General features: G+C 47.1%; 2 protein-coding genes across 2 annotated transcripts in view; one reads left to right on the plus strand and one right to left on the minus strand.

The window, feature by feature from the left end:
- Nucleotides 1-263: 263 nt before the first annotated feature.
- SSUH2 (ssu-2 homolog) lies at nt 264-27,116 on the minus strand. The gene is made up of 12 exons (XM_001097726.5): nt 26,997-27,116; nt 17,406-17,504; nt 16,939-17,020; nt 16,520-16,649; nt 14,882-14,942; nt 13,635-13,759; nt 12,504-12,566; nt 10,428-10,513; nt 8,978-9,070; nt 8,294-8,399; nt 6,316-6,423; nt 264-2,793 (listed from the first exon to the last, which is right to left on the minus strand). The coding sequence occupies exons 1-12, from the start codon at nt 27,022-27,024 to the stop codon at nt 2,647-2,649; spliced, it is 1,128 nt and encodes a 375-aa protein (XP_001097726.4). The 5' UTR covers nt 27,025-27,116; the 3' UTR covers nt 264-2,646.
- A 39,622-nt stretch (nt 27,117-66,738) lies between these two features.
- The window catches only part of CAV3 (caveolin 3), a 12,139-nt gene continuing 7,084 nt past the window's right edge, over nt 66,739-71,793 (plus strand). The window contains 1 exon segment of the mRNA NM_001194078.2: nt 66,739-66,923. Within this exon segment, the coding sequence (NP_001181007.2) occupies nt 66,810-66,923 (114 nt within the window). The 5' untranslated portion in view covers nt 66,739-66,809.

Genomic DNA, 71,793 nt, shown 5'->3' on the forward strand with positions numbered 1-71,793 from the left:
TGAGCCCAGGGGTTCAAGATCAGCTAGGCAACGTGCTGAAACCCCATTTCTGCCAAAAAGGTACAAAAATTTGCCAGGCATGGTGGCGTGCACCTGTAGTCCCAGCTACTTGGGAGGCTGAAGTAGGAGGACTGCTTGAGCCCAAGACGTGGAAGCTGCAGTGAGCTGTGATGGAGCCACTGCACTCCAGCCTGGATGACAGGCAGACCCTGTCTCCAAAAAATAAAATAAAAATGATGTATAGCCTACTTACATAACAGATGTTTTAAAAACAGGAATTTAATGCCCAGATTATAAATATATATACAGGAGCAATAAAATACAGAGGAGCAATTGGAAGAAGGTAATTTTTTACATACATGTGTTTCAGTTTGTAAATGCTCAGGCACAACCACGTGGGGAACCACAATGCCGTCATCAGTTATGCCCACTTAGAACACACATTTGGACTTAAGAAAAGTAAGATGACCTGAAGTCATTTCAGACAAGACGTATAGGAAAAAACAAAAAACACAGGTGAGTACTAAATAAAAAATAACCATTACATTAAGAACTAACTGATAGGACTTTTGTGTATAACTGACATTCTGCATGAAGGTCAGTGTGTTATGTGCAAGTCGTGTGAGATGCAGAACAGCATTGCTGGATGCCTGGCCTTCCTAGACTCTGTGCACTTAGTGCCAGTGGTGTCACTTCCAATCATTGCAACAACCAAGAGCTGTCCCCCCAATTTGTATCATGTGCCTGACAGGCAGAAGACTCCCCTCTGAGAACCACAAAGGTAGGCCATGGGGGTGGGAGGGGATGGTCTCACTTGTTAAACCAGAGCAGGGGCCTCCCAGACTTCAGCGTGATGGATGAAGATGAAGTGAGGTCTTCCTTGGGGAATGCTCCCTCTTCCCCCTGCCACCAGCAGGTTCTGTCCTTGGGACCAGCTCCTGCCCATGCCCCAGTGCACCCTGACCCAAGGGGACGCCTCGTCCTGCCCTTGGCCTCCCTGACATACTGAGCTATGGAGTGAGCAGGAGCTGAAATCTAAGCCTGGAAGGTTTGCTGAGCCCAGGCTTCTCCAGGTTCATCTCCCTTTGCTTCTCTGTCCGGTTTCCCTTGGGCTTCTGTGGGGTCCCAAGGGAGCTAGAACCCCCTAACCCCTGCTGTTCCTGCACGAGGCTAGCCACCACGCCGTTAGCCAGGACCCGCCAGTGTGTGGGGTTCCTGTGGTTCAGCCAAACTTGGGAAATAGCCACATGCAAACAGGACGCAAGAAAATCAGGGTTCGGCAGTAGCGGGTGAGGATGAGAGTGCTTATTTCCATATTATTTATCAGTGATGCCCTGGGGGATGACCTCAGTCTCCCCAACCTCCCTCAACTACTAGGCCTGTTAAGTCCACATCCAGATAAGGGGATTTGGGGATCAAGAGAGGGCACCAATGGCCCTCTGAGGGGCTGCTTCCTGAGGCCACTCCCTGCTGTAGCAATCCCCTTCTGGGTGTGGGGCAGGCATCATGAGATGACGGAGGTTCTCTGGTTACCCACAACCAGATGCACAGCTACCTGCCTAGCCCAGGACCACCTCTCCAAAGCTGATTCGGCATTAGGACTGCAGGACATCCCCTCCGGCACCACCCCCAACCCAGCCTTACACCACCAGGTGGGAGCTGCTGCCTGTGATGGGTGCACAGAGCATCAAGCTCACATCTTACTCAGTGGGCAGGCTCTAAGGTCAGCCTGTGATGTAAAAACTGTATCTATTCGAAAACACTCTCCAAATTCCTTGTATAGACACCACACTAGAGATTGGCATGCAGACTCTTGGTCCATCCAACACAGCTGGTTTGTTCTCCAGCTGTCAAACAGATCTCTATTTCTTCAATTGGGATGTACATGAAAGGCACCCACTCTCAGAGCTGCCATCTTGTGAGGAAGCTCTTGCTGCATGCAGAGGCCACGTATATGTGCTCCACCTGACAGCTTCCCTACTGGGGTCCCAACCACCAGCCACCACCAACCACCAAATATCTGAGTGAACCAGCTTTCAGATGATTTCAGACCCCACCCTTGAGCAGCCCCAGGCTTCGAATCTTCCAGGTGAGGCCCCAGATGTGACGGAGCAGAGATAAATCATCCCCACTGTGGCTGTGTCTGAATTCCTGATCCACAGAATGGTCAGTAACATATTGCACTTTAAGACTAAGTGTACTATGTATTGTGCATTAGGACCAGATAATTTGTGTGTATCCTTAAACATTTCAGTAACACTCAGATCGTCAAGGGGCTCCCACTAGAAGAAGCACACCAGAACCAAGACCGACAAGGGGAAAAGCAAAATCAACTCACACGCCTCATCAGGGCATTAACTTGGAGACCAGAGGCAAAGACCCTGCCATTTAAATTATTTCTCTCATTTGTTCTACAGGAATGTGTGTAGCTCAATTCTTGTAGATTAAGCATATGAGTGATGGATTCCACCACAGGAGCTGCATAAGGAGTTGGAGCTTGATGGATGATAAGCTGGTGTTTCTGGAAGGACATGCCAGGGTTTGTATGTGATTGTCCAATGCAGCCAACAGTGAACACACTCAGAGAGCATCGGTCATCCTCCTTGGCAAACATGAATGGCAGGCTCTGGGGACAGCTGTGCTACGTCACACGATGGTACAGCCACAGCAATACCGCTCAGGATAGTCCACCGCATACACCTGGTGGTCAGTGCCATAGATGTAGTAGACATAAGTCTTTCCTTGGTACCAGTAGTGAACTTCCGTGAGGGGGATCAACTCAATGGTCTGGCGCTAAGGAAACAAATAGCCAAGGAAAATGTCAGTGTTCTGTTCAAGTCACTCACCTGCTCAAGAACTTTCAGTAGCTCCCTACTGTCTGTGGTATGAAGATCCTGCTCTGGAGTTGGCATTTGATATGGTTTGGCTCTGTGTCCCCACCCAAATCTCACCTTGAGTTATAATAATCCTCATGTGTCATGGGAAGACCCAATGGGAGGTAACTGAATCATGGGGGTGGGTTTTTCCCATACCATTCTCATGATAGTTAATAAGTCTCATGAGATCTGATGGTTTTATAAAAGGCAGTTCTCCTGCACATGGTCTCTTCTTGCCTTGCCTGCTGCCATGTAAGATGTGCCTGTGCCCTTCCTCCACCTCCCACCATGATTGTGAGGGCTCCCCAGCCATGTGGAACTGTGAGTCCACTAAACCTCTTTCCTGTACAGATTACCCAGTCTCAGGTATGTCTTTATTAGCAGCATGAGAACAGACTAACACAGCATTCTACAATCTGTTACAATATGCCTTCAATCTGCCTTTCTAGATGTATCTCCTACTGTGCTCCTTCACGCGCCCTAAGCTCTGGCCAAAACTAACTTCTCATCTTTAGCTACCATTTGATTCTAGGTTTCACCAAGTGGGGACAGGCATCCCCAGGGGAGTTCCAGGGTGTATGGAAAGTCACCAGCCAAGTAGGACAACTTCCAGAAACATTAATTTTTAGATGGAGTGCTGGGGGACAGTGGAGGAAAAAGTCAGTTTAAACATGTGTATATTAAAACAACCACAGAGGTATTAGTAAGTGGTTTATAACATTTCAATCAAATTTTAAGATAAAACATTGACCCTGAAGACATTTGAAAGTTTAGTGGGCTGTGCCAGGCTATTTTCAGGATGGAGACCTCATTCCCTCCCACAGGGTGGTGCTAAGTCGCTCATTCTCTGGCCCCTTCTCTGAGCAGTTACTCAATAACTTTTTGCAATGATGAGGCCCTAAATGGAAACAGCAGCCTAATGTTGGGAGCAAATATTAGGCTCCCCTCTGCACTGGCTTCTGGTGCTCTTTTGTTATTGGCAACTACACTACATAGTTGAGGTAGGAATGTTGCTTCTAATCATTTAAGCCAAGCTTTCTTGTGGACTTACTGTGGGCCAAGCTCTGTGCAAAAAGCCCTAAGTTCTTCTGCCCAAGCTGCTCTCCTGTCCCAGACTCAGATTTGGGGACCCAAACCCAGGGAGAGGTGGCATGATTGGCCTGGGGTCAGGCCCTCTTTACTTGCAGGGAATTCTTCCTGTTGGGAAAAGAGCTCCAAGTCCTCTTGCTGTAGTTGATGGCTTGAAGACCCTAGGGAAGAGGCAAACCAGGCCTGGTGGCGGCCTGAGGCTGAAGCCATCTGGCTGCTTCAACTTCTCTCTCCATTTTAGAAAAACTGCCCTGGCCATCCCTGGAGATCTGGGCAGTGGGGGTGTATTTTGAGAGGTAGGCCCCCGTTCTGTCATAAGAGAGGCCAAGGGCAGCACGACATTGCAGAAGGAAGAGGGGAATCAGAATCAGGGCACGAAATTTCCACACAGCTTTCCGTGTGATTTTGTGCTCCAGTTCTCTAGGCCTCAGCTTCCTCATCTGTGAAATGGGAATAAAAACTCTCATTTCACAGAGTTGTTGAGACAACCGAATAAGACCCCGGTGATTGAGTTTTCTTCATATGCCAGAAACTGGAATCCAAATGACAATTTTGGAAATAAAAGGTGGGAGATGCCTCTTGAAATTTCAGTGCAAAGGACCCCAAATAGGGACTAAAGGGCACAAGGAGATGGGAGTCAATGTCAGTGCTCAGAAGGCCTGGACACTGAAGTCAGGACTACTCTTGTTCCCAGAATTTTCTATTAAGATCCAGTGGTGAGCATGGCAATACCACTACCCCCGCACCAACAACCTCCACGACCCCCCTGCCTCCACCTGCTTCTGGCTCAAAAAGTCTCCATGTTTGAGGCCACAATTTGCTCAAGACATCAATTGCCATCAAGTGGTCATGATGTAATTGGCTGTTTTTCTGTTTGTGCAGCTCAGCCCCCACAATAAGCAGATTCCAGGTCTCAGAGTCACGGCCATGGCCAGGAGATGTAATTTAGCCACCTATGCCCTCATGGTTGGATTTCTGCTCTAACTTCTCCATCTTGAGTAAAATATTAGCATGAATATTTGTCTACAGCTCTAGGACCAAAGGCAAAATCAGAAAAAAGATTCAGAAAAGTGACCACCACTCCCATTATACTCCTTTTTAAAGAAAACTGTGTATTTGCCCCCTGGTTTGCCCTTCCTGGCTCCAGGATTTGTTTACAATGGCTTGTATTGGCAGGGGCAGGGCCTCAGGAGACCCGAGTTCTAGTCCTGGACCTACCACCAACATACTGTGTGACTTGGGACAGGTAACTTCCCCTCCTTGGGCCTCAGTTTCCCCAGCTATCAAAATATTGAAAAACTAGAAGGTTTCATCTAAAAATCTGGACTTCAAACAGTCTGAAAACACTGGGTCTTGTGCCTACAGAAAGCTGAGCATTGACCGGCCCCTTTGAATGAGGCTCTGTCACCACCTCCTTACTGCCTGGCCCTGGTAGGCATGTAAGTGTCTGAATTGCTTGATTTCTCAGTCCCCTTCCAGCTCCAAGATGGTCCGTATTCATTTAGATAAAATGCATCTTCTCTCTCCTACAAATCAGGGAGATGTGCAGAGAGAGAGAGAAGGGGAAATGCTCGTTGCAAAGGGACATTTTGAGCACAAGGTGCCAAACACATTAAGAGGGTTTTGCTGCAAAACCCTCTGATGTGCTTTAGTGTCTTTTTTCGCAGGTGAAGAGTGGCTTTGAAGGAGGGGAGAAGTGGCTGGCCCAGGATCATGCTGGGATTCAGGAAATGCAGGATCTCAGCCCAGTCTGCAAGGCTCCCGTCCTGGCTGCTGAGTCCCACTTCATGCAGCTCCAGCAAAAGCATGTTACCAGGCCAAACTCCCACCTTAGGACGCCCTGGCAGGCTGCAGCAACAGCAGAAGGGGCCGCTCAGGGCTGCTCCTGGGGATGTAGCAGCCACCACTGCCACCTTGTGGCTGTCAGGATACAGCAGCCAAAACCCCAGAGGCTGGGAGAAGACAGGGCTGGGGTTTGGGAAGTGCCAGGGCCTCAGAGGCAAGCCAGACCTGTGACCTTCAATCTCAAGCTTTTCCTTCCCCTATCTGAACACCAGGGAGTCAGAATCAAAATCTCATGACACCACATTCGTGCTTGAAACCCTGCCATCGCTTCCGGGAATAAAAATGCAAACTTCTCCCCTGGCCCAGGGTCTTTCCCGCCTGTGTCTTGCATGCCCTGCTCTATGCCCTGGGGCCTTAGGTCAGGCCCTAGCCCTTCCCAGGCTCCTCCCCCGGGACCTCCCTCACTTCCACATCCTCATCCTTCTGCTCTGACATTCTCAGGAAAGAGGGCTCAGCAGCCCAGGAAGAGACGTCAGAGCCAGATGGCCCCTCACCCCCGGCTCACCTGCTGCAGGACACGGGCACGGGAGGCCAAGGCAGCGCTGTGCTCTGCAATGCCCCTCTGGGAGGCCAGCGAGATGTCCCGCAGGGGGAAGTCCACGATGGGGTACACCTGGGGGAGAGAGCGAGATGCGGACCACCTGGCTGCCGCACCTGGAGCTTTGGAAGTCAATGGGGCTGAGCAGAGCCAGAGCCAGAGCCACAGAAGAGGGCCGAGAGAAGGCCCCATATGGTGGTCTCAGGAATTTCAAAAGCAGGAAAACAGGGGCCTGCAGTCAGAGAGAGAACCCTATCACCTGCAGCCCACTCGATCCCCCAGCTGTGTGCCTCCTGTGTGCCGGGCATCGTGCTCGGTGTGGGGCAAGGCAGTGACCACAGCGGGTGTGGTCCCCATCAGTGTGGACTCGTGGGGTCTGTACATGTGTAGCAGAAAAGGAACTCAGATTCATTTCTCATTTAAACATTCAAACGGCCCACTAAGGGTCAGGCACTCTCTGTGAGCTGTGGATACAAAATGAACCACAAATAAGCCCAGGTGCTTGCACTCAACCTACAGAAAGTCCAGGCACTGGGGCATCTCCTCGGTGCCCAAAGCCCCCACATCCCCTTCTGCCAGGCTTGAAAGCCTTCCACATATTAAGGGCAAGCATAGCCCTCCCTTGGGGCTCCCTGTTCTGCCCCTCATTGTGGAACCATGGCCCCTCCCTCCACCCTCCTTCTAAGTGTCCACCTGGGCCCAGTGCTGCTGTGGACGCTGAGGGTGAGACAGCAGTCAGAGCTCAGCACCAGGCAGGGGCAGCTCACAGAGCTGCCAGCAGCCATTGACGCCTAGGGATGGGCCCCAGTCTGAGCTGAGCACAGGGGGAGGCCTCTAACTCAAATGGAAGAGCGGGGTACAGGGCTTCTGGTGGGGGGACGCCTGAGGTGAGCCTTTAAAAAGCCAAATTACTGGAACAAAGAAAGGGGCTGACATCCCTCCGTATGGTCTGAGGACCCCACTCCGAAGTCCCATTGAAGCCAATCTCGCTGCCAAGGCCAACAGCAAGAGTGAGAAAACCTTTTCTGCTAAGAACCAAATAGTAAATATTTCAGGCTTTCAGACCCTGTAGTCTGTCATTACCCAGCTCTGCCTCACCATCAGGAAAGCGGCCATAGACAACCTGTCCACAAATGGGTGGGACTGTGTTCTAATAAAGCTTTATTGGCAAAAGCAGGCAGTGGGCTGGGTGTACCAACCCCTGGCCCACAGGACCCCCTCCTCTGGCTGAAGGCACCTCTCGCTTCTGAGCTCCTAGCTCTGCCCTGCTCACTGCCCTCTGCCATTCCTCAAGGCCTCTGCCCCACTGTCCCCTCGCTCCCACACCACAAGGTCCACTCCCCAACTGCCCTGCGTCCAGGTCTGTGCCCAAGGTCACTTCCACTGAGAGGCCTTTCCCACCTCCAGCTGGAACGACACTGCCACCCCTCCCTGCCCCTTACCCTGCCTGAGTGTTTCTCAGTGCCCCTTCGCCATCTGACATTGCTATAAAAGTGTCCATCATAGTCCCCTCACCAGACTGTAAGCTCCATGAGGGCAGGGTCGTTGTTTTATTTGCCGTGGTCTACCCAGGGCCTAGAATAGTGCCTGATAGAGGAGAAGGGTCTCAAGGTTTGTGGAAGGAAGCAGGGGATGAGGGAGGAAGGAAAAGAGTGGGAAAGAAGGGAGGAGGGAGGGAAAGAGAGAAAGAGGGTAGGAGGAATGAAGAATGGCAGATGGTGGGGGGAGAGGAGGTGGGAAGGACAGAGGATTAAGTATGTAAGAGTCAAAAGAAAACTGACAGCCCCCAGGCTCCCCATAGCCTCATCCATGTCTGGGGAACTCTGCTCTTACCCAACCTGTCCTTCCAGGGAATGCAGCCTGCACACACAGCCAGCAGCTCCAGGCCCACAAGAGCGGAGGAGGAACCCAGCTTCCTTTGTTCCCATCCACAATGCCCTCTTACCACCGAGTTTTCATCCTTAAAGAGGTTTTCTCCTTTGGCTTTAGCAAGGAGCTCCCTGGGGCAGTTGAGCCGATGTTCAGACACAAACTCAAACAGGCTGTTCTTCCTGGAGGGAAGGAGGATGAGGAATGAAAGCACACAGTGTGGCAGGTTAAGAGCACGGCCTTTGCAATCAGACAGACCTGGGGTTGAGGGTTTGAATTGCTACTGGAGGGACCTTGCAAGAGTTCTGTAGCCTCTCTGAGCCTCAGTCTCCTCGTCTGTAAAATGAAGCTAGTAAGGATAGTGACAGTTCAGCTCCATTACCTCATTTCATCTTTGCCTGCAAAGCACTTAGCAAGGTGCCTGACACAGGAGAAACCTTAATGCGTGGAAGCCCTGGCTGACTTAGGGATATAGCAGGATGCTACGGCTCTCTTCCTACAGGAAGGGCTCAGTTGTCGAGTGGCTGCCGCACTAGAAAGTGGTGATGGCAGAATTTGAACTCAGGTCTGTCTGTTCTAAAGCCAGTCGGCATCCCACAACCCCACACTTCCTCTTTCCAGGAAATTCTCCCCCTTCTAAGTCCTGGCAGGTTCTTGCACTGTGAAAGCCCCAACCAAGCAGTTTCTCTGCAGAAACCAGTCCAGGGTTCAGTCCCTCAGCCACCCCCGCGTGCCACAGCATTGAGACACTGCCACATACCACATGATGACCAGCTGGATGAAGTGCAACAGCTTCTTCTCCCCCTTGCAGGTGGCGCAGGTCTTGTTCCCTCTCCCTGAGCAGGTGCTGCATCTGAGAAGGGCACAGAGTCGGTACCCCCAGATCAGCTGCAGGTCCTGGTGGCTTCCAGAGGCTCCCACCCGCACCTCCTTCCTCCTGAAGGTAGACTGTGGTGGGCTTGCATTGTCTGTACCTGCCCACCGCCTAGTCCTCCTTCTGCTGGCAGTACCCCAATATCCCTGTGGGGACCACCCTTCCCCCACCCAGCTCACATGGCTCTAGGGCCTACCCAACCCCTTCTGTGACCAGCTTGGGACCAGGGACTGGCCAATCATCTTATTCCATGTCCCTGGTCTCAGTGGCTGATACAAAGATGAGCACATGACCCAGGCGAGTGCAATGAGATCTGCCCCAGGATGTTTGTCAGGACTATCGGGGAAGGGACATCTTTTCTCCTGGGATTAGTAAGCTTGGAGCTACTGGTGGTCTCCTCTGCCACTACAAGGAACACCCTGCCTGAGAATGAAGCCCACACAAAGGAAAGCAAAGTGAGAGGTGGAGATAGATTCCTGGTGGTGTTGTTTAAGCACCTGGATCCAGCTGAGCCTGAAGCCATCCCTGAAATATACCCCGGTCTTCACTCTTACCTAGGCCTGTAAATTTACTTTTTGCCAAAGCCAATTTGAATTGGATTCCTTTCACTTGCAAATGAAAGAAAAATAAGCATCTTTTTCCCAAAGACCGTCTCTACCAACCACAGTGGAAGGTGAACCAAAGCTTCTCCAACCGGCTTGTCAGAAGGATGGCCTGGGCTTTGGTGAGGCAAAAGTATCATTAACCAACCCAACCTTGAGTATTTTCACTCCTCATGCTTTCCTGTTTCCCTTAAAAATTTATAAATACATTAAAGGATAGGATTTACAAAATGCAATGGCCCAGTGTTTGCAAAGCTGTGAGCAGTGATGAAGCTTTGTTGATTGTTTAGTCAATCAACCAAATTTCCTTGACTCCTCCTCCATTCAGACCACAAAATGAGTTATAAATAGGGGCTTGCCCAGGACCTGATCCTCAGAGAGTTAAAAATCTGGCCTTTCGGGTGGTTTTTGATATTCACTTCCCCACCCATTGGCGGGAGAGGTCTCCTTGCCTGGTAACCCCGTCCCTGTCTTTCCTCCCTGCAGTGCCTCTTTCTTCTCATCCTTTCCACACATATATTGCGTGACAAGTTCCAGCCTTGTCCAGAAATGCCAGGCCTTGAGAAAAGCTCACCTACTCTTCAAATAACCACAGAGCACCTACTATGTGCAAAGCTCTGGGGACACAGCAGTGACGAGACAGACGGGTGCCTGTTTGCCTTTCAGATGGGCAGGCAATGAAAAGCCAGAAAGCCAGAAAGCACGAGCACCGTGGTGCTGGGAGACGCTCCTACCTCCGCCTGCCGGACCCCGCGCAGAGCTGACACCTCCGGGACTGCTTGGCTTTGCGCTTGGCTCCGCAGCAGGATGGACACCGCACCTGCGGACACACCACTGCCTCAGCCCCCGCCGGCCTCCCAGGAAGCAGGGCCAAGGGCATCCCAAGACCTGGATCAAATCCCAGCCTGGTGACCTTCCTCCCCCTGGGCCTCAGCCCCTTCATCTGCAAAATGGTACAGGGTAGACATGAGGTATCTTTGGATCCTTCCAGTTGCAGCTTTCAAAGACTCCACTCCCTAAGATCCCTGTTTCTTCTGAGACATCAGCCTCTCCTGCCTCTTCTCTGATCCCCACAAGCCCCGAGACTGGACCCCGACTAAGTGTTGGGAGGAAGCTGGGACAGAGGCACTGGTCAGGGGCCTGGCACTAGAGACAGGAGGCTCCTTTTGAGAAATGGCCCCAGAAAAGGCCTAGGCTGTGCTCCCACAGTTGGCTCATGTGGGCTCCAGATACATTCCAGGGAAAGCCTGAGGGAGGTGGGAGGGGAGGAAGGGACAGAGAAGACAACAGGGAGGGAGCCTGGGAAAGCCACTTGAGGCAGGTGGCAGAAGTGAGGACTCGGGAGGAGAGAGAAAGGCCAGGCGAAGGCCATTACTGGGACCCACAGGCAGTGCAGGAGTGAGCAGGGGATGCAAACCCAGTAGGCGAGGGTGAAAGGTCTGGTGGAGAAGACAGTTCAGGGTAGGCAGTGTCAGAACATGGCCAAAGGGTGAGGCTCAAATCAGGACAGCATGTAACATGAGGAGTTTGGTTAATAGGCCTGAAGCTTTCTGAAAAGACAAGTAATGCCATGACTAATGCCACTGAGGGGCCTGTGCTGGGTTAAATTGTGGCCCTTCCAAGTTCAAGTTTACTGGAATCCCAGAGTGGGACCTCATTTAGAGACAGCCTTCGCAAATGCATTTAGTTAAGATGAGGTCGTATGACCAGGTAGGGCCTAAATCCGATGATGTGTTCTTATTAGAAGCCCATGTGAACAAAAAGCCATGCAGGGAGAAGGTTGGGTGACAAGGGAGGTGGGGAATGAAGTGGCACAGTCACAAGCCAAGGAACACCAATGACAGCCCGCAGCTGCCAGAAGCCAGGGGAGAGGAAGGGGATGGCTTCCCTCTCAGTGCCTCCTGAAGAACCAGCCCAGCCCAAACCTTGATTTTGGACTTCTGGCTTCCAGAACTTTGAGATAATAAGTGTCTGGTTTTTTTTGTTTGTTTGTTTGTTTTGTTTGTTTGTTTGTTTGTTTTTGAGACAGTCTTGCTCTGTCACCCAGGCTGGAGTGCAGTGGCACAATCTTGGCTCACTGCAAGCGCTGCCTCCTGGGTTCACGCCATTCTCCTGCCTCAGCCTCCCGAGTACCTGGGACTACAAGTGTCCGCCACCACACCCAGCTAGTTTTTAATATATACTTTTTTAGTAGAGATGGGGTTTCACCATGTTAGCCAGGAAGGTCTCGATCTCCTGACCTCGTGATCTGCCGGCCTTGGCCTCCCAAAGTGCTGGGATTGCAGGCATGAGCCACCGTGCCCAGCCGTGTCTGTTGTTTTAAGCCTCCCATTGGTGGTCATGGCTTATAGCAGCCAAAGGAAACTAACTCAAGTGTCCTGTTTACTTTGTCTCTCCAAGCCTTCCAAACTTCACCTGCTCAGCACCCACCACCCTGTTCGACAAGTGGAGTTGCTTGTTGGTTTCCCTGACTAACAGGGACTCCCTGAGAAGAAGAACCCCAGGCCTTGGTCCTCTTACAGGACCTAGAGGCCAGAGCCAAGCAGGTATTCATTGTATGTTGGTAGATGGATAAGAAAAGAAGAGAAAAATTAAAATCGAACTGTCAAAGTGAAAGTGTCATTAGAGACCACCCAATCCCGCTTTTTCGTTTTATAGATGGGAAAATGGAGGCCCAGAAAGGGAGGAAGATTTGCCTGAGATGACACAGTTGCTGCAGGGAGCCCCAGGCCACCAGCCCAGCCCTCTGTCCCCAGGATCCCCCACCACCACACCCTCACTGACTCACCAATGGTTCACAGATGACTCACCGTGCCCGCCCCATGGCAGCCGCTGCACTTGTACCGCCCACGCCCGTGGCATTTGTGGCATTCCTGAAAGTGCAATGCTCTCTTGGGATCTAGTTTCCCAAGGGCCACTTCTCCCACACCCATGACATCACCATCTAAACCGGAGGTGCAGCGGCTCAGGACCAGTATAAGAAGATGGCACAGGAAAGAAATGGCCGTTCCCATTTGACTACAATTCCAGAAGACTTGACTGCATCAAGAGATCATGTCACCATTTCCTCTGAGCCCCAGCCCAGTCTGGATGCCAACAAGCGGAGATGTGTTCTGGGAGCCCCACATCCTAACTCACACTCTACAGTTTCCTACCGGGCTGAACCACAAAGGCTGATGGTATTTGCCCATAAGGTAGCTAATGTGGTCTTTGGGAACAGAAGTCACTGAAAAATGGACAGGATTTTTGTGAAAGGCAAAGAGCTAGCTAATAGTATTTAATCACTAATTTAAAATAGCCTTGCCACCCTTGAGAAAGGATTAGAACACTTTCTTGACTTCTCAAAATCCTCTTTGTCTTAGAACTCTATAAAAACTCATAGAGCAAAATTGCACCCTTAAATCCAGTCCGAAAGTGTAAAACAGGCAGCAATCGGAGGAGAACACAATATGAGCTATCTCATTCATGTTTTTGTAATCCACTAGGCTTCTCTCCCTTCACGCCATGATTATAGGTCCATAAAGCAGGATGGAAGTCAGATTCTGTTTCCTAACTGACTCTCATGGAAAATCCCAGCAGAGTTTTAAGTTTTTGTTTCATATAAATTTCATTCAGCACTCCAGCTGTTTAAGCAAAAATACATTTTAAAAAAAATGAAAACCACACTCAACCGATCCAGGAATATCACTGCTCACTAAAGCTGGTGACAATTCGTAAATCGGATGGTCTGTTTGCTGCCTGAACACTCCCAGATTTGCTTGGAATTTTATTTGGGACTACATTCCATACACCAGGTTTTATTACATTATGTTTATTTATAACCAAGAAATGAAGCCCCAGCCTGAATTTTGGGTTTCCCTTCAAAGGATGAGTTTGAGGAAACATGCAGTACCTGGAAAGCCTCTCAGGGAGAAGGGCAAGTACTCCAGTAATCGTGTTACCTTGACCAGTGATGAGTGAGGGACCTGGAACTTCCTGATGTCTTCCTGAAACATCGGGGGAACCTGAACCTTGATGTCCCAGAGCCTGGGGGAGGCGCCTCTTTGCGGCCCATCCACAGAGTGGTCTGATGCAGAAAGGGGTCATTGTAAGAATGACAAAGGGCAGCAGGGATAAACTTTCATTTATCCAGCAAACAGCACGGAGCCTTCACTTGGTACCAGACATGAGTCTAGATCGGGGCTACAGGGATGGGTAGTCAAAGTCCCCCTTGGAGGCAGTGATTACGCAATCAAGATTTAGAGAGAGACAGATCTGGGTTTGACTCCTGGCTCTTTTATGTCCTAGCTGCTTGACTTTAGAGAAGTTTCTTACCCTCTCTGAGCTTCCATTCTCTCATCTCTAAAATGGGGATCGTCATGGCACCTACCATACAAGATGGTAGTGAAAATTAAATGGAAGAATGTATATAAAATTCTTAGCACCATGGCTGGCACATCCTGAGTGGCTGACAAACAAGAACTGTCATCATTATCATCACTGTCCCCTTCACCATCCCATCCTCTTCCTCTTGCCCTGTTCATGGAGACAGACAGCACCATCACAATAAGATGTGATAGGATATGATGCATGCTTTGGACAAGAGTTTCACAAAGGGCTCTGAAAACTCAGAGGACTGGCCCATTCTGCTGGGAGGGGAGCAGCAGGAGGAGAAATCCTGAAAAGCTTCTTAAAAGAAGTGACACATGAGCTGAGTCTTGACGAATTGACCTGAGTCTTGAAGAATGGACTGGTAGAGAAAACAGGTAGGACATAGGTCTTCCCAAATAGAGAAACTTAGGCTTCCAGTGGGGGCTCAGCAGAAGGTAGATGGCAAGGGGAATGGGGAGCACAGGGGCTCAGGGGCTTAGGAGGAATTAGGGGTGGCATGAGGGGGTAGGCGAATGTTTAAACACACATGATGCTTTACAACCTGGCCCCATGTGGCAGCACCAGACTGCAGCAAAAGCAAACATTTGGCTTTTTCAGGACCTCCTGCCTCCTGGGCAGGAAGCGTTTACTAAGATCAGCACTGGAAAGTCTCTGAGATGAAAGTCCACCCTCTCATTTTGCAGAGAATAAGGAAGCTAAGGCTCCAAGCAGAAGACCATCTTATTTAAGATGAGTGCCTGAGTCAAGTCCTGATATTTTCCACCAGCACCCTGACTTATTTGCCCCCAGTTAAACTAATTTCAGACAATTCACTTACTAGTAAAGGGTTGAAATGTCCACTTGCTTATCCTGGATTCACTAAAGGTCTCTAGTCGATACTAAAAGGAAAAAAAAGCATGTTCACATTCGTGCCCCTTATGAAGGCAGAGCATTATGCAAAAAGAGGAAGCTCTTTCCCTGCCAGGGCTCAGTGGGGAAACTGAGAGATCCACACACAACACCCTCGGCTGCTGGAACTGGCTGACAACAGCGATTTCTATTCCACGTGCCCCCAGATGTCTGCCGGGAAGTCAGCCAACCCCAGGAAATCTCCCCTGACAGGCTCAAACTGGAGCTAATTCAGTTCCCCATGAATTTATACAAAGATTCTATGAGACAAGCTTCAAAGTAGTAGCTGTCTTTGGTAGACGGAGGCCCCTGGAATCTACGGCTTTGAGATTTCCCTTGTGGAGGAATTTATCTGCCTGATATCAAAATCTTCCTTCTTGATCTTCATCCACAGAGTGACAGAATGGAAAGAGGTCTTGGACATCCTTTGCCCTCTCCTTTTACATGTGAGTAAATGAGGGCTCAGAGAGATTAGCTGATTTCCTCGAGGTCACACAGCCACACAATGGCCACTTCTTCCAGATTCCTGCTCTAACCACTGCCTCCAAGGCTCATCTGATTTCTGCGCAATTATGTGCTCCTCAGAGGACGGCTGGATCAGCAACACTGGAAAATGTGAACGTAAAAGCTGCCCCTCTGCTCTGTCAATAGAGGAGACAGAGGTGCCTGCCAGAGGTAGGACTTCCCTGCAGCAATGAATAAATAATTTCTCGGCACAGTCATGATTTGGGGGAGGCAGAGGAAGCTGAAGTCTAGTGGCGGGTAGATGAACGTTTCTTAGCCCATCCCTTGTAGAAGTATGGAGCGAGGACATAGGCTTTGAGGCTACCAAATCTGAGTTTGAATCTCACCTCTGTCACTTCTAGCTGCATCTTCTTGGGAAAATCACTTAGGCTCTTTAAATTTCCAATTTCTCATCTGTAAACCAGTGACAGTGATGCTACTGTATAGGGCAGCCATGAGGATTTGACAAGGCGTGTGCGTAGCATGCGCTCTATGATGCCTGGCATGTTCAAGCTTGTCAGTGGTGTGTGCTGACACCTGTCCTTTTTTCTTTTCTTTTTTTTTTTTTTTTGAGTTGGAATTTCATTCTTGTTGCCCAGTCTGGAGTGCAATGGCACCATCTCAGCTCACTGCAACCTCCGCCTTCCTGTTTCAAGCAATTCTCCTACCTCGGCCTCCTAAGTACCTGGAACTACAGGCATGCACCATCACGCCCAGCTAATTTTTGTATTTTTAGTAGAGATGAGTTTTCACCATGTTAGTCAGGCTGTTCTCAAACTCCTGACCTCAGGTGACCCACCTACCTCAGCCTCCCAAAGTGCTGGGATTACAGGTGTGAGCCACTGCACCCGGCCTGACACTTGTTCTTTTTATTATTACTCACAGCCACAGACAAGTCAAGTTGCAGATGGGATTCAACATCACCACCATTCACACTCACACACACTGCCCCCAGGACTCCTTTCCCCTGGCTGCTACATCACACAAATAGCCCACCACTGTCCCAAAGTCCCTAGCCCACTAGCCCCTTGGCCAAGGCCCCCTACCAGCTCTGGCCTCTTACCCTGCAGAGGGTCTGCTGATTCAGCTCCTGGATGACGAGGTCTCCAGCCACTGTGCTGCTGTAGCAGCATTTAGAGTTCACGAAGCTGAGGAGGGCTTCCCGGGCCACCTCCTCTGTCATCACAGGGACTCTGCAGGGGACCAAACAGAGAGGCAGGGACTTCTGGGAAGGGCCTGTGGGCTCATGCAGGCCAGCCAGACTCCTCAATGTGCAGGTGAGAAACTGAGGCCACAGTAGTGATAAAATGTAAATCCCCAAACCCCATCCCTGGAGGATCTAGTGCAGTAGGTCTGGGGTGCAGAGGGTCCCCTCCAGGGATCCTGATGCACTGCCAAGGCTGAGATCCTCAAGGAAGGCTCCTGTGCAGCAAGAGTGACATAGGAAATGCACGCAGTCACACAGCACAATCTGAAACTCACCTGTGTTCCAGGAACGAGGACCAGGACCTTTGCTCCTGGGGCCTCCCCAAAGCCTCCAAAGGCGGGAAAAATGTCTGTCCTCCTGGAGAAGGGAAGAGTCAGGGGCTGGACAGCCCAGGCCAAAGGAACAAACACTTATGTGATGGAAGAAGGAAAGACTGATTGAATGTGAGAAAGAACAGATAAAGAAAAAGTGATGCATTTAATACATCTAATGCAAAAAGAATGGGGACTCCAAGACCAGCACCATCTAGGTCTTAGAGGGACCTGTCATGGCCATGGACTGTTCATAGACAGAAAGCCTATGCCCCGTTGCTTCCTATTTCCACTTACCCATGATGAGGCGCTTCCCAGGGTCCCCAAAGGGAAAGGGGAGCTATCTCAGCACCACCGTTTTCCAGAGACATTCCCCCAACCAGCATGAGCCCTAGGAAGAAACCCAAAGAACCAAGCCCCCTTGGACTTACTGCCTGCTTGAAGAAGCCAGTCATAGCTGGGCAGTCTCTCCAGGAGCTCTGTGGGGGGTGCCAGAGGACTCTCAGCCTCAAAACTGAGGTCTACCACACCTGCAGAAAGACAAGCATGCCTGAGCCTTGGGCAGGGAGGGGAAGGCTGATCAGGGTTTCACAGGAAGCTGAAAAATGAGGGTGGGTGCATTATCAAAAGCCTCACAGTTTAAGCCAGACTCACTCTGGCATCCTTGGGACACAGAATACATCTGCAGGGCAGGTGGTGGTAGCAGCAGTAATAATACTGATGAGAAACATCAAGAATGCCAGCTCCTATATGCTGGGTACCTACTCTGTGAATATGCATTATTGCATTCATGAGTCTGTAATTCATTGTGGTGAATTACAGATGGCTATGTATTCTTTGATGCTTCCCTTCCATTGAACCTAGGAAGATATGTGACTGCCTCAACTAAGAATACAGTGGAAGCATTAAAAGACGGCAGCTTCTTCTGCCTCATGGAACATTTGTCTTGGAACCCTGAGCTTTAAGTCAGGCTATTATGCTGGAGGGACCATGAGGAGACCCTAAGACTACATGGAAAGAGATCCAGTTGAGTTCAGCCTTCCAGTCATCCCCGCCAAACCAGCAAAGCCATCCTGGACCCCCCAAGCCATATCAGCCACCTGCTGAATGCCACTGGATGACCCTAATCAACACCACGTGGAGAAAAAGAATCTCCTGGCTGAGCCCTACCCCAATTCCTGACCCACAAAATCATGAGATATAATAATATTGTTGTTGTTTTAAGGCACTGAGATGTGGGGTTATTTGTTATGCAGCTTCCTCCAGTGGACAATCTTTGCTCTGAGATTCCAGGCAGACCTGACCAAGACTTTCTTGGAGCCACATGGAGTCGGAGACGACTCCTGCTTAGTCTCCTTCCTTCCCTCTCTCCCTTCATAGATGTCAGACTTGCATTGCAGTCTGAAGATATTCCCTCCTCTTTTCTCTTCACAGGTATCTTCAAGAAACCCCTTGCACATCTAATGCCATCTTGGTGTCTGTTCATGGGTGACCCAAACTGATACACTAATGCCTTCCCCCATTCTACCAATGAGGAAACTGAGGCTCAGAAAGGTTGTGACTTGCCCAAGGTCATACAACCAGCAAGTGGTGGGTGGAGCTGGATTCAAACCTAGACTCGTCTGACTCCAAAGTTCATGTTCTTTCCAAGTACAGACAGTCCCCAACTTAGGATGTTTGGACTTAATTGATTTTTCTTCTTTATGATGGTGCAAAAGCCATACGCATTCATTATAAACCAAACATCAAATTTTGAATTTGGGTCTTTTCCTAGGCTAGCAATAGACAATATGATACACTCTTGTGATGCCAGGCAGTGGCAGTGAACCACAGCTCCCACTTCACCACTGCCTTGTATATTAAATGCCTTCTTGACTCTTCTGATATTTTCAATTTATGATGGGTTTATTGGGACATAACCTCACTGTAGGTTGAGTAGTATCTGTACTTTTCATGAGGCAAAACTACGAAAAAATCGTTCACTATATATCTGTTTTCAAAACCTCATCCTAGCCTGTCAGGTGTGACATAGATACATAGACAGGTGTGGCCCTGAGATACCAAGGAGGAAAGCATAATATAGAAACTGGCCCCTGAAGCACTGGATGCTTCATGAAACACCTTCCCACACCTGTTGCCTCATCCCACACTCCCACCTGGGGGTGTGGAAGGCAGCACTTCTGACCCCACTTGACATGAGGCACATGAGGCTCAGAGAGATTACTCCAGTAATCCTAGGTCACACAGCTGTGGAGTTAGAGCAGGACAGAGGTCCCGGAGGCCTCTGGACCAAGAGGTCTAGTTCCAGCCCACTGGGCCACCCCTTAAAACTGTTCCTATAACCCCTCACACTGGGGGACAAGAATCCCTTGGCTCTGTCTAGCAGCCAAGTCAGTCACAGGAGTTGACTTCAAACGGTGCCTGTGAAATGGTCATAGAAGGGGACACTGTCTCAGTCACTGAAGCAAACCCGGGTCAGACTTCCAGCTGAACTGCCCCATCTCCTAGAGCTTTTTTTTTTTTTTTTTTTTTTTTTTTTTTTTTTTTTTTTGGTGGGAGGAACCTATTTAAAGCCTGTAGCTCTCTCCCTTCACAAAAGTAAAAATAATATGCCCTGTCCTTTCAAGTTGAATAAAAACAAAGACCAGACAATAGCAGGTTTTGTTTTAAATGAAACCAACCTAGGCTGATCTGGAAGTGTAGCTGTCAGCAATTGAGGAAGGAGGAAATCTTGAAACACATGGCTGAGAATGATATAGGGAGTGAAGTGTCATTAAGACAAATGAACACTCCCTTTTGCCACCTTCCAAATTAGGAATGCCCCTGTCCTCTGAGAATAAGAACTATTATCTTCATCTCTAAGGTTTTTTCTCCCTGCAGAAAACCCACAAAGGAAAGTGGATAGAAGAAGGTTCGTGATGTAGAGAGTACCTTTCTAAGCAGGAAAACCCATCTTTGTAAGCAAATGGTTCTGCCAGGAAACAGGGGAGAGATCTGAGATAGATGTGGCTAGGATGCAAAGTGACATCATCCCAAAGCTTCAAACTGATGCCTGCCAATGTGTGTTGAAATCTCCAGTGTGACAGTTCATCTGGAATTAATATTAATATCTTGATTCTCAATATTGCTTTGCTTCTAATTAGTTTAGTAGCATTTGAAGCTATGTTAGCCACCAGGGACCCAAGGGTTAGCAACAGTTATCTATAAAGAGCCATGAGGTAAATATTTTAGACTTTGCAGGCTGTACAATCTCTGTCTCAGTTACTCAAGTTGGCTGTTGTAGTGTGAAGCAGCCATAGTCAATACACAATTGAATAAGTGAGTGTGGCTTCGTTCCAAGAAAACTTTGTAAAAATAGGTGGTGGGTCCGATTCGGCCCTCTGAGTCATGGTTAGCCCATCCCTGACTTAGACACTCACCTGTGTGTCTGCTTAGACATTCTCCTGGGAATGGGCTTGAGGGGATCAGAAAGGTAGAGGCTGAAACCTGAGCCTTTCTGGGGCAAAGGCCCATGCATGTTCACTGTAGTTTCTGTCAGCTCCATTATCAGAATTAAAGATCAAGTTCAGGGCTGGACTGTAGCCCTGAAATATATGGCCCAAGCAGTGGAGGAAGGAGGGGATGCCCTTAGGACAAATGAACACCCCGTCTCTACCACCTCCCAAACTGAGGATATCCTTGTCCTCTGACAATAAGAAATACTATCTGCATCCCTAAGGTTTTCTCCTGCTGGCAGAAAATCTACAAGGAAGGTAAATAGAAAAAAGTTTCATAGATGTAGAGTGCCTTTGCAATTAGGAAAACACATCTTTTTGAGCCAATGGTCCTGCCACATTTTGACCGGAGTCAGAAACCCAGAGGCAGCATGGTTAGAAATATGGGTTCTGACATGTCACCTTGGGCCCAGGCTCTCCACATGATGTGACACCATGTAAGCCACACATCCCTGTAGAATTCAACTCCCTCCTTGCAAAACAGAGCAGATGATATTAATACCCAAGCAATGAGACAACGTGTGCATAGTCCTTCGTCCTGTGCCTGGCCTATAACAAAATCCAGTCACTGCCTTGAACCAGAGGAGGGTGGGTCTTCGTCTTTCTTTGTGCTGGTTTAAACCAGGAGACAACAGTGAAAGTATCAAGCATAGAAAGACTGTCACAGCCCTGTCCCCTGGGGATGGCCCCCCACCCACCCAGAAGTCTTGGGTCTGCTGGGGCATCAATATTCCTCTTGACAAGAAGACAGGGAAATACCATGCAGCTGCAACGTCCTGCTGGAAACCAAACAAAAGGAGCAGGAAGAGGGGAAGAATGAGAGGTGGGAAACTCAGACTCCATTCCTCAACCAGGAGCCACCCTGACCTCTCAGGGCAGCTACAGTTCGTCAGAGCTAAATTAATCTCGCCATTCTGTTATGTACAAAAATAAAGGACTCCAGACTGAACTAAGGAGGATGTGTCATTTCCTGTACAGATCTTGACGGGCTCAGCAGGGAATGTGGACGTCACGGGGCATTGTGTGACACCCAGCATGGGACACTCAGAAGGGGCTACCAGCCACATTGCTGTTCCCATGGTGTTGCAGCTGAGTTTCAGGCAGTTGTCCAGCTGGGCCACCCCGCCCTAACACACACATTGTGTCCCGTGGCTTCCAAAGGGACAATGTAGGCATGATCTCCTTTGTGTTTCATGATAACCAGTTTTCCCTATTTCAGAGAATGAAATGAGGCTCAAAGATGTGGTTTGGGGCAACTTGCTCACACACGCATGGCAGAGATAGAAATTGCACTTAGAGCTCAGATCCTGTCTCCAAGCCCAGTGACCCCTTCACTTAGCTGAACCCCCTTTGGCTCCATGCAAACAGCATCAACTGAATGCTGAGAAGACTTTGCAAAGAGGGTCGCCAAGGTAGTGTTTCAGCTCACCAGTCACAAGATATTTTTCTTTTGTATAGAAAGGAATTTTCCTTGTGGAGAAAGGCATTATTAATGGGTAACCCCTTTAACTTTCTCTTTTTAAAAATGTCAGTCCTTTGACTTCAGATGAAAAAGGAAATCAATGTCCTTTGCCCCTAATTCCACATTAATCATCTTAAAAGCACTGAAGTGTGCCCAAAGGGCTTCCCATCACCATCTTACTTGAGTTTGTTTCATACATTGTCTCCTTTGACAGGTGCGAGGGCCCCTTTTGGACAGGGGTCCCTCTCTCGTATAAGAAAAGAATAGCATTCAGCACTCAAACAAAGAGTGGGAATACAACAGGCACACGTAAGTGTTAGGGGAACAACAAACCTACCACAGTGGGCATATTGTTGATATACACAAATGCCTCATTATTTGAATTATACTTGAGATGATGCCAAAAAGATTCAGGTGGTCAAACTCAGACACACAAAGTAGAGTGACGGTTGACAGGGGAGAAGGGAAGAAGGAATTGTTTAATAGAGACAGAATTTCAGATTTACAAGGTGAAAGGAGTTCCAGAGAAGGATGCTGGTCCTGGCTGCACAACAATGTGAATGAACAGTACTACTGAAATGTGCACTTAAAAATGGCTAAGATGGTAAATTTTATGTCATGTATATTTTATCACAAATAAAAACAACTTGAGAAAGAGAGAGGTGATCATAAGAGAAAGAAAAGAAAGAAGTTCTGTTTTGCCATAAAGAACAAATAATTGGCCACCCTAGTTAAAAGACTTTCTAGCAAGACCAGAAAACCTGATCACATCGTTCCCTCACCTAATCCCTGCAGTGACTCACTATTACCCACAGCTAAATCCAAGCTCCTGAATTTGGCAGGTAATATCCCTACCTTAGATGGCCTTTACCCCCAAGAGAGGAAGAAAGGATTCTCATCTGCCCTCATGCCAGGGAAAAGCCTCCTACAGGTGCAGACCAGGGTGAGAGAAAGTAAGGCAGCTAACTGTGGAAGGAGGCAACAGTAGGGAAGAAGAACAGAGAGAAAATAGGAAGGAGAGAGACAAGGAGGGCAGAAAGAAAGAAGGAAGGAGAAAGGCAAGCCTGCTGGAGAGAGAAGCATGAGTACTTGGTTTGAGAGCCATTGAAAAAATATTTGGAGGAACAAATGTTCACCATGTGGTGAGACCAACATCAAGAGAAATGGGTGAAGAGTTGGGAGAAGTTTTGCTTTAAGTTGTGAAGGCTGCCTGGGTTGCCAAGCAAGAATGCAGCAAATATTGCAATTTTTGTTTTCAATTATTTAAGATTGTTATTTGTCAATATTTTTCAATTATTTGGAATGTGAAATTAATGCTTCTTAGAAAGTGTTGTGATGCCAAGACAGGGCCACACAGGGGCTGGGCTTTCCAGAGGTGCCCTGTGGCTTCATGATACAGACATTTGTACTCACCCTCACACACCCTGTGCCATTTCCCCACCCCTGGCTGGGGCTGGTCCTGCCCATGGCATCCCTGGGCACCCCCTCCAGCCTGACTTAGCTTAGACCTCACCGTCTCCAAAGGTGTCTGAGTGCAGCTCCCTGTCCTGTGTCCCTTAGCACTCCATTTCACTTCTCCACTGTTGTTTTGCCAAATTACTTTTTAAGAATCCTTTGAAAATGTCCATCTGGGGTCTGTGTCCCCCACCAGACTTGGAGTACCCCAAAGGTAGATCAATGTTTTATTCATCCTCATTTTCCCAGCAATGAGCATGGCACAAAATACCTAACCCACTATGCAGTCTCTGGGGAGGAAAAATCACTCAATTTTTTAGGGCCTTGATTTCCTTTCCCTAAAAGTAGGGCTGAAGGGAGTAGGGTCACTGAGAGGAGCAAATGAGACAATGCATGAGAGGGGACTCTGGAAACTGACTCAGGAGAGCCCTGGGGATCCTGCCTAAGCTGTAACAATTTCATTAAAGCATTTTATTTCTTACTCCTCCCCAAAGTAGATGCTGTATCTTCCCATTAGGGGCTACCAGAACCACTATCCCCCTCCAGAAGTGTGCAGCCTGTGGGAAAGACCAGATGGGCCCCTAGAGGCCAGGGCTGACCTAGCCAGGAAGGCTGCATTCTGGTGGCCCCATCCAGGGCACGTGTGAAAAACACTGAGATCTCGCATCAGTCGCCACTGCTAATGGCAGCTTGGTCCTTGCCAAGAAGTCCAGCACCCTTTCTGACCGAGATACATGGAGAGACTGAAAGCTAGTCTTGGTACTGAAAGCTTGCCATCCCTAGTCGTGGAGGGCAGTGGCATTCTAATGAGCAAGCTTTCTGGGAGCAGAGTTGGCCAGGGTACCAGGGGAGAGTCCCAGCTCCTCAGCACTGGGTCAGGGGTGGTGATGGCAATGTGACCTCAGACCAGGGCTCTCACTCATGAACTCAACCCTGCCCCCGTCCACAGGGACTCATGCCCAGGAGTAAAAAGGTACAACCCACGTCTTATAGTCCTAGACCAGAAAAGCTGCCTCCTAGAATTACCAGGGGCTGCATTTATAGACCATCTTACTTGAAGAGGCTCTTGCTCACCATTTCTAGAAGAGGTTTCAGTCTGCAATCAAAGAAATAAGTTCCATCATAAGAGATATGGTATATAGAATAAAGGAGGGGTTCTTTTCTCTTCTGCTCTGTACTAAGATGCTACACTTAAAGAAAAGAGTGATTACATCTGGGACTGTTGAAGAAACAGGATCTGGTTAGGCTAGAAAAGAAAAGACTTACAGTGCTCTTATTTTAAACAGGGAGCAGACATTCTGAGTAGACTTGGGGCCTGGAATCAAGACCAAAAAGTAGAAGCTCCAGGTAGAGAGATAGCAAATCACTGTAAGAAAGAACTTTGGACAGTCTTGGCTATAAAAATTGGACCAGCCCATCACTGGAAGTGTGCCAGCCAAAGTGGGATATGCTGCCCTAGTCAGGGATGCTGTCACAGGCAGTCAGCACCTGAGGGTGATGATCAAAGGCCTCTTTGAGGAGACCTGCACGTGGGTGCCACATCCCAGAATGTTTCTATCCATGCACTTTGGTCCCAAAACATATCACTGGAGGAAGGTTTCCTCCCTCTGAAGTCGCTCACATTATAGACCTGAACAGTGAGGGGACAACACTTTAGTGCCTGCAAAGTTAACTCGATTGGATAAAATCACCTCTCCTCTAAACAGGCACATTTGAATTACGTAAGGCCTGTAGCGGGCTCCCTTTCTGACACTTGGGGGGTAAAAAAAAAATCTACCTAGTTTCTGATTTCATTAACTTAACTTTTTCTAAAAGCTTCCCTGGGTGCGCCCATACCTTGCAGTGTACCCCAAGTGCTCACCTGAGTTCCATCACATCTGAGACCAGCACTCAGCATGACCCTATGAAAGACTCAGGGTTCCTAGACTTGTAATGGGGCCAAAGACTTCACCTTTCTCTCACCTTGCTCACCAAAAGGCATGAGGTCAAAACAGGAACTTCACAGGAGATAGTATTTCCCATTAATAGCAGTTTACTTTTAAAGTTCTGGGGACCCAATCGTTTCCTAGAGTCAATATTGACTCCATGTCTACTCTGGGCACTCACTTTGTAGCCAATGAATCTTTGATCAATCCTGCAAGATGACACCATCCGTTTAAAAAAATTATGGGAAATGAAGTTCAGAGAGGCTAAGTGACTTGAGCAAAGTCACCCAGAACTAGGAGGCAGAGCATAGGTTTGAGTCCATATCTGACCTAGTCCATTGCTACTATGAGAAACTCTAATCATAAATGGAAAGACTGCTAATAAACAGTGTTTTGAAGAAAAAAGATTGCATTAGAATGTTATTTGAAGCTTATTAGAATAAGAGTATGGATACACAATTTCCAATATATTAGAGGTCAGATTAAGTCCTCCTCCAGTACATGCTAAAATATCTCCAGGCAGTCTTCAACTTCAATATGAAAAAAGATTCCAACAAAACTTAAATTGAGCTCTCTAAGTTTAGTATAGGTTAATTTCATATTCTACTTCAGGTCTAAAACTTCAAGCTTTAAGATACCAACATTAAAGACAAGAAAGAGTGTTATGCCTGCAAAGAAGCTCTGATGTCATCAAGTCTGGTGACTATGAAAGTATGTTAGTGTCATGGGTCTCTCTGGATTCAAACAAAAGCTATAGACCTCTCTCTACGTTCCCCACAAAGCATGTTCAGAAAACACTTTGCCCACACCCTCGTGGGCAAAGATTAGATTCGACTGAGACCTCCTAAACCAATCTCGTTTTATAGATGAGAAAATTGCAGCTCAGAGAGATTAAGTGATTTGCCCAAGATCACACAGCCAATTCAGAGCAGAGTCAGGACTTGAACCCCCGCACCCCCCCCGCAACACCACCCCTACTGCACTGTCTGTTTCAAATTCGGAATCAAAAAATTCCTTTTTTAAAACATAGCATGTTTCTTCCTGAAATATCACTTCCTTCTTCATGTTTTAAATAGCCCTGAGAATCCATTGTATTTCTGTCCTGGTAGTGACAGGATGGGGTCACCTGGGCTATGTTTCATAAGCGATAATGAACGAGCCAGCTGTTTGCCAGAGAAAGATCATGAGTGAAGACTTTTCCCAACCTTTCTGTAGAGTTAACCTCATCTAAGAACTGAATCCAATTGTGACTGAAATAAGAATCCTGAAAATCTCACTTACATTTGGCTGGGAGCAGGAGATACCGTCAACTAGAGAAAAAAAAAGGAAAAAGAATATAAGGTTTGCACAGTGTCACTGTGATAGAGAGAAAAGTTCTCAATTTCGTCTTTCACCTTCCTTCTCCATTGTCCAAAGGCACATAACAGAAGAAGAGATTGCAAGCTACAGGTAGGTTTTACATATGAGAAGAAGGAAGAAAGGGGTGCTCTCGGCAACCCAGATGCAGACCCAGGACTGCATTTAGGGTAGATGGAAGAGTTCACACAGTGCTAGCTACAGAGCTTATTAGAAAAAAACTATAGATACACAACTTCCAACATATTAGAGGTCAGATTAGGTCCTCCTCAAATGCAGGCTAAAATATCTCCACACAGTCTTCCATGCCATCTTCGAGGCTCTACTTACTGTCATCTTCACTCAGATCCCTGTCCATGGTCCAGACGTCCTGCCAGAGAGATGTCTGCCCTTCTAGTGTGCTTGGACCGATGTGCTCTGATGGACCACCCTCAGGCCCCTCCCAGAACAGCAGGCCCATTGTTACCAGTTTGAATACAACAAAAGGAAACATCTATACCATTCATCATAGCAGCTGCTCGGCACCCAATCCACCGGGTTCTGGGAGCTCCTCTTCCACAAGAGCCTTCTACTGTCCAAGCTCTTGTGGATGCTACTAGTTACTCATGTCCTCACTGCATGCCTTTGAGAGGGGCACTGGTATCATGCCCATTTTTCTGAGCAGGATGATAGGTTCACACCCTCATCAGTCTGACTCTCCAGTCAGAGTTCCTGACCACTGAGCTACATCGCCCAGCTGTAGGAGGCAGAGTCCTAAGTATTGTAGGGGGCATGCAGAAAAAAGGTCATAACCACAAGGAGAGTACCTCCCCAAGGGGGATATTATATACAGATACTCAGGCTGGGCAGGGCCTCTGAGGTCTTGAGCAGCACCAGCCTCATCTCCCTGGGGAAGAAACAAAGCTGGGATTGTGAGGCCACACTGCAAAGCCACACGGCACCTCATGGGCAGAGCTGGTTCCCAACCCGGCTACGTGGGCCACTACTGTTCACCACACCAGCCTTGCCCACTGTGAAACATCTTTGGATTTGTAGCCGGGCGCGGTGGCTCAAGCCTGTAATCCCAGCACTTTGGGAGGCCGAGGCGGGCGGATCACAAGGTCAGGAGATCGAGACCACAGTGAAACCCCGTCGCCACTAAAAATACAAAAAATTAGCCGGGCGCGGTGGCGGGCGCCTGTAGTCCCAGCTACTCAGGAGGCTGAGGCAGGAGAATGGCGGGAACCCGGGAGGCGGAGCTTGCAGTGAGCCGAGATCGCGCCACTGCACTCCAGCCTGGGCAACAGCGTGAGACTCCGTCTCAGAAAAAAAAAAAAAAAAAAAAAAAAAAGAAACATCTTTGGATTTGTAAAAGGTCTTTTCCTAAACCTTTTCCATTGGAGTTTGACACCCCTTCAACCTCAGCCCTCGGAAGATCATCCTCCTCTGCATGAGTCTAAACACAGAACTTGTGAGCTGGTCTCTGAGGCTCTACGGGTCCCACTCCTTCCACTGCATTCTTGGTAATCACTCCTCTGAAACTGAACCTGGGGTTCTCTGGCCAGGGCGATGAAACTGCCCTATGCCTTGACTTCCCCATCCCAGCAATGCACCTGGGATGTGCCATGCTATTCCTCAATGACAACCTGGGATTGCCTTCACCAGGGAAGCATCAGGACTATTTTGTCAGTGTCCTAAAGTTTGGCCTGTCAGGGATGGCCACACTGAACACAGAGATGGCTCCCAGCTGCTCCGTAAAGAGTGTGTCTTTGTTCTTTCTACTGTCTTCACCCTCGTCACTGAATGCCCATCGCCGATAGCATGCAAGTGTGATCTTCAGCATTATTCACAATTTCACAAACACTTTAGGTGACTCAGTCCTCACAAATAGGTTTTTATGGCTGGTAGGAGCACTGGATTTCTGATACTTGAGAGTCATATAAATTTCATTACTGTGTATACACAAGGAAGACCATGATCCTGAGGAAGAAATGTGGTCTTTTGATACCTTTATATATGAAGCAATGATTTTAAGCCCTTATCGAATTGTCCCCATGGTAAATAGGATTATCATTTGTGTGCCTTTCTCTGTGTGTATATTTTACCCTAAACATGTGTGTGAGCATCCATTTCTGTGTCTATTTATGCGTGTGTTTGCATATGTGTATGTATTTGAGCCAAAATATGATAAATGATAGATAAATTAATGACAGAATACTTGCAATTTAACTGAAACAATATACCACTATTATATCTTGAGTACTTTTTAAGCAGCAATATATGCTTACCTAAAACCCTCCTCAGCATTTAAAAGGAACAACCACAGAAAATTCTTTAAATGTCAAATTGAACAAAATGTTAAAGAGAATTGAGCACTACAAGGACCCGAAATCTGAGGCTGTAAAAATGCAGACAACCCTGAGCTGTGTCTTCGTAACCAGGGAGTGGTGATCAGCAGGAATGACAGTCATTTTCTGAACATTACTTAGGTCACATAATAGTAAGTTAATAAAAAGCTCTTAAAACGCATGGAAGATGAACAAATCAACAGCTAGACCTTTCTAATCTTGCTTTGGCATCAGTACGGAAGTGCTGTCTGCAACAGTGTGCTTGAGTGACTCGGGGCAAATAATGTACCCATCAACACCTAACATCCGTGGTGTCAGCAGGAACAAGCAGCATTAGCTCTAGGACCCATGACGGTGTGAGGCTAGTACTGGTCCCTGCCTCTTACTATTATAGAATCAAAGGAGGTTGGCGTCAGGGAAGAGAGGCACCCACGCTGTGCCTGACATCTGACGGTCATTCTGCCTCCCTGCTGTTGACGGAAATGAGTGGGCTCTGAGAGCTCCTCCTGAACTGGCCCTCAGGGGTCCATGAATATGAATCATTGCGCACCTCGTGTACTGCATGTGCTAAGTGCTCATGAAACATTTGTGGAATTAGCACAGCTGTCCAGGAGCTGACTCTATCCATTGATTGCTGTCTGAGAACGTTGTTTGTTCTTGGAAATAAAATCTATGTAATCTCACAGGTGGGTGTCTGTCTTGGGATATGTCATGGTTGCAGGAAGGATTAGGGTACGGCAGAGCTTTAGAAGGGAATCAAGGAACCATGTGGTCGGACTGCAATTGAACATGATAGTGAGGGAAAAGCCTAGAAGCAAGGCTCAATAACTGTCTTCAAGTATTTAAAGGGGCATGTGGGAAGGCAACAGCAGAACAGAATCTCAGGACACCTGTCCTATCCATGAGCAGGCATGCGGAGAGCTGGTCTGGAATGGAGATCATTTTCAGCTGAACAAAGAAACTTTCTGTGAGAAGAGTTTCTTATCTTTGGACTGAGCCCTTCAGAAGAATATTAAAGCAAAAGCTTGGTGATTAAACGAAGTGGGGTGTGGGCAGTAGTAGAACATCACAGTCTATGGCTTCAGAGTTAGGGTAGACTGAGTTTAAAGTCCTAAAGTGGACACGACAGTACTGCAGCCTCTTTCCAGATCATCCCTGAAGGACCGTGGTGAGGAAAGGCACTCCCAGGGGGCAGAACCTTGAACAGTGCCTGATCTGGTTATTTCTTTTTATCTCAGAGAAGCCAGCTACTGTTCAGCTCCTGCTGGATGAAGGTCTCACCCCACCATCTACAGAGCCCTCACTCTCATTCATCCAGTGAATGCTCCCTGCACATCCACCAGGAACCAGGTCCTGCCCCAGGCCCTCTCAACCCAACTGAACTTAGAGCCACCCAGAACCCCCAGAGGAGCCAAGACTACCAACAAAGGAGCTCTGCCCCAAAGGGCCTGGCAGCCACGATAACATTGTTGTTGGCTTATCTGCAGCCTGGGTGGATGGAGACCAGCGGTGCCCATGGTGGGAATCGAATATGGAGTGGTGGAGAATGGGCTTGACACAAATAAGAAACTTGTCCAAGTAGGAGGTCTCAAAACACTGTGCCCAAGCACCCTCCTCTCTCTGGGAGCCAGGGAAACTGGCACATCCCTCCAGGCCCAAGTCGTTGACTTCTAACTGCACAGACAGAAAACAGGGACTAAGATATTTTTGATGCCCCCCAAATACCACAAAGGAAGGGAGATGCTTTCCCAGATGCTTTCTCATTTAAACCTTCACAACAGCTCCGTAAGATAGATATGGTTCTCCTTATAGATGAGAAAACAAGGGCTTAGAGAGGTTGAGTGACTTACCCAAGGTCACACAGCTCTGGTGTGGCAAAACTAGGATGAGAGTAAGTTGGCACCAAGGCCCTGATGTAGATGACAAACAATTCTGTGCATTGTTACGTGTCATTGTAAGAAGCTGGGGGAAGGAGCGTGGCATGGTTTTTACTGACCTGGCTACTTAGTGGCTTGGCCCGTGTAAGTCTGGCTACCCAATCAGCTGAATGGAAAGCAATGGAGGAAAGCTGAGAAACTACGATGCCTGCAGGCCAGCGGCCTTCAGGAAGGTCACCCTCCACCTTTCCCTTTCCTAGCCAAGCCTGAACCTTTGTCTTCTCAACAGCAAAGCCACACTTTAGCCGGTGCCCCCGATCCCAAAGTCTTTCTGGAAGCTTCCAATGAGTGCTCACCAAAGCCATACTGTCTTCTGTGACTCTGGTCTGTTGCTGCCCTGGGCTTCCCTCTGTCACCTCCTCCAGGCCCCAGCACCCCTTCCCTCATCCCTTTGACATAGCTGAGGCCCCTCTTGGAAGCCTCCCAAAACGCAGCTGGGGAAATGATGAAACACAACACAAAAATTAACCTTGACCCTGGATACATCGCAGCTCCAGGATTCCACCAATCCTGATGCTCCAGGAACCCAACTCACCAACTTCCTTAAGAGACTCTGGCCGGCCCCCACTGTCTAATGATGGCCTGGTTGCCTTCCCCTGGGTGCTTTAGTGAGTGCTGGGCTGCCCTCCCAGGTCCTCTCAGGATGAGAACCTCATCTCCAGTGCCTGGCCAAGCCCGTCCCTGACTCACCCTGGGCCTGCTCCTGAGCCCCTACCCTCCAACAATGGTCGAGACCTTCATCCTGACTACAGGGCGACTCAACTCCTCCCTATGCAAAATCCTGCTGCCTTTGCTTCCTCACAGGACTTGATCCCAAAAGGACCCCCAGCTAACTTCCCACATACAAAGTTCCTCCTCCTCAAAGTCTTCTTCCCAAGAACGCTGCCTGCAACAGGAACTTTCACCACATCTCACCACATCCAGGGCCCCAAGGCTCCTGCAGTTCATGAGAATGGCAGGAATTGCATTTCTCCTCATTCCCAGAGCAATTCCCAGGGGCGGGCAAGGTGGGATGGTGGCTCCTCTCCCTCAATCTGTAAATATCAGGGTGTGCCCGTCCATTCGTGCTCACTCCCTTGGTGACCTCCTTCGGTGTGATGGTTGTCCACACACTGACCATTCCCAATTTCTGCCTCTGCCTGGACCTCTCCTCTGAACTTCCGACTCCTGTATCTGGCCGGGACATCTCCCCTCAGTTGTCTAACAGACACCTCAAGCTCTCTGTGTGTGTTCAACGCTGAACCCCTGGTCTCCACCCGCTTTCACTCCCCCTTTTCCTCATACCCCCATTCAATGTCAGCAAGTCATATCAGCCTGGGTCCCCTCCCAGTCTGCTTCCTTGCTCCCACTCGTGCCTGAGTCCCTAGCCCCCTTCACCTGGATTGCTGCAGTCACTTCCTCATGCGTCTGCTAGCTGTTGCCCTGGCCCTGACAAAGCCCATGCTCAACTCAGAACTCAGACTGATCTCTCTACACCTGTAAGTCAGCAGACAGCCCTCCTCTGCTCAACACCCTCCCTGGCTACAAAATCACTTGGACTGAAAGCCAAGTCCTTGCCATGCTCTGCTAGGGACACTCTGCACCCTTCCTGCCAATATGGCCTCTACCTGCTTCCCTTCAACCCTTTCCTCCAGCCCCACCAGCCTCCTCATCGTTCGCTGGTCACACCAAGCACATTCCCACCTCAGGACCTTCGCACTGGCTGTGCTGGTGACCTGGAATTCCCCTCCAGATCTCCACACAACCTGTTCCCTCACCACCTGCAGGCCTTTGCTTAAATGTCACTCTCCCAGGGAGGCTGTCCCTGGCCCCTATTTAAAATCGAACACCCTGCCGCCACCACCAATTCTCCAGTCTCAAATTTTCTTTCCTGCTTTTGTTTTTCTTCATGGCTCTTACTTCTATCCAACACATTAACTAACTTATTATGTGTTTTGTTCAACACCTGTCATAATCCGGATGTAGGCTACCAGATAAAAACCCAAAAAGCATATTTTTCTCTGTTTAGTTCCCTGCTGTATACTTAGCACTGTGAACAGGGCCTGGAAAATAATAGATGTTCTATAAATATGTGATGAATGAATAAATAAATAAATATACATTTTTTATTATTAGGCAGGGACTTCATCTTCCCATTGTCCTGGACTTCTAAACAGTTTTCTCCAAAGATATGCTTTGTTCCAACTGTGGTGAAACTGACAGAAAAAAAAAAAGGCCACTAGTAATTTTTAAATACCAGTTTGTCCCTCTTTCTAGACACTCACTTCTTCAAAAACAGGAATCCAGTCTGAGTGCCGCATTACAAGAATAGCAGGAAGGAGTTCAGTTTGACCATGTAGCTCAAAGACTTAATGAAGGATGCCTCCCTGGAAGCTGGGACTACAGGAAGCTCCATCCCGTGGCTGAAAAACTGACTGGTGATCGCTCCTGCTCCATCCGTGGCCTGGACTCTGAAAGACATTTCCCATGGAGCTTTTCTGTGGGTCAATGCAGATGCACCTGGGGGCTTCAGATTAAACCAACTAAAACAAGCTTCTGTGGTTCTGGCTGCTGTCCTCACTAGGCTAGAAAATGGGAGAGGTTTTCAATCGTGGCTCCTGGCAGGCAGGGAGAACAGAGTGGCTTATTTCCAGCAAAAGGCAAAGATGCTAATCTCATAATGCAGAAGGCTGCCTGCCAGCAATTGCACGCACATTGCACAGTCCCTCCGTTTCTCCCTTCCTTCCTACTAATCTGATCCATTTATCTACAAAACCAATTTGGAATTTTAAAAGGCCAGTCTATTTGGTCACTGAAATTTTCAAACACAAATTCAATTTGCTTTGCAAGGCACCACCAGCCTTCCCAGGCCACGGGACAACACTAACTTCCAGTCCTTGTGTTTGCAGAGGGTGTTTCTGTCATAAATGCTTCAGGATCCAGCCCATTGCATCTCTCTGCTATCTCAGCAAGAGGGGAGGCAAGTGAGGGAAGCCATCATTGCTGATGGTGAGCACTTGTTGACACCTCAGAATTTTTCTTGTTCTACTTCTTCACTGTGCACATGGGGAAACCAAGGTCAAGAGAAAGGAAGGGACTTGTCCAGGCTCCCATGGCAGTGAGTAGCAGACCATAGCCCAGGATTTCTTCCAGGACAAATATGCTTTGCATGTTGCCCTGAGGTCCCCAGAGGTGAAGTGACTCCTGAGGCCACACAGAAAATTGGGAGCAGAAGCAGAATGAGGCATCGTGTATTTTTTTCACACATTATTAAGAAGCTTTGGTTCCTTGCAGAGACCTTGATGGGTACCAGAGCGATAAGTAACATCAGGCATAGCCCCATTACAGAGTCTCCCATGAAGCCAAAAGTGGCAGAAATGATTTTTTCCTCCATCCCCTGATGTTAGGCCTCCCATCTAATGTCAACTGGAGAGAGAGCCCTCAGCAAGGATGGACGTGTTCCCACGGCTCCAGCCTAATTCTCTTTTTCCCCGTGCCAGCTCCTCCCCTCCTCTGCCTCTTCACCATCATGCCCAGCCACACATACAGGAAACCCCTAATTATCCGCAACTCTGGTCTCTTATCTTCCCACATACACGCACCTGCCAATCTCTCCTCCCTCCATCTCCGTGGCGACTGCCTCAGGCAGGCTTCCACTCACCCCTCCATCCTGGGGTCTCTGCCCCCCTCCGCACCTGCTTAGCACTGCCAGCCAGTGGGAGCTGTTCTACAGTGTGGCCTGCATGCACAGTGATGACCAGGAAACGATGGAGGTCAACCATCCATCTCCAAAAGGAAAATCAAATGATCACATGATCAGGATGACACACAGTGTCCACAGTGTGACAGAACTCTCCCACCTTTCCTGTTGAGTCCTTGATCCAAGCACATAGAGACCTCCTTGGGATGTCTCTGATCTCCCTCCCTCTGCACCTGTACCACAATCTCCCCCAATCCCAGGGTTTCAGGTGCTCTGTGATCAGGAGTAGCCTTGTGGACCATTTACAGAAATGGCTTTACCAGCTCTGGATTTTTCCCAATAAGATATCTACAAGGCAAGCAAACCTTTGTGTCACTAATAGTAGCTGCCTTCCATGGCATAACCTCAATGCTTATCTTGTCTACCCAGACTGTCTTCTATTCCTGCTGCTCAGAGTCTCCCTCCCAAGAAGGCAGGATAAGAGAGAGGAAAGAAAGGGAAAGGGTGGAAAGCTTTTCCTGCCTACTTAGATCTGATTAAGTCTCCTGCTTCAAATCTTCTATGGCTCCTTATTACCCTAGGATGAAGTCCAAATCTTCAATCTGCCTCCAAACAGCCTTTCCAGCCTTAGCTTTCACATGTTTTCCCCTGATATACCTATACCAAGTTTTGTGCACACAGTTTCCCCTATTTGAAACATTCTCCTACCATTTTCTGCCTGGCAAACTTCTACTCATGCTCCAAGGACCATCTCAGATGCCCTCTCCTCTAGGAAGCCTGGCCAGAAACAACTGTTCTCTCTTCTGTGTCTGCAGGCCACTCTCCACAGGGCTATTATTTATGAATATAAGCATGTGACTGACTCCCCCTTTCCCTCAGGCCATCTCCCTGGGAGTGGGGAGGAGACGGGGCTCCTCTTTGTCCTGGGGATCCCACCTAAGTGGCCTGAGGCTCCGCCATGGTGCCTGGCTTCCAGAGCCAGTTCCACATCCACTTGGAGAATGAGAATCCACAACCAAAAACTCAAATGACAGCCGCAAGAATGGACACCTTTTTGGATCTAAATTAAGAATCACATGGAGATTTAGTGTCATCCAACTCAAACCTGGTCATCTATCTGGCTGGACATGAAGCAGGTCAATGTTAATCACAGACCTCAGAGCAAGAGGCAGGGGCCGCAGACGTCATCTGCTTCAAACTCCCTTTCATTGTCCTCTTTTATTTACCTTCACCATTATTTTTTATATTTATAAAAGAAATATCCTAATCCTTAAAAAATCAAAGTTTTGAAAGATTAATAGCTAAAAACTAATGGTCACCCCACCTCCAATGTCCATATGTCTATTTACATGTAAATCTGCTGATAAGTGTGCATACACTTAGAATTTTTTAAAAGCATAAATGAAATCATGCTATAAATATTGCTCAACCTTTTTGTTAAAAAAAAACACACAAAATACAATATGGATATCTTTCTGTGTCAATAGCATACACAGTTTTATCTTGTTCATTTTATTGCTGCTGTAGCAAATTTTACATTTAGCACACAATCTGGTTTAAATTCAGGCACTGGGCTAGATACTAATAATATAGAAATAACTAAAATATTGTTCACAAGACTTTTGTTTTTACTGATAATTTTTGAACGAGATTATCTTTCTTTGAGTACATTTTATGGAATTATAACACACATCATTTAAAAAGCACAAATCTTAAGCACACAACTGGATGTATCTTGACAAAGTAAATGTACCTGTGTGACCAAAACTCAGATCGGGAACAGAACATGACCAGTTCTGAAGCCACCTCAGGCCACTTTCCAGTACTCACTCTCCACCTCCCGACCCTCCCACCGCACCCAATGGGAACCATTCCCCTGCCTGTAACACCATGGCTCAGTTTTGCCTGTTGAACTTGGTACACTTGGACTCAAACAGCAGGCACTTATATTAGTCAACTCAGGCTGCCATGACCACAGAATGGTGGCTTAAATGACAGAAATGTATTTTCTCACCATTCAGATGGCTGGAATTCCAAAATCAGGGTGCCAGCATGGTTGGGTTCTGGTGAGGGCTCTCATCCTAGCTTGTAGATGGTTGCTTTCTTGCTAGGCTCTCATGTGGAGAGGAGAAAGACAGAGAGCAAGCTCTCTTCTGTCTCTTATAAAGGCACTAATCCCATCCTGGGGACCCCACCCTCACTATCTCATCTAAACCTAATTATGTCCTGAAGACCCCATCTCCAAATATCATCACATAGGGGGATAGAGTTTCAACAAATGAATTTTTAACAAAAGAATCTGGCTTCTTTCACTCAACATCATGTTTGTAGAATCACCCACGTCATCTCAGCCTCATTTCTAACACTTCATAGTTTCCCATTGTAGGAATGTATCATGATGTATTTAACCATTCTCCTCTCAATAGACACCCAAATTGTCTTCTATTTCACTGCAGTTACATTGTTGTGCTTTAAAGATAGCCTTGTACTTATGCCTGCACATGTGTGTGTGTTTCCATAGGGTAAATTAGTAGGACTAGAACCATATCACCCCACTTTACAGATAGATACCGGAGCTCCAGGGAAAATATAAATACCTCAGTGTCTCAGTGGGTGTCCTCCCCAAGGTCTCAGTGTGCGGCCTTCCCAAAATCACAGTATGTGGTCTTCTCCCGCAGATCTCAGGGTGTGACCTCCCCAAGATCACAGTAGGTGGCTTCCCAAGGTCTCAGTGGGTCATTCCTGCCCCCATTAGTCCCCACAACCTCTATCTATTTCATCCCTCTGAAAATATTGACTTGGAATTCATTATGCACACAAACTAGTTAGAATCCCAAACATGCCTCGAATCAATTTTCTGATTGACGTCAATGAATGAGCTGACAGCGTGGAGAGAAAGCACCATTTCTTTGTTCAGAGCCAGTCAGCAAACTGATAACACAGCCTCTTGCTCTTCTGTTTTTGTCAGAAGAATGATTGAAGGTAGAGTAGAAGACTCAGGAGGCAAACACATAGGCCAGGATTTCAAAACCCGTTCTGTTCTATCCTAAGTTCAGAATACTGGGGAATTTTTCAGATATCTCCACTTTTTTTTCTTCTTCTCCTACCACTGTGGAATAGGGGAAATCGAATTTCAAAAGAATATTATTCTAACTGAATATAAGCCTGTGCTGCTATGAAAACAAAGTTTCTAGTTGTTGGGTGGTTTGTTCTGTTTTTTAATAATTTGTGTCCCACTTCAACAATAACCAAGGATATAAGATTTTAAGAAAGAGAGAGAGACAAAGAGAGAGAGAGAGACCAGGTTTGTGCAAATCTTAAACAGAACACACCCAACTGAAAAGCCTTCATGTTTAGGTTCGAAATTGAGAAACTGAAATCTCTGACAATATATACTCTCCCTCTTTTCCATGTTCTGCTAAAAGCAGCTAATTTTCCCATGAACAAGTCTGGCAGGAAAAGGAACAAAAGGTTTGGTCCAGGACACTTTTTACTATTTATTCCTCTCACATACAGGAAATGAGACGTCCTGGAACCTCGCTGCTGCCTGCCACCTGGCCACCTCTGCCCAGTTTTGTGTTCCCAGCCTGGCACAAAACCTGCTTATGGGTTGATCATTCCAATTCTTGGGCTCTCAGCACCTCTTGACAGCACCAGGCGGTCACTGACTGTGTCTCAGGGACAGAGCAACAGCCATTCCACAAACAGTCGTCATGCCCCACCATGTGCCCTAGGCTGGGGACACCACTGGGAGTGAGGAAGACACAACCTCTGCCCATGTGGAGCCAACATGACGGAAAGGACGAAGAGGCCACATCATCTCATTCAGTCCTCACTACAACCCTGTGAGTTGAGAATTGTTATTAGTCTCAGTATATAAATGAGAAAACTGAGGCACAGGGAGGAAGTGACTTGACCAAGCTCCTATAGGTGGGAAGTGGAAGCCAGGATTTGAACGTGGGTTTTTCTGGCTCCCATGATGTGTCTGCCTCCTCTTCATGGGATTTACCACTCTGTTTCATTTTTTGGTTTGTTTGTTTGTTTGTTTGTTTGAGACGGAGTCTCACTTACTCTGTCACCCAGGCTGGAGTGCAGTAGCACAATCTCAGCTCATTTCAACCTCCACCTCCCAGGTTCAAGCAATTCTCCTACCTCAGCCTCCCGAGTAGCTGGGATACAGGCACGCACCATCACGCCAGGCTAATTTTTGTATTTTTAGCAGAGAGGGGATTTCACTCCTCTGGTCTGGAACTCCTGACCTCAAGTGATCCTACTGCCTCGGCCTCCCAAAGTGCTGGGATTACAGGCATGCGCCACTGTGCCTGGCCCACCACCCTGTTTTATAAATACCTCCTTTCTTAGCTCTCTTTCCTGATTAACTCTAGACTTCAGGATAGCGTCTCAGGCATCTTCACATCACTAACACTGCACTTGATGAGTATTTGTTGAATAGGTGGGTGGATGAATAATCAATCCAAAGGGTGGTACAAGTCATGGAAGGTTTGGTGGCAGAGGAGTAATACAAAGTGGCATGAAGAAGCCCAAGACTCAGCCCCTACCCTCAAGCAGCTTTCCACCCAGGTAGGAAGGCACAACATGGACACGTGGAAGGTCTCTAGCACTGACAGGCCGCCCTCCTTGAGGTGTTCCATGCTCACAGACAGTGAGGTCAGATGAGCCCACTCCTGTCTGGGAAGGGGGAGATCAGGAAAGGCTGCCTGGAGGAGGCAAGGCTGACACTGGGCACTGAAGGATGAAAAGAGTCAAGTACGTGGAGAAGAGGAGGGAACAAAGGCTGACTATCGAGACTATGCTCTTTCTGCTACATCCTACCAAAAGGTGAGTACAGAAGGAAGGGAAGGAGGGAAGGAGAAAGGAAGAAAAGCCTTCACTATGGTAACTCAAGGAGGATTCAGTTCTGTAGGCTTTGACACCCTGGCCTCACTCTTACTTATCAGAGAACCAGGCATGGTGCCACCCTTGCTCTCCAGTATGCGTGCGTATCTGCTGGTATCAGCAGGCAGTGGGGCTCTCCCAATCTCTTCCCGGCCTCCACACCTTCATAGCCCTGCACGGGCAGGACCACAGGCACCCTTCTCCCCATGACGACTCCAAGGCTGGCTCCTCCCTGTTCTTCACCTGTGTGGGGAGACAGTGAGGGAGGTGAGAAGAGCATCCACTCTGTAGTGAATGGGCCTGGGGTCAAACTGCATCCCAGCTGGGTAACCCTGGGCAGGTCACTTAACCTCTCTGAGCCTCAGCTTCTACATCAGAAAACTGGGGATGTCCCTCATGGAGACATTTATTACAGGCTAAGAGACAATGACGTATGTAAGCAGTTAGCGCAGTGCCTGTGGCTAGCATAATTTCAGTGAGTGGAAGGCATTGCTATGATTAGGATTGCTGTTATTCATATCGAATAAGGAGGTAAAACTAAGCCTTTATTGCTCCTTGCCTGACCACTTCAGACACTCTCTCAGTGAGAGTTTCTGGTCTCCTAGTCTCTGGCTGGAGGAGAAAGAGGGGCACTCTGGGCCTTTCTGGTACACCTGGTCTCCTTGCCAGGCAGCTGGTCCCCAAGGGGCAGGGCTGTTTGCTTCCCACTTGCTTGCTGGAGACCAGCCTCCATTGGCGACTGGCTTGGGTTGCCAGGCTGGGTGGGGCAGGTGTGTAGACTCTGTGATGCATTCTTGGGCTCCCCACGGTAAAAATAGTTTTGCTTTGTTTGGCTAAGTGGTTTACACACTCGTTGGCCTGGCAACCTGCCCGCTGGAAAGGCAAAGGCCAGACTATTTCTGGCTGCAAAAACAAGCCCCCGCCAGGCCCCAGCGTCAAGCCTCCAGATAGCAGTATTAATATTCTGCTATCTCATTCTTTCAGGCCACACAAAAAAAAAGAGAAGAGAAAAAGCCCTATGCCTGCATGACTTCTCCTTCTATTACCCACAATCACAGCTGCCACAGCTACTGCAGACAATGCCCAGGACTCTCAAATGCCACGTTCCCCCAAACAAAACAAAAAACAAAACAAAACAATGTACATAAAGGCTATAGTAGTCATAGTATTAACAATAACATCAACAAAGTACTTACCATACACAAAGCACTATGACAGGCAAGTTGCTTCCATGGTATCCTTTGTTCACAGCAATGCTAAGAGGTACATATTACAAGGCCCATTTTCTAGAAAAAGAAACTATGGTTCAGAGAGGTAAGGTCATCTGTCCAGAGTCACACAGTGAAAAATCAGCAAGGCTGAAATTCAAGCCCAGGTCTGCCTGACTCCGAAATCCATGCTGTTTCTTGGCACCACTTCTCCTTACACCTTACTAAAGAAAGCATGATTGTTTCATTGTTTTTCTTTGTGGTTGTTTTTTTTTAAAGTAACAAACCCCACTGGGGCATTTTCAGTGGTTTTCTCGTGTCATTTCTCCCAACTTAATTGCCTCCTCTCTTCTTTTCTCGACAAAATCTCCAAGCTTTACTTGTCTCCTGTCTTCCCTTTGGCCCATCAGATTCTCAGGCCTTTGTTCCCTCCGCCTCTCCATCCATCTAACTTTTCCCATCCTTCAGTGCCCTTCTCCAGCCTCGCCTCCTCCAGGCAGCCTTCCCTGATCTCCCCCTGCCCAGAGCAGAGTGAGCTCCTTTCTTTCTGACCTCTGGTCATGCACACTGTCGACACCTCAGCAGAGGGGGCCTTTCAGAGTTAGAGAATTCCCATGCCCATATGATGTCTTTCCAGCTGGGTTGGAAGAATCTGCTGGAGGCCAGGGGCTGCCTGTGCTTCCTTGTGTCTGCTCACATCAGTCCCCTGACCCAAATCCTCAATGGGCCTGGGATCAAGTATTCATCCACCTACATGCACCATCTGTCTGTCCTTCCATCCATATATTTATTCGTTCATTCAATGGGTATTTATTGTGTGCAGTATAAGAGATACGGAGATTCATCAGATACCTGAGGTCAGAAGAGAGAGATAGAAAAGGATTCAATTAGAACACAGTCAATAAATGCTATGGAAAGTGGCATGGGTTCATGAGAATCTTTCCAGGGAAACAGACATCTGAGTTGGATCTTAAAGGGAGAATGGAGTTAATTAGGTGAAACTAGGAAACCATCTTCAGACAGGCTCTTAACACATGTCCTCTAGGGTTTAACCTAACATTCTTCCCATCTCATCCCCATCAGCCACTCAGATCCCAACAGGGAAGCTAGCCCACTCCAGTCAGATCCCAGGAGGCGTGTTAGTTTCCATAGGGACTACACAATCCCTAACAGGCAGGGTTGGGGACCACACAGGAGAGTGTGGTTACCTGGCTAGTTGTAATGGAGTCATTACCACTTGAAAAGGTGAGAGGAAGGAATTTATAGAAATCCAAAAAGAGAGAGATGGTTAGAGACCCCCCTGAGGGCACAGTGACTTTCCATCAAAGGACAAGAGCAGTCCAAGGCAACCTCGCAGGCCAGGAGCCAAGATCAACACCCTGACCTCACTCGCCTCTCATCCACTTGAGGCAGAAACTTAAATAAATATGCATTTATTCACTCCAAGAAAAGTAACAGGCAAGGCAAGGGTTAAAAAGAAAAGAACTCTGCCTAGCAAGCTCACTTCAGGGACAGTTATAAGATAACGCTGTGTAAGAAGCCAAGGCCAAAGGAATGGGCTCCAGACAACCCCCCGCCAGAGCAAGGTTGAAGGGAAAAAAAGAGAGAAAGACAAAGTTCTTCACTGTTACTCCTCCTTTCCCTGGCTTCTTAAGTACAACTATGTTTTATAAATGTCTGTATTTAGCCAGTTCTTGTTTTTCTTTCAATGCAGCTACAAGGCCAACAGCTATGCAGGGCCACAAGTTATACTATGCTATGGATTATGTGACCTGTCATATGATTCACTGCTTTTGTTTTGCTCCTGTAAGTCCACTTATAAAAACCCCGCTCAGTCTTTGTCCAATGCTCAGCTTTGTGGATATGAATCCCCTGAGCCAGTGAATACCTAAAATAAACAATCCTCCTGTTCTCCATATCGGTCTCTCCTGTTCTCAGTTTCCTGCAACACAGTCATCTCTCACTGGCACCTCCCATTGGCCAACCCAGACAGAGCAAGGGGACAAGGCCAGGCTGCCAGGACAGTGAGCAGGAAGTGAAGGGTAAAGAGTGACTCTGGAAGGATGGACGAAGCAGTCCAGCCCAGCTGGTCATGCTTTTCTGGCTCTCACGCTCTTGGACTTACTGTCTGACTCCGAAGTCCATGCTGTTTCTTCTAGTCACTGCTCCTTACACTTTACTAAAGAAATATTTTACAATTGTAGGTAACCAGACACTGTCCCCTGAATCTACTCTTGGCCTTCGCACACACCTCTGTGCTCCCATTCACTCTGTTCCCTCTGCCTAGAACTCCCTTGCCCAGCTTCCTAATCCATCAAAATCTTATTCCTCTTTCAAGCCATGCCCAACAACTGCCTTTTCCTGTAACTACTCTGAAAGTATTCACTTTTTAACTTGTATGTCATTCTCTCATGTATCCTTTTCAATCTACACCCATTTGTCTTTGAGCAATTTAAGAGTGGGTGCTATGGCTGATTCATCATTAAAATCCTAAATTCTGCCTCCTCTAAGTCATGAACCTGGAAGCTGTCAAAAACTGTGAAAGCAATGAGATTTTACCCTACCTGCAAGCCAGCAAGTCAGCCTGCCTGTTTCATGGATGCTGACAGAATACATGAGAGACTCCTGTATCCGAGACAAAGGATTTTATTATCACAGCAACAACAGTAGCCAGACAATCAGGGTTTTTGCACCAGTGCCCTCAGCCTCAGTTTCCAAAGGACCACATGAAGAAGGCCACGTAATACTGTATATGCAGTGGGTTGCATTACAGAACAGCAGTGCTGAGCTTGGGGAACCTGCATGTTTTACAATTGTAAGTAAGCATATGGTTTATGCTGATACGGTTTAGCTGTGGCCTCACCCAAATCTCATCTTGAATTGTAGCTCCCATAATTCCCATGTGTTGTAGGAGGGACCCAGTGGGAGATAATTGAATCATGGGGATGGTTTCCCCTCATACTCTTCTTGTGGTGGTCAATAAGTCTCATGAAATCTGATGTTTCCTCTTTTGCTTGGCTCTCATTCTCTCTCTTGTCTGCTTCCATGTAAAACGTGCCTTTTGCCTTCTGCCGTGATTGTGAGGCTGCCCCAGCCACGTGGAACTGTGAGTCCATTAAACCTTCTTTTCTTTATAAATTACCCAGTCTCGGGTGTGTCTTTATCAGCAGCGTGAAAGTGCACTGATACACATGCCCACCTTTGTTCCAATGGGAGACACTCTCTCTGTCTCCCAAGAATGTTTGTTATGCACAGGTAACACAGAACAAAAGGCAGACAGTGCCTCTGCTTGCAAGACATGCAGAAATGAGAGGCGGCCATGGGAAATTGTCCCCTAACAGAACCTGTGTCCCCTACCAGAAGCTGACTGTGAAATGCACACCTTTGGTCACACTTTGCCCTCCTGATACCAAACATCAGTACTGAGTATCAAGTCAGAGCGCTGACCTGGTCCCTCCTGAGGTCTCCCTCCCAGTGAATACCAGGACCCAGAGTGGCGCTACTCACCCCACCTGTGAAGGGGGCATAACGACAGAAACTAGCTCACAGGGTTGTTGAGAAGATGAACTGAGTTTTTCCTGTGAAGTACTGAGGCAAGTATACAGTGAGTGCTATGTGTGTTAGCAAAATCAAGGAAGGAGTGAAAGAGGAGGAGGAAGAAGGACAGATATACATAGGTAGAAGTAGACTGAGCACCTAGACCAGAAAAACCTGGCGCTACTCAGAAACAAGGAACAGAGTTACAGCTGTGAAACATCAGAGAACATCATTACCTACACAGCCCTGCTTTCCCCAGGCTCCAACAGGGCCACTTAGGCAGCTGTAATTTCCTACCCCATTGACTCTGGTCTTCATCCGAAATCTGTACTCACAGACAGGGATGTGATGACACCCACAGGGCTGAAGATGGCTCCAGGCTCCAGTGGTACCCACTTGGGACAAATTACCCACTAAAAACCAGAGATGAATGAATCACTTCGGAATTTTTCCAGATGCAAAATAAGTACCAAGGCCGCATCGATGCTACTATTCCTACTATCGTGTAGAGATTGATTTGCTCTCTTCAGCAGGCGTCTCCTGGATCAAATCATTGGAAGATCACAGTGGCATTAACAAAAACAGCCACTGCCATGAGCTGAGCCTGATAATTAATGTGCCAGGCTGAGCCGGGCTTTGCATGCCTGCTCCCGTGTGATCTCCACCATAAATCCAGGGATAGCTGTTATCATTATTATCCCCATTTTACAGCTCATAAAGCTAAAGTTCGTGGCACTAAGCAACTTTCCTCAAGTACTAAGCTCAGATGTAAACCCATGTTTGCCCGACCCCAAAACCCAAGCTCTACCACACTGCATTATTTTGCAACAAGGAGCCTTGGAATTCACCTACCCCCTCATGTCTGACATACAGAGAACAGCAATGCATGTGCTGAGCCCAAGGAAATGCCTGGAACTAAAACTTTTTACTCTAGATTCAGACCCCTGTCTCTTGTCTTTGTTCCCTGATAGTTTCATCAGGGCTTTGTGAGAAACAAACACAAAGCGACATAAAAACACAGAGAAGATTAAGAAGGCGTGGTTGGAAGTAGGGATCAGGTGGGAGCTACAGCAGTGGGGCGAGGTGGGTGGTGTCTGGCTGGGTATGGTATCTCCAGCCCAGCCAAGTCCAAGAATTTCAAGGTCAGTTAGAGCAGCAACGTCCAGCAGGGGGTGCTAGGAATGTGTTAACGGATTAACTCAGCCTCCCCCATCCAAAGCTATTGGGATGCCCTGGTCCACAGATGCTCTTACCTTAACAAGGATTTCCCAACAACCGGTTTCCATAGGTACCACAGGGGACACACAGGTAACTGTGGAAGGCACACAGATAAACTTACAGGAAAAATTCTTAATAATGATGCATGTCCTAAGAAAACTTTGTTTTCTTCTAGCTCCACTGGACAAAGGAGGGATTTGCTTTCCGAGTGAGATAAAAATATTTTCCTTGGTTAGAAAGTGAGGGATTCTTTGGCTTGTTAACTTACACAATATAGCTTCTAAGGGAAGCGCTGGGAGACCCAGGTTATTTCTCTCCCGGCCCATGTCAACACGAGGCTTCTGCTGACCCATGTGCCCTGCCAGGGCCTCTTAGCAGGTCCTGGACCCCCATGGCTGCTGCAAATCCAGAAGGCACACATGGACCTGTGTTTCTGTAGGGAGAGAGGAAGATGGGGAGCCCAAGTGGATTATTTCGAAGCTCCTAGAAAACGACCCTTGATAGAAGGATACAAGGGATGTTACATCTTTCAAGGGCCTTGTGTTCTTCTCAGCAACTTAAGGTCATTGAATCCTTGTCCATTGGGATCAGGCAGCCATCTGGCATAGATCCATGGGGCAGGATTGCCATCGCCATCTTCATGAAGCATGTCCCCTTTCCCTTGGAGCTGTGTATAGCACAGCCCCACAGCCTGCACAGTCACCGTTGGAGGCCCCGATTCGGAGCATTCATTCATCCATCCATTCTTTCAACAAAATTTCTGAGCGATTATTTTTTTTACCACCTTTATGTCTTTAAAAAGCATTTATCCAAAAGTGTAGGGGGGCACAAAACAGCTTTGAACCAGGAAAATGCACCCCATTTTCAGAAATTCAACCATCTCATTTCATGGATGAGGAAAAGATCTTCAGAAGCTATGTACACACTGACGATTACAAACCTGGAGGACGGCAGAGCTGGATCTAAGGCCCAGATCTGTCTCCCGGCTCTGTGCTCTGATCTCCTCACCATGCTGCCTTCCAGTGGGCCCTTGGCCCTCACAATACCTCTCATCTATGGAAATGAATCACGATCCTTGCTCCCATTTAACAAAAAACAAATTAAGGCATGCAGAAGACAACCTAAACAGGTCATTAAGATCAACACCAGCCCAACTCAAACGTTTCTCAAGAAAGGCATCTCCCGATTCCTGCAAATCATTTCTGGATTTGAATCCTCATCCAAGGCACAGAGTTTTAATTCTCTCTGGCTTCTGGCCCCTGCAGACCCCTCCCTTACAAATGCCTTCCTTAAGAATCACCCTCACGCAAGAACAATCCCTGCTGTCTGCACCCACTTCTTTTCCACCAGATTTTCTGCTTCATATTCAACTGCAGGAGTCCTTTTCTGTCGATGTTGTGGAATATTTATTATCAAAAAGGTGAGATGTTGACTGCAATTATTTTGGGATGTGTATATTTCACTTGCCGTGAAAGAAAGAAGAAAAAGAGAAAAGGAAGAAAAAAAAGGAAAATGGATGAAAGAAATGAATTGGAAGAGAAGGAAGATAAAGAAGAAAAGAGGGTAGAAGGGGAAGAGAGAAGAAAGGAGAAGCAAGGAAGGAGGCAGAGAGGGAGAATGTCCACAAAGAGGACCCTGGGTCATCTTTTAATTTTCCCAGATCAGCCAAAGACAACCATGTTAATTAGTATAGTCTGTTGACACAGGGAGAAGTTCATTCTGCAGTCTCTGTCCCTCAGTGTTTGGGCCTGAAACTCAAAATTTAATGCAACTTCCACAACATCCTTATTTGGAAGAAAGGGCAGTCTGACTCAGACTCAAGTATTAGTAAAGAAAAAATAAATAAATATTGTTATCAATGAATGTCATTGCAGGGAAAGACCACAGAGGTCACTAAGGGAGCCCTCAAAACCTTCTGCAACCCACAGTCCCTCGCTGTCCATCAACCCAAAAGCCAAACACACAAAACATGCCTTTCATGTCGCTTCAAATGTCTTAACAAATTAAATATCATTACTCAAAGAAAAGCAAGGCTGTGGCAATTTTAGGTGAAAATGGTTCATTTTCCCCAAAAAGAAAAATAGAATCTTTATTTTAGTCACAAGATCTCAATTTGCTTGTCTGCCCTGGTTCCTCTTTACTGGTCAAAAGTGGCCATTAGAACATAACCAAGATCATTTTCAACATCAAAGTTGTTGCCGGCTTTTTTTAATGTTGATAAAAATGGGAAATGATGTTCAATAAATGTTTACTTGTGTTCAGAGGATCAAGGACATTGTTTACTCCCAAAAATCTTGAAAGCCAACTTGATTAAGTTGTCTTAGATTCATACCTGAGCTCTCAAAACACCTCTGAGAGATCTGGCAAAGACTGAACACATGAGAAAGGGTTTTCTTATGGAGTTTCAAGTGTGCTTTACAGACAAAATATCAGAAAAATATGGATTTCTTAAATTCACTCTGCAGACATATTAGACGAAACTGCTTTTTTTCCTCCTTGAGAGTAATACCACCAAATCTAAACACTAAAAAGAAATGTTTAACGCTAATATAATGTATTTATAGATAAAGGTGGGCTATAAATTTCTTGACATATGCAATATTCAGAAACAAGATGGATATTTATTTCTCGAAGTTTCACAATCAATACATTCAAAAGTTCAAATATATCTGCTAAGTACGTCAAGTATCTTAGGCTGGGCTCCTGCGATGCAGACCCTCAGGGAAGATGCAGCAACACGAGGTTTATGAAGGAGAAACCTGTAAGGTGTGAGGGAAGAAGAACAAGGAAGGGGGAGGAGGCCAGCTAGGGGACCATTTCTGGAAGGTGCATGTGTTGAGAAAAACTCTCCCAAACCATGTTTTTCCTCTGCTCTCATACCACCTCAACAATCATCAACACAGAAGATGACATTTGTGACCAAATGCAGGCAGCGGGGCAGGAATTTCCCCCACCACCAAGCAGCAGACGCCAGCTGGATGTCCTCCAATTCAATTCCAACACGATTTACCTGGACATAATGTCAGATCCCACAGGCTGAACACTCAGTCCCCAAGACTACCCCACTCCAGACACCAGTTGCAAGTCCAGGCCTCTGGAACTTCTAACCGACCAGCTTCAAGTTGGGGTTCCCAAAAGCCCCTCTTTGGGTTTGACCAATTTGCTGGAGCAGCTCACAGAACTCAGGCAAACACATTTACCAGTTTACCACAAAGGACATTACAGAAGATACTGATGAAGAGACGTGTAGGGTGCAGAGCTTCCATACCCTCCCGTGTCACAGGGTGAATCCCCAAATTGGAGTTCAGGCTGGGAGTCCACGCACGTTCTCCCCTTCACACAGAGATTCAAGAGCAAGACGACACAGTAAAGTGAAAGCAAGTTTTTTAAGAAAGTGAAGGGATAAAGGGGTGGCTACTCCATCGGCAGAGCAGCAGCATGGGCTGCTGGACTGAATAGACTTATGGTTATTTCTTGATTATATACCAAACAAGGAGTGGATTATTCATGAGTTTTCCAGGAAAGGGGCAGCATATTCCTGGAACTGAGAGTTCCTCCCCCTTTTAGACTATATGGGGTAACTTCTGGACATTGCCATGCCATTCAGAAACTGTCATGGTGCTGGTGGGCATGTCTTTTAGCATGCTAATGCATTATAATTAGCATATAATGGACAGTGAGGACAACCAGAGGTCACTTTTGTCGCCATCTTGGTTTTGGCGGATTTTGGATGGCTTCTTTACCCCACTTAGTTTTATCAGCAGGGTCTTTGTGACCTGTATGTTGAAAAACCAGTCCCTCCAATCCCGGTCTCACCCATTTGATGGAGTCACTCTGGTTCCAAAGCCTCTGACACCTGGGCGGGCCACCCTCCAGGAACCACCACATGTCCAGAGATCCAAAAGCTCTCAAACCTTGTCCTCCTTTCTTCTTATGCAGGCTTCATTACATAGGCATGATTGATTAAACCATTGGCCACTGGGGATCAACTTGACCTTCAGCGCCTCTCCCCTCCTGGGGCTAAAAGTCCCAACCCTCTGATCCTGCCTTGGCCACTCTGGTAACCAGCCCTACCCTGAACCTATCAGACAAAAGACACATAAAAGACAGCACTTTGGAGATCCCAAGGACTTTAGGAGTTGTATGCCAGGAAATGGGAATGCAGACCAAGTAATATTTCACAATATCTTAGCCTATTACACCTGAGAATCCCTTAGCACCCACCCACAGAGGGAGGTGGATGAAAGCATCCAACCAGTAAAAAGATCCAGGCCTTCCCTCCAGCCTGGGCAACATAAAAAGATCCCATCTCCTAACAAAAATTAATTTTAAATTTTTTTTAAAAAATTAAATTAACTAATTAAAAGACCCAGGATCTCCAGGTGAAGCACTGAGAGGATCTGCCACACCCAGCTATGTGGAGAGTTAACATTATTAAAAACGTGTAAAGCTCTTTCCCTGGGTATTCCACAAACATGACAACTGTGGCCTTCATTAATTCCAGCCAGGTTAATTTCCCTGTAGCAAGAAATGAACCTGAGTATTCTAAGATCAGCGTTCAAATCTTTACACACAAAAAAGGCAAACAGGCTGATGTTTTAAGACACTATTTTTCACAGGCTGGCTATCTGGATAGCCAGGCTGAGATGCTCTTAGGGAGTTTTTCACTGCAATGCTTGGCAGGAATGTAACATCACAAAATGATTCATCTCACTTGGATTATTGTCTTAAATGTTTACTGTGAACCTAACATTAATGAAATAGCATCAGCAGACATCCATTCTTTCTCTTTTTTTTTTTTCTCATGAAGCTCATTACTTCAAGAATTTCAACTATGCTTCAAAGACATCATCAACTTAAGGAGTGCTCTCCAGGGCTTCAGAACAGTTTCTTTTGCACTGCAGCATGCATAAACAAGCGGTGAGTACAATTTTCCTTTATTAGGGATGAATAAACCTTGAAATTCGATTTTTTCAGCTAAGTCATCTTTTCAGCCTTTCACTGAAAAATCTGACCAATCAATATTCTGGAGTTTATTTGTAATTTTCTCCCCAAGTGAAGTTTGGGCAGCACTCAAGTTCAGGGATTTCATGAGTCTCTTTAACAATATGAAGTTCTTGTTATTCTTTGTGATTTAAAAAAAAGAAACAGTTTCACATGTTATTCATGTTATTTTCACAACCTAGGTAGATTCCTGATTCTACATTTTAGTACCATTCAGCCTCATATGCCAAAGAGAATTGTGCATATAGAGAGAGAAAGAGAGGGGGAGGGAGGGAGGGAAGGAAAGGGAGGAAGGGAAGGAAGAAGGAAGAGAGGAAAGAAGAAAGGGAAAAAGGAAGGAAGGAAGGAAGGAGGGAGGGAGGGAGGGAGGATATCTTTTAAAGATTTGTTTATGTACCCCAAATGAATCTCACTTGCTCCTTGGCTAGTCTCAGCATACTCTCTCATTCAAATGAAACAATAAAATAAAAAGTGGTGGACAACAATTTTAATTATTTGTACTTTGTTGTATTTTTTAAACTGTAAAAGTAATTCATCATGTCAAAAGGACACGGGAGCCAACCTAAAAGAGCTCCCAGTGGCCAAAATTGGAACAAAACTGAGCAATAAAATAAGTAACAAAAATATTTTTTATAACCCAAAGAATAAAATAAATAACCATAAGCCAATACTAATATAAAAAAGTGATTGAATAAAAAGTGAGGGAGAACAGAAGAATTCCAGTTAACAAATAGAGACAGAAGAAGGAAAATAGACAAACTTTATCAGATCAGTACAGCAATAATTGCTGCAAGATTCGCCAAAGATACTAAAATTCGTGGACGAAAGTTTAACAGGATATAGGATATTAAGAAGAAAAGGGATAAGAAGAAAGAACTTTCCCCAAACTATGTATTATTTACAAAAGGGGAAATAGCAACTTTGAGTGGGGAAAGCAGACACCACCCAATCACATGATCAAGGCTAACACCACCAGTAACAGATGTACCAATAGCACATACCCCCAATATTCTGAGCAGAGAAGAGCACATCACCACCACGGCATTCTTCCCCAAGATCCATAACCTCAATCTGTCAAAGCGTGAGAAAACATCGGACAAACCTAAACTGAGGGGCATTCTATAAAATGCCTGATCTGTACTCTTCAAGACTGTCAGGGTCATAAAAGGACAAGTACAGGTTGAGGAACTGTCACAGATTGGAGGAGAACAGGGGGACGCGGGACTCAATGTAACGTGGGATTTGGGAACAGAATAAGGACATGAGTGGAAAAACTGGTGAGATCTGAACACAGTCTGTAGTTTACTGAACAGTATTGTCCTGGCATTAATTTCTTGGTTTTGATAAGTGCATCATGTTAACATTAGGGGAAATTGACTATAAGGTTTATGAGAAGTCTCTGTGCAACTCGCCTGTAAATCTACAATTATTCCAAAATTTAGAAAGTAATATACGCTTATTGTAACAAGTCAAAGCCTACAGGAGGTGTAAAAAACTTCACTCTCTCTTCCCCATCCCAGGCCCATCCTTTGAAGTGACCAGTTGTTAACCTTAGGGTTCTTTTTCCTTGTAAAGATACTAAAGGAACACTTTTTTTATTGTTTTGTTTTGTTTTGTTTTGTTTTGTTTTGTTTTGTTTGAGATGGAGTTTCACTCTTGTTGCCCAGGCTGGAATGCAATGGTGTGATGTTGGCTCACTGCAACCTCCACCTCCTGGGTGCAAGTGATTCTCCTGCCTCAGCCTCCTGAGTAGCTGGGATTACAGGCACGCACCACTACACCTGGCTAGTTTTTGTATTTTTGGTAGAGACCGGGTTTCACCAAGTTGGCCAAGCTGGTCTCAAACTCCTGACCTCAGGTGATCCGCCCACCTCGGCCTCCCAAAGTGCTGAGATTACAGGCGTGAGCCACCACGCCCGGCCTGGCACATATTTTTATATACACACATTGATTGGGTTCTTCACTTTTGTTTTTGTTTACTTGATTGTTTTTAAAAATGGGTCATTGTGAAAAGCAAAGGTAAATATTTACTGATTAAGCTTTTAGAGAAGTCTCTTTAAAAAGCTCTAAAAGGGGATTCCAGGATCCTACAGAGGAGGATTGGAGGATGCCCACAGAAGCATGCTGGAACCCTCTTCACCCCCAATTTCTGAGGCTCTCGAAGTCTCTGCTGAAGACCCTTTCCTCTATATCTCCACGATATCCCTTACCTCGCAGGGATTTCCTTTCCCGTGTATTCATCAGCACACACCCCCAGCATTCTAAGTACTGTGTTTATTTCACTCATCTGTGACTGCTTCCCTAGCCTTAAACCTTCTCAGCTCCTGCAAATGCCCCAGTCCACACTGTAGCAGGAGCTTCACCACCAGAGTCCAAAGTAAGTAACAAAGGATCCTTCAAGGTGTCAGGGAAGGTGGTAATATACCAATATCTTTGTTCTTGCCACACTGCATTTGACTCAAGTTTCTTTCAAGTCAAGAGGGCTGTGTGGCGGCATTGCTCATCATTTTTAGACATAGCCCATCCCAAAGAAATTACATCCCATTCTTTGCAATAAATATGGGTCCAAAATTGATGTGAACCTTGGAGATTTAAGGGAAGGAGGTATTTGCTGCCATAGTCAGCAAACAGCATCCCAAGAGAAGAAAGGAGGACACAGCAGTGACGAGAGGTCAAGTTGCACTCTCAGGGTGATAAACAGTGTCACTGATGGCCTTGGAGGCAGCGGTCCCCAGAATCTAGTCATCTTTACGACCAACCAAACAATTGTGATTGTTTATCTCCCTAGACACAGGCAGTGGCAGCCTACAATCTGATGTCTCCCACAGCTCAAGGGAATCTAAAGGCAGATCTGTGAGCCCTTATTCTGATTTCTTTTTGGCAAAGATTCAAGAACAAGTACCTTGTATGAAAAGTGCAAAGAAAACTGGCAGGGGTTAGGAATCGGTACAGGAAAAGGAAGGTGCCAATAAAGGCTGATCAAACCAGCTGCCGTTGTGGGTGACTGGCATGTGATCCTGCTGGGGTCCTCTAGGAGGCAGTGTCGAGCACTCATGGGAGAGGTCAAAAAGATGTCCTCAGGATAATTGCTTCTGATAGCAACCACAAAAAAAATTAAACTCAGTTTCACACAAGTCAGTCCCCATCTTACATGGTTGATGTGAGAGTTAAAGAGTTAATGCATACAAAGTCCCTAAACTAGAGCTTGGCATTTAAAATACCCTCCACCCTACAGAAATAAATTACACAAACCGTTTATTGAAATACATATATAATATATTTAATATATACATATACTATATATTATATATATATATTTTATATATATATATATATAGTGTGTGTGTGTGTTTAATTTAAAGACGTTTTGATTATCTGACAAGGTCATTTATATGAAAGTGCTTTCCCACCCAAGGCTGCTGGAAAAATGAGTTGCCACACTCATAATGGAGCCTCTCAGAGCTTCTGCAGGTGCCAAGCAGTGGCTGCGGAAAGTGATGATGGGGCTGGATTGTTCTGAGGATACACCTAGAGCAATTTTCCAAAGACAGAATATGTGCTGGATTCTACTTTCCATTTGAAAGCCATCTCAGTGGGTGGAATGAGCATCCCTTCTTTAAGAAACCAATAAAGGGGGAAAAGTTACATATTTTGAATAAGTATTGGAAAGGGGAAATCACATATTTTGAATAAGTAATCTATTGCACTCATACCTACGGGCCGTTTATTTTCAGAGCATTAGTGGGAGCAGGTGAAATTGACAAGGTTCTAGCAATAATTAAACCAGGCCCAGAACTGAAAGGGAAGTGCTGTTTATCAAGTTCCATCACAAGCATAGTATTTGGATTGTCTGAATGAATCCTCAAAGCGACACTTTGAAATAAATACCTGTACTGTGATTTTCCGCAGAATTCAACTCAGAAAGGTATCATGCATACAAAGTGCTTAACGCAGTGTTAGCACACAGTGACCATGCAACATGTTGTAATTATACTTCGGATTACCCACCAAGGTGTCACAGCTAGCGGAGGGCAGAGCCAGGGTGTTTTGAACACATGCATCTGGCTCCCAATGCCATGTGCTTCTCAGTACTGCAGAGACCAGTCTTCCTCATTCCTCTGTCCCCACATTCACCTGATAAATATTTTGGGGGCACCTACTTCATGTTCATCCCCAGTGGCACCTCATTATTTGCAAAGTCCTCTCAAATTAGCCATCTCCTTTGCTTCTCAATCTTGTATGGTTAGCAGAGTAGAAATTGCTCTCTGCAGTTTACAAATGAGGAAACTGAGGCTCCAGAAAGTTCTGGGAGGTGCTCAGAATTCTTAGATACCTTTCCCTCAGCACTCACATGCCCACCACGCACCACACACACACACATCCCAATCACCTGAGGTTAGGGTCATTCATTTTTTTCTTCAATTGTGGAAATACTACATATTAATCCTATAAAACTAGAACATTGTTAAAGTTTTGATAAAGAAAAATTAGATTTTCCGGTAAGCACACTTCCCAGAGGCAGCTAGTGTCAACATCTTTGTGTATTTCAAAGGTAGTAGATTGGTAGACCAAAGGCCAAAGCCAAACCACATAATTTTTATTTGGCCAATACAGTGCTTTTAAAAGTGTAAACTATTACCAACATTTAGGGAATTTCACATACATACCAGGATTTCTAACCTCCATTAAGAAACTTGAAGAGCTAGCGACATACAGCAAAAGTTGGCCAGGAGTCTTTTTCTCAGAGGGCATGTTCTCTCCAATTTGCCTCAGTCTCCACCATTCCCTATTGTATTACAACTGGTCCAAGTCACTAACCACTGGCTCCTGTAGTCATCAAAGTTATAATGACTGAGTGTATCTTTCCTGTCCTTTGTCTATACAAATAACTTTCCACATGTGACATCATCTTATATTAATAATTTTCACTTGACTTCGTATCATGAGCTGTTTCCCACAATATTAGAAATTCCTTTAAAATAGTATGATTGCTGTTTGGCATTCTATTACAGATATATGTACACCTTAATTAATTTCTGATATTTTTGCCATTAAAAATAACTATGGTGATCTTTTTTAGATTATTTAAATTTGGATTTTTTAAATACACATGAGCCTCAGATGATTGGATGATCTCTCTTTTAAAGTCCCTGGCCCTAGAGTTAATCACATTGGTCCCCTTTCAATTCAACTCATGATCTATGACTTCAGCTACAGTGGCTATTACTTCTTAGTAATCCACCACCAAGTGCCAGCTGTCTAAGTCCAAGGCTTGAAGTGAGACTCCATGGAGTCAAGGTTTTTAGCTGTTTGCAAATATGAAAAGAGAAATCACCTGGGCCTGGTGCTGCATGGAAGAGATTCTGGATCAGCCTTCAGGGACGTGCATCTCCTGCCCATCACACTGCCCCTGAGCACAGGGCAACCTGCAATGATCCATCTCATCTACCGTTACGTCCACCCCCAGAGCCACGCTTTTCACACTTCACCTACTATGGTCAAATGTCAAAAGTGATGTGGGAATTTCATCCTTCATTACTCAGCATGTAGAAAAAAGCCAAAAGAAGGCTTTGAAAAAGTCAAAGTTATTGTCATCACCAAGCGCAATCACCAAAGCCTTCATTCATGGCCATAACTCACATTTGAGACAAAATTTTAACAAGGTTAGTTATCTGATATTCCAAATCACCACAGATTAGATATAATGAATTAAGAGGGGACAGAAATTTTGAAGGCAGATGATAGTAACAAGAAGTGGTGGCTGACAATGAGAAAAGAAATGGAAACACTATATAAAGCATCTAAAAGATTCTAAACCACACAGCAAGCTGAGGCCAGTTCTAACAGAGGCATCATCTTCAAGAGGACAAGGCAGAAAGAAATGACGAAAGGGTTGAGGGCCACAAGTGATCCTCTGCACAACCTCATCTAGCTCAAGACTGAGCCGGATCTCGACTGCCCAAGCGTCTGAGGGGTGAGGTGACCTGCTCCTGAGGTCACGCAACAAAGTAGCATAGAGTCAGGATGAGGAACACATCTCTAAGTCCCCAGCCACTGATTCTTTCCCCACCTCCTCTGCTTCGTAAGTTCAGAGGTGCCAATGGCCTGGGGCAGTCCCAAAGGAGCATCTGGGAGCTCGAGTTGACCATTCAGAGGGAGGAGGGCATGAGAGCTCAAGCTGACCAACCAGACGCCCCTGTGGCCTGAAGCTCAGACAGGAGTGACCGGGCAATATGAGGGACCCCAGCTCCTCGGCCAGTCTTGGACTCTACCTGCCTCCTGATTTGGATGAGCTTCTTAACCCCCTAAACCCCAGTCCACTCAGCCACCAAGTAAGGATTAGAGTCCCTGTTCTACCTGCTTCATGGGCAGTCTCAATGGTTAAATTTGTTAAATGTCAGGGAGCTTTAGAAACTGTTATTGCTGTGGGGGCAGTTGAGCACAACAGAGGGGAAAAGACTAGACTCGCTGGCTCACAAAAACAAGACAATTCTGCATATTCCACGTAATCATCGAGCCCGCCTGCGGGAATATCCAGGAAGATTGCTCAGTGACAAATCGATGCTGGAGAAGCTTTTGTTCTAAAACAGAGCAAAAGGAAAACTTGACTACAAAACAGACTACAAAACTTGACTACAAAACACTGGCAGGTTACTCTATCACAATAGAGAGTCTGCAGTTATTTTATTTATTTATTTATTTATTTATTTATTTATTTATTTTTTGCCAAGCAATTTTTACAATATGATATATTCGTTTTACAGTTTTGGATTTTATTTTTCAAAGAGATGTAGTCCTTGTAAACACTGGGTGCGATTTTCACATAGTTTATGTTAAATCCAGTGTGACCCATTGAGGTGAGTTTTACTTTGATCCTAACAGAGGTCATTCATGAATGTCGCCCTGTCTCTGTTTCGGTGGATCATCTGAAGACTGGTTGGATGAGAAAACTGAGGTCCAAAGCGAGTATGGAGCTGGCCAACCAAGGCAACTGAATGAAAAGATGAGATGTAGACCAAACCTTCTTTACTTCAAAGACTTTGTGGGTGTGATGGTAGCTTTAAGGGGGGAAAGAAGGCTCAGAGCAGGGAGGCCAGGGCTGAAGACTTGGACATTTTAATTGACACTGTACATCTGAGGGGGTTGGACATTTCATCCTCATCACGAGGAACCTATCTTCTTAAAATTTCTTTGAGAAAAAAACTGTGTTACTCTAGCATAGATTAACTTATGGTTCAGGGTTTTAGTCACCCAGTGATATTCCAGGTGGGTCCTCTCTGGGCTGCTGGAAGTTTCTGGGAGGAGTCCCTGAGTGCGTATTGAGATGATGTTTGTGGTGATCTAGAACAGGAGCCTTGCCTTGGTGTCAGAAGAACTGGAAGCTAAGACCTGAGAGGACATTTTTCCTGCTGCATAGAGATAGCCTGTTGGCAGCAGGAAGAAATGGAGCCCTTTGGAGATTAGCAGAGAACTAGGGAGATGGGGAGTGAGACAGAGAGCATCCTGGTACCACCAAAAGCCTTCTCCTCCCGCTGAATCAGCCACTCTTCTTATTCACAGTAGCTGTTCCAGCCTCCCTCCCCCATCATTTGATGCTAAACTCAGCTCCTTTTCCAGAATCCAATGACAACAGGCACATTGAACTTGTGAAGCTTTTATGAAGATGGCGAGGGGTCGCACTGCAGGGCAGACAGATGGTGCTCCATCCCTAAATCCCACCACCAACTCCTTCTCTCCCTCAGTCTCTCTCCCTGGCCCAATTACCTGATAGCCCCATGGCCTGACTGCCTCCTCCCCACTGCCAGACACTGGTTCTAAAACTAGGAAATCAATGGAGGGGAGCTTTAAAAATTGCCGGTGCCCCAGTTCTAACCCAGACATTCTGATATCACTGGTCTGGGGTGTGGCCTGGACACTGAAATTTTTTAAAGCCCATAAGGTCACAGCCCCAGACTGCGGGTCCCCTCTCAGGCTGGGCCATTCTGCCCCATCCCTGGGCTTGCAGCCCCTACTCCTCTTGGAGTCAACTGGGCATGTGATCTCCAATTTTCCACAGTCCCCACCTCTCCTTGTCATCTCCCCACACTGAGGCTGGGCATCCCTGATTTTTTTTTTTTTTTTTTTTTTTTTTTTGAGCTGGAGTCTTGCTCTGTCACCCAGGCTGGAGTACAGTGGCACCATCTTGGCTCACTGCAACCTCCGTCTCCTGGGTTCAAGTGATTCTCCTGCCTCAGCCTCCCAAGTAGCTGGGACTACAGATGTGTGCCACCACGCCTGGCTAATTTTTGTATTTTTAGTAGAGACGGGGTTTCACCATGTTGGCCAGGCTGGCCTCGAACTCCTGACCTCAGGTGATCCACCCACCTCGGCCTCCCAAAGTGCTAGGATTACAGATGTGAGCCACCATGCCCAGCCCCTGATTCTTATGGTAATGATTGCCCTGTCAGTTTTCCTACAGCTCAAAAGAAAGGGGTGTGTTTATCATCCCCATGTCTATCAAAAAAGAGATGACCAATGAAGCTGTAGATGTATTCCACCTGGCCTGCTTCATTCATTTACCTTGAGGGCGTTTCAGTTTGTGACCCTGACATGGTTGTCACATCATCCTATTATTATCATTCCTCTTTTACAGGCAAGAAAAATGAGGCTCAAGGTCATACACCTTGTGACTAGCAGATTCTCTCAGGTCAATTGACTCAGAAGCCCAAGCTCTTAAGATCTACAGGATTCTGCCTGCTTCGAGTGAACTACCCTAGGAACCTACTCTGCACTATTCCTGGAGAGCGCTGGCAGTTGGAAATTCCTCCATAAATGAAGCCCCCAATCTGCTTTTCAGCTGCAAACATGACACTCACATAGAGAGAGAGGGAGGAAAAGTGAGTTTGGGGGCCAGGTGAATGTTGGCTGACCAGCAAGTGCCGCTCAGCTGGGGGCCAGCAGTGTCTTCACTATCTGGATGGACTGCCCTAGAGATGGGGCCCCAGGATTTCCACGGAGCCGGTGGCTGTGGGCTGGAAAGGAATCGAGGAACTCACAGCCAACAGGCAAGAAGCACAGGAACCCCTGGCTGACCAGAAGTGTGGGATTGAGGGGGAACAGGAAAGGCAGAGAGGAGGCAAGAACCTGGATCACAGCACCTGATTTGGAGCAGAGGTTGAAAGGATGCCCTTTGGAGATGGAAGAAGGAACACAGGTGACCTCTGAAAGCTAGAAAAGGCAAGGCCACCGATTCTCCCCTAGAACCTCCAGCAGGAATGCAGCCCTCTAATGCCTTGATTTGAGGACTTGTGACCTGTAGAACTGTAAGAGAATACATGTGTGTTGTTTTAAGATACATTTATAGTTATTACAGGAGCAATAGGAAACCAATACAGTTAGAAGTTTGGGTCCTTCTAGCATGTATTAGTTTGCTAGGGTTGCCATGACTACCGACTGGGGGCTTACATAGCAGAAATGTATTGTCTTACAGTTCTGGAGGCTGGACATCCGAGATCAAGGTGGGCAGACATGCTGCCTCTGAAGGCACCAGGGTAGGCTCGGTTCTAGGCCTCTCTCTGAGCTGGTGGTAGTTCCCTGGCTTGTGGCAGCAGAACTCTAATCTTCACATTGCGTTTTTTGTTGTTGTTGTTGTTGCTTTGTTTGTTTGTGTGTGTGTGTGTCTGTATATTCAAATTTCCCCATTTTATAAGAGTATGATATTGGCTGGAATCTAATATTACCAGTCATATTGGATTCCAGCCCACCTCAATGACTTAATAGCTTCATCTTAACTCTAATCATCTGCAGACATCCTATTTCCAAATAAGGTTCTATTCACAGGTACTGGAGGTCAGGACTTCTACATCTTTTGCGGGAATACAGTTCAACCCCTAACACACCATTATTCCTAAAAGTCGCCCTCCTCTACAAATCACAGGGGAGGAGGGCAATCATTATTTCCCTGCAAGAAAATGACCCTCCAACTTCCTCTGTCTGTTCCCCAAGCTCCCTCTCTCTGTTCCCCAGAGGCCAAAGCCCAGTGCTCTGGGGCAGTGTTCACCGCCCCCCCACTCACTGGAACTTCAGCACACGCTGCAGAGATCTGGGGGTGCTCAAGGGCCTCCCTCATTCCTTGCAAGACTGGGAAATCCTACCAGGCAGGAGCCATGTCCGTCCGTGATCCTAGGGCTTCCTCCCAGTGTTTGCCACCTGCCTACGCCAGCAGGCAGTGTGCCAGGCCCTCTGTTCATCATTGTTTTATCTTGTCTGCCTCCCCAGCAGAACTGTGCAATCTGCCAGGTTAGGGTTCAAGTCTTCTTCACTGTTTTATCCTCAGCATCTGCTACATGCTGCACACCCAGTAAGCGTTTGTTGAAATCATGCATTATTCATCTTCGTTTCCCATCCACCAAGCCTAGGAAAAACATCAGCATGAAGTCACTATGTGTTGAATGAAAATATGGCCCCAGGAAAGCTTCCCTCAATGCTGAAGAATTGAGTTCAACCTGTTTTCAAAAAAGGCAGCGTGGTGTATGAGGTGGGGCGTGCTCTGAATCTCTAGGACAGCGTATGTGGCTCACTTCTGAGGCTCAGGCCAGATGAAATTGAAGCCAGCTCTTCTTGACTCAGAAACCAAGATCCTCTGGGAGGCTAAGTAGACAGAGACAAGGAGGAGTGATGACCTCTCTCATCCTCACCCCTCGTGAATTCTGCAGAATGAGGTTTCAGACAGAACCAAGAGCTCATCTTCAGGGCACCCAGTCTCTGGAATATCCATTGGGTCTGCGGTATACATCACGGATCTCAAAGAGATGTGCAGAAAACCCAGCCCAGAGAACCCTGCCCAAGCATCAGGACTCTGTGGATTCATAAAGATGTTCTGAATGCCAAAGCACCTGGAATTCTCAGAGACTGAGGCGCCCACCCTGGGCCTTGCTGAAAGAAAACAACAAACGCTGCTCCCACCCACAAGAATACATGCCCCTTCCCGGGAGCCTGCTCCAGAATGGTCTCTGAATGGGGGGTTTTCACTGTTGGTCCTGGAGGCTGGAAAAGTTTCCATCTCTTTTCTTGCACGGGCCAGTCTCCCCTGTCCTGGCAACTGCTCGTGGAGGGGAGTATGGCAGTTTGGGGTTCACTTACTCCTTCTCATTCTCTGATGGAAAATCAAGGTCAGGGTGGAAGGAATCCCAGTTAGATGTGGTACTCAAGTCAGAGCTATTTTCCCCCAGGTGGGGGAAGAAGGTAAGGAGAGCGAGTCTGCGCTGGCTCGAACGTGAAACCGAGGCTGTCCAGACATGGCTCGGGACAGCACCAGACCAAGGTGGCTCCGATGACCCGGGACTCTAAACAGGGTCTGCAAACTACATACGGACCATGAGCCAAAATCTCATTTTTATGATCTGGCTGCCACTTATTTTTGTAAATAAAGTTTTACTGAGACACAACCATACCCCTTCATTTATGCATTTTCTGTGGCAGCTTTTGAGCTACAAGGGCAGAGGTGAGTACTTGCGACAGAGACTATATGGCCCACGGAGCCTGAAACCAGGGCAGTGCAACCCATATGGCCCCATGCTTGGGAGATGCCACAGCTTGATTTCACCATGTTGAAATTTTTAATCATTTTTTAACAAGCGCTGATTTTTGGTTTTTCTCTGGACCCCTCAACTTATGTAGCCAGTCCTGCCAGAAAGATTTACTAAATGGTCCTACAGTTTGCCCTGTTCCTCTACTTTTTGAGTCCTTGGTTCCCTTTTACTCCTCTACCTTAACGTTTCTGGACCCAGGAAGCCAGCCCCTTTCTGAAGCAGTCTACTACATCTCCGGAAAACGTCGAGGCAGTCCTTCCTGGTACCCTTACCGAGAACTATATCAGCTATCATTATCAGTGGGGCCAACTGTGACCCAGACCCTGGGTTGAGTCAAGCCAAAGTCTGCCACTTACTTACCAGCCCTTGGGACCACCCAGAATAAATCTCATCCCTTATGCCTTCAGAGATTTGAGGAAAGTTCTTCTGTCCCTCTCGCTGAGTCTTCTCTTTAGAACCCAAATTTGTTCTGTTTCTCACAAGACATGTTTCAAGCTCTTTCTTAAAGGAGCTTCCTTCCTCTATAGATATGATCTAGTTTCCCAAGACCCCTCTTCAAGCATGGAGCCCCAATAGAGCTCCAAGTGTAGTCTGACCAGTGCACAGCTGGGTAGGATAGTCACCTCCATTATTCTAGAGTGTTTATTGATGCATCCTGAGATCACTCTGTCTATTTTGGAACCCATTCCAAAAATCTCCCAATTCCCTCATGATAGGAAAAGATAGTCTGTTATGCTCATTATATAGGTGAATAAACCGAAGTTTGGAAGGGAGTGGCCTGTTCATGGGCATATAGCAGTTCTTCTGTCTCAAAATCCCAAGCTCTCCAATCCACTAACTGAGATTTTTGGGCGCTCAGTTTCTTCATCTGTAAAATGGAAAAGCTGTGTCTCTTCCAGCTCGAGCAGACTGTGATTTGTTTTCTAAATACAGACCCCAAAAGCCAAGTCATGAAGAAAATAGAAGCTCTCAGCCCAGATCTAAAACTTGTAGGAAAAACAAAAAAGCTTCCTTTCCTACTGATCATTCTAGACTTACCAGCCTTGGGAACATCTGCGTGAGTCTTGCTTGTTAACAGCAGCCCTAGACTTGCTAGTTCACTGAGTTTTCAGTCCATGGTACCATCACTTTCTTAGTAAGTCAGCTTATGTAAGCTTTCCCTTTCCTATTACTTCCCCTGTTCACACTCCACAAATTTGACTTCCTGCACATCCCATTTTCAAAATTATTTTCTCTCTCTTTTCCCTGACAAGCCAAATAATAACAACAACAAAAATCCTTTAAAATAAGAACGCAGAGTCCTCTGTAAAACCCCAGAAACAAAATGGGCTCTGGAAAGCCACTTTCTCTCCTTAATTGCTTTCTCTTGTTAGCTGCATCACCCCAGGGTTGACTTGAAAGTTTCATCTGTCAGTACGTTCTCTTCGTAACATTTTGTCTGTGAGTACACAGCCCCTCTGGTGCCCCATTAGGTTTTCACACTGTGTGGAGGGGCACAGACTCATACGCGGGGAATACAGGCAGGTTTTACCATCCAAACTTGACAAGTAAGGGCCCCAAGACTCAGAGAGGGGGCTCAGAGCTGCTTCGCGATGGGGCCAAGAAACAACTAATGGTTCCCAGCTTAAGTGCTCTTTTCACCAGCGAGGTTTTGGGAAATACAGTTGTCATAAGAAAATGAGAGATGACTCTTTCTCTGCCTCTGACATCTGGCCCTTTCTTCTCTGCCTCTCTGATTCCACTCATCCTTCTGGTCCAGCTGAAGCACACTTCCTGTGAAATCCACAATGTGTGTTAGTTGCTCCACTCCCTTGGCCCTCAGCAGTGATCACCAGCTAGGGGCAGTGACCCTTTCAGATAACAAATGAGCCTCCTTACACACACTAAGGTGCCTTAGAATGAAGCCAAGCACGTCATGAATCTCAACAAACAGTAGTTGCTATTGCCATTGGCGCTCATTGTTTCAGTGATTATGGTTGTGAAACAAGCTCCCCCAAAATCCAGTGACATGAAAAAATGATTATGATCATGAACTCTGTGGTTTAGATATTCAGACAGGACACAGAGAAGACAGTTTCTCTGTTTCATGGTGTCTGGGGCTTCAGCTGGAAGACAGGAAGATTGGGGATGACTTGAAGACTGGGGACTGGGAATATCCAAAACTTTGTTCACCCTCATGCCTGACGCTGATGTTGGCTGACAGCTGGAGCCTCAGCTCCTCTCCATGTGGTTTCCCCACATGGGCTGGTGTGGGCTTCCTCCTGGCATGGCGACTGAGGTCCAAGAGCAAGAACCCTGAGAGGAGAGAGCCAGGAAGCCAGCCAGGGAGGGAACACAGACCCTTCCTTTTGGTGGAAGGATTGTCAGTCTCGTCATCTTTGGAAAAGACGGCCTTCCATCATCATTATTACTATGACGTTATGATTACTTCCCTTTAGGATGATGAGTTCTTCCAGGTGGCTCTTCCATCCCTTGCAACAAGACTGCCATTAGTTGGTCCATCTTTCACCAGACAGATCTGGTTCTACAGTACACAAAACTTAAGCTCAGGCTTAGATCCCTGCGGCATCCCTCGTGAATACAAGCAAGAGTGTTCTTTTTGTGTTCCAATCTCTTTGCAGAATATTCACATACCTGGGACCAGGGGGACCTGGGGACCCAGGCAAGGAATGGAAAAGCAACAAAAAATGTTAACTCTTAATCCTAAGAGACTTAGGGACATTTTTCTAGTTGCCTGCCATTTATCCCTAGTAACACTGTGGGGGCTGAAAATGTACTCAGCTAAAAATCTATAGTTCCATCATTGTTTGCCAGGACAGGAGTGACCAATGAGATATAAACAGAAGTAGCTGGGTGGGACTTCTAAGAAAGCTTTCTAACAGAGCCAACTCAGTTGGCAGATGTCATTTCTTGTCCCTGCCCCTACCTGTTTCTTCTTATCCAGACTCAGAGATGATGGCTGGAGGAGCAGCAGCCATCTTGTGCCTATGAGGTAGCTTCGAAGCTAGCAGAACAAAAGGATGGGAGTCCAGATGTCTGATGACATCATGGAGCCACTATAGTATTTCTGAACAATTTGTGTTAAGTGAGAGAAAAAAGTTCCTACCTTATTCAAGCCACTATTATTTTTGCATCCTTGGTATTAGTAGCCAAATGTAATTATTGATAAAGCCTTAATCACCTCTGGTTTTCCCCCTCCTACCTCATACTTCACTCAGCTCCAATCTACCCTCCAGCAGGCCACCGGTCCTGCTTTGAAGCCTTCAATGGCTTTCCAGCAGCCCTAGATAAAATCCACATTACTTAGTATGATATTTGGGATACTGCACCCCCTAGGCCTGAGCTGAGCTGTATCTCCTGTCTCAAACCCAGACACCCTGTGCTCCAGTCACTCCACATTTTTCAACATTCTTGTCTATACTACTCTTCGATACCCATAATCCTGTAACTTGAAGTGTTCTAAGTGGTGAGCTCCTGCTTGTCATTCAATACATATCTGCAAAGTCACCTCCCACAGGAAGCCTTCCCTGATGTCCTCAAAGTCACTGACTCCTATGGACTTCTAAGACCAGTTCTTTGTAAAATATCTCTGATGTGTGGCACTTACCACACAGTATTATAATCACTTATCGTTTCAACTGGTCTCCCCCCGCCCTTGACTGGGAGCACTTCAAGGCAGAGACAGAGCCTTGCTGCTCTGTGTATCCCCGGCTATTAGCAAATCCTGAATGAAGGAGTGAATAGACAGGTACATGGAAGCACAGCCCCTGACCCCTGCGGATTCAGAGTTGCCATCCTTCACGCTGCTGGGTCCCAGGGGATGGCTGAGCTAGAAGAGGGCACAGAAAAACCGAGCAGATCTCTAAGAGAGGTGCACCCCACTCATGCATGTGGAGTGTCTGGGGCCCAAGAAAATCCTGGAAGCTGTCACTAGGGCGGGGTGAAGGGTAGCACGAACATGAGCTTCATGTTCCCCGCACTGGGCATATCCCAGTGCAGGCTCCAGACGGCAGATGAGGGGCAGTCCCACAGCAGCTTCCTCTCCCTGTTTCATCCCCAGCCTGGCCCCACACCACAGTCCATCAACTCCTGCTCCAGGTGAAAACCTCAGAAACCCACAAAGCTTAGACCTGCTCCAGGTCACCAAGCAGCAGGGCCAGGCACTGGCAATCCAACGAGAAGCCCCACGACATCACATTTCCAGCTCCTGAAGCCATTCCTAGGGTAGGAGAGCCCTAACTGTTATTATCTTGTCCCCATTTTATAGATGGGGACAGAGTGACCCAGAGAGGTGAAGTGTGCCAAAGGTCACACAGCCAGCCAGAGGCAGAGGAGGGACTAACTCCTCTTCCCTCCATGGGCAGTGCACCCCAAAGGAGCCCAAATGCTGATAGCAGTGGGGCAAATTCCAGGGGCCCCAGAGCGACAGCCAAGTTGGCCACAGCCACACAACGCATAGGAAATGCCAGGCCCTCTGCACCCTCTCTTGAGGCCCAGTGCCCCAAGGCAGCCCCCTTTAAGGAGTGATCGGCCTTCCAGAAGAGCTCCAGTCTTAATTTTAGCTTGGAGGCCTGCCACAGGAGGCTTTAGCGAGAGGCAGGCTGAAGTTATGTGGGACAGCTGTCAGCCGGCATGCTGGGTGGGGCCTATTCAGCTGGCAGGGACATAAGTCTGGGGACACTGAATTGGTCTCTCTGCCCCAAGGATTTTCAGCCCCAGCCGGCCACACGGCGCGGATCTCCTCCTGTGGATCCCCCCAGCTCCGCGATGATGGCAGAAGAGCACACAGACCTCGAGGCCCAGATCGTCAAGGATATCCACTGCAAGGAGATTGACCTGGTGAACCGAGACCCCAAAAACATTAACGAGGACATAGTCAAGGTAGGCTCTGCGGGCCTGCCTCGGCGGGCGGAGGGTGTCACGCTTGTGAGAGGTGGGCGCTTGGCAGGGGAGGGTTTCTGCTGCAGACACAGCTTGCCTGAAAAGAGACTTGTTGCTCTGTTGTCTCTGTATCACCCCACCCCACTCCACCCCGCCCCCCAAAAAAGGCTTGTAAATCGCCCAAGGACCTTTAGCAAAATCAAGAGCAAAAAAATTAGCCTCATCTCCATGACCTAAGTGCTAATCAGGGCGGGAGAAGCGAGTCACAAAGAAAATCCCTCCTTACTACTGTGACGTTCCTGCCACTCACTCCTGGCCCTCATCCTGGGAGGAATAGGAACGGGCGGCCAAGTTGGGCTCCTTTCCATGCCAGGGGGCATTTCTGCGGTCTCTCTAGTGGGTACAGGGTTAATCCCCAGAGGGCAGCTCCCAGCAGGGCCGGCAGCCCCTCGAGGTGCACTCACTCCCCCAGAGCACTGCCCAACATCTGTCCCTAAGGCTGGGGGCCATGCCCAGCCCTCCCCCAGCTCCCTCCTCACCCCAGGTCTAGTGGCCAGGACAGGGCAGAGGGCACCTGGGACCCTGGAAAGGAATGCTCAGAGTTGTCCAGCCCTCAGGGAGTCTTCCAATGTCTGAAGTTGGGCCTCTTTCCTCGCCTCTTTCCTCGCCCCGGTGACACTAACAGACCTGCTGCCTCCAGGCCCACACCTTCAATCCAACTTCCACCCAGTACCCAGAGGGATCCTTCTTTTTTTCTTTTTGAGACAGTCTCGCTCTGTCCCCTAGGCTGGAGTGCAGTCACACACTCACGGCTCACTGCAGCCTCAACCTCCCAAGCTCAAGCGATTCTCCCTCCTCAGCCTCCTGAGTAGCTGGGACCACGGGCAAGTGCCACCATGCCCGGCTAATTTTTGTATTTTTAGTAGAGACCGGGTTTCATTATGTTGACCAAGCTGGTATCAAACTCTTGGGCTCAAGTGATCCTCCTGCCTCCCAAAGTGCTGGGATTACAGGCACAAGCCTCCACACCTGGCGCAGAGGGAACTTTCTAAAGCAGAATTCCTCCAAGAAGGGTCCCCGGCCACCAGCATCAGGGTCACTGGAGGGGCTGTTAAGAGGGCCAGTGTCTGGGGCCTCTCCGATTCTACTGAAAGTGCTGGAATCTCAGGCCGGGGCTGTCCAATAAGGATACTGTTACCACAAGGAATTTTAAATTTTCTAGCAGCCACATTTTAAAATGCAAAAGCGAACAGGTGAAATTAATGTTCATGATATTTCTTACTTAACCCTATATATTTAAAATGGTATTATTTCAACATATAAGCAATATAAAACAATTATCAATGAACTATTGTACAGTCTTCAAGTTTAAAATCCAGTGTGCTTCCAACACCCATAGAGTATTTCAGTTCAGACTTCACATTTTCATCCAACATGCTTGTTCTGCATTTACATTTCATAAAATGTACATGTGAAAATCAATTCACATGCCTGTACTGTTTCAAACATTCTGTAAAAATTTTTCAATAATGAAATCAGGGTTTACATTTTAATTAAAGTTAAACAAAATATAGAATTCTTCAGTTTCGCTAGCCACATTTCAAGTGTTCAAAGCTCCTGGTCACTGGATCAGACTATGTGGCTGAGGACTTGTTCTAAAGCACAGGCCTGTATTGCGGTCTTTCAGTGGGGCACCCCTCATGCTGGAGAAGCCTAGCCTGTCCATGTGGCTGTCCAAACCCAACACAATCTGGCCCCAACCTGCTTCTTCTGCCTAGTTTGCTCCCACCTGCCAGCCCACCCACCAGAGTACCTTCCTGTGCCATTGCCAGAAGTGCATGTCCCCTCTTTTCCAGGTGGTGAATGCCTCACTCAGCCTTCAAGGCCCAACTCCAATGCAACCTCCTCCAGGAAGCCTTCCCTGACTCCTCCAGGCAATTAGTTGCTCCCACTTCTGTCCCCCTGCTTCACTCAGGGCATTCCTCCACAACAGCTCTTATTACACTGGATATTATATTTCTATACATTATGAGTGATGGAGATAGAGTACATAATATAGCTCTGTGTGAAAGTTGCAATAAGGAAAATTAGGAAACAAATTTTACAAACTGTAAAGCACTGTATACATGTAAATAAAATTGCACATGTAAAATATTATTAGTTATGGTTTCCATCAGTGTGATCTAGCAGGAATAGTCCTGGATTTGACTTTAATAGACTTGACTTCAAATCCAGTCCGTTTTACCTAAAAATGATAACACTGGACAAGCCAACCAGGTTTTCTGAGCCTCAGTTTCCCCTGTAAAATAGGAATAATATAATTTACCTCCACCAGGTAAACGAATCTCAAAGCAGCACTGTACAATATAATGTGAGGATTGAATGAGATGAAGGGTTTGAAAGTGTCTAACACAGTCCCTGGCACCCAGCAAGGATGTGACAGTGTGAGTCAAAGAAGGGTCTCAAAGAGCTTGCAATCTAGAGGCAAGAGAACTAAGCCGGGAGCCTGTGTCACGCCCAGGTAACCATCTGGTACACCCTGGTGGGCTGCAGGGGGATGGGAAAGAGGACCCCACGGGGGAACATGGTTTCTAAAGGACACCCACAATGAGTGGTAAGTACAGAGGGAGCCCTGGAGGGAGCCAGCTGCAAGCCGCAGGCCTGGATTATGACACAGAGGGAGCAGCGGGGGCGGCAGCACAGATGCAGCGGCTTTACGCAGCCTTCCTGGGGCTGAGAGCTGTCGTCTCCTGGAGGCCCTGAGCCCTAGAAAAAATAGCAAAGGCTAAACAAGGGTGCCACACATAATTTTGTCCAGAGGAGGTGGTTATTTGGTATGTTTTGGACATTCTCTGCTTTAGGGATTTATTTGACTTTTTCTTTCTTTTATTTTTAGTGAGTGAGAAATGAAAAAAGTTTACTGCAGAACAAGGATCATAAACCAGACTCAGATATATATCAGATTTAGATAGATTTCAGGTCTATGTTACAGTCTGTTAAAGAATAAAGAAAAGAAAGAAGGAGAGAGGGGACTGTGGCTAGGAGGGATAAAGCCAGACTGTTCAGCTTCTCAATTGCCAGGATTTCACCATTGATGGAGGAAAAGAGAGATGGGAAGGAAAAGGGAATGAGGAAGACAGAGAGAGATGGAGAAACCGGGCAGAGGCTGAGAGGAGGGTGCAGGAGGCCCTGGCAGTGCCCCAGGTGGCAGGTGGCAGGGTGGCCTCACAGGTGGTAGCAGGTTCCTCGTGGGCTAAGATGAGTGACACAGAAAGAAGGCTGGAATAGGACCTGGCTACAGAGACTCGAGTTCTGGTCCAAGACCTGACAGTAACTTGCTGTGTGACTCTGAGGAAATCCTTTGCCCTTTCTGGGCCCAAGTCCCTGGTGCCACCAGCCACTTCTGTTTCACATTTAAAAAAGCCAAGGATGAAGAGTAGGAGATAGACATACTACATCCATGGATTTGACCCCCAGTAGAGGGGAGGCACCCCTTTTTGGCCCTGCCCTTAACCCCAGGCAGCCAAGGACAGAGGAAAAGCCCCGTACACCCCAACAGACTTCAATTGTGGTCTCCAAGGCTGGGGGCCCAGGGCAGTGTAGAAGGTCATGGAGATTGGAGATGAGGAACTGGGGGGAGCACACCCCCATTCCTGTTGCCACTTGCCTCCTCACCAACACTGATTCCACAAATCGCTACTGAATGCCTGCTCAGCACAGTCACTGTGCTATCCCAGAGGACATGGTGATGAGCAGGACAGGCTCACTGCATGCAAGCCCTCCAGGTTGCGGGGTTGGGAATGTCTGCCAAAGGTCCTCAGGGTTCTCAGCTCACCAGTGGGTACACCCAAGGATGCCTCAACCTTCAGAGCCAGGTTGGAAAGGTTCTAGCCCCAGTACAGGTATACCTCAGGACCTCAGAGCCACCCCACACCGTCCCCAAGTTATTTCTGAGAAGGCTTAGGGCCACCTCACTGACAACGCTCTCTCTCTCTCTCCTCTCTCTTCTCTCTCTTTCTTTCTCTCCTCTCTCTCTTCTCTCTCTCTCGATCTCCCTTTCTTGACTCACACATAGGCCCCCCAGGGTCCTAAAGCAGTGATGCTTGAACCTGAGAGTCATGCAGGTCCCCTAGCTTCTGTAGTCAACTACTCCCTCTCGAGCTTCTCTCTAGTTGCCCTTCAAGCAGGGGAAGGAGATAGACAGGATCCCAGCTCCTCCATGATACTACTCCCCACCCGCCTCCACCCACATCTGCCATAGAATGCCTGCCTTCTTCAGAAAAACAAACTCCCATTTGCCCCTCGGCTCAGGCTACACAACACCCAGAGGAACCAGATGCCCACCAGCCCTACAAACTCTTGTTCCAGATTTGTGCCCATCAGGGACACCCTGTCGCACAAAGATGAAACTGACCTGGTACCTCCCCTGGAGAGGAATCCAGCCCTGGGGAGAAGATGAGATGAGAACATACAGGAGAAGGTGCTGAACACCATAAATGAGTGCCAGGTTAAGTGTCATGGGAGGTTAGGAGAGGAAGAATTACTTTCATCGGGAAAAATCAGAAGCCAGCTTTATGGAGAGGTGGTATCCATGGTGCATTATAAAAATGAGAAAAATTAAAAATGTGAAATGGAGGAACAAAGTTTTCCATGAAAAAATGGAATAAGCAATGGCTTTCCCAACACTGGGAAGAATGTTGGGCAGAGTCGGCAAATGTGAGAGACTGTCATTACCACTGCCCCTTCCAGTGTTCATGGCAGACATGACTAATGGATCACAGCACTGCTCCATGGAAGCCATGAACTATCAGCTAGTCATAGTGGGTACAACAGATAACACTTCACTGCTGCTCTGTCTGCAGGAGAATAA

Source organism: Macaca mulatta, chromosome 2 (genome assembly GCF_049350105.2).
Source record: "Macaca mulatta isolate MMU2019108-1 chromosome 2, T2T-MMU8v2.0, whole genome shotgun sequence".
Lineage (NCBI taxonomy): Eukaryota > Metazoa > Chordata > Mammalia > Primates > Cercopithecidae > Macaca > Macaca mulatta.

Bases quoted from the DNA above. Each gene is read 5' to 3' on its own strand.
- SSUH2 (XM_001097726.5), bottom strand. From the start codon at position 27,024: ATGGACAGGGATCTGAGTGAAGATGACA. The intron at 13,760-14,881 runs GTAAGTGAATTG...TTTCTGCATCAG, and splicing joins GACATTTCAACCCTTTACTA to ACCACTCTGTGGATGGGCCG. The intron at 9,071-10,427 runs GTAGGAGCGTCT...TGCCCTTCTCAG, and splicing joins GCGGGGTCCGGCAGGCGGAG to ATGCAGCACCTGCTCAGGGA.